The sequence below is a fragment of the Sander vitreus genome, chromosome 21, assembly GCF_031162955.1.
Source record: "Sander vitreus isolate 19-12246 chromosome 21, sanVit1, whole genome shotgun sequence".
Lineage (NCBI taxonomy): Eukaryota > Metazoa > Chordata > Actinopteri > Perciformes > Percidae > Sander > Sander vitreus.
The window spans coordinates 8607977-8680065 of record NC_135875.1 but is presented as its reverse complement, the minus strand read 5'-3'; the positions used below and the strand labels follow the sequence as shown (position 1 = coordinate 8680065).

The window sequence follows — 72089 nt, the reverse complement described above, 5'->3', positions numbered from 1 at the left end:
TTGAAAAAAAAATCTTTGTCACTTTTCAAGCACAAATGATGCTTTCCCTTGTTTTACAGTCTAACAGACAGTCTTTGGGTTTAGGTCTGCTGGATAGACAATATGAAGACGTCACCTCGAGCTCTGAGGAAATTGTGAACAGTTTGAATTGATAATGAAAATAATCGTTCGTTGCAGCTCTGGTCGCACTGAACCAAGAATGTTTACACACAGACAGTTGCATCCACTCCAACACGAGCCACGCAGATACACTTAAAAATGTATCAACGTACAGATAACACTCCTTAAACACTTAGCTGTACAGATTCATAAAGAGATTCTGTAGTCTCTTTATGCATGAATAGCGGATACTCAAGTATCGACTCGGTTGCTTTCTTAGTTCCATTAAAATATGAATCGATATACATTTGCAGAGAATGAACAGACTGTTTGTATTATATAAGGAGTTGTTCTCTCTAAGCAGCGAGCTGTGCTTGTCTTTTTGCAGACGGAGTGTGATCGAGGCGGTGTACAACAAGCTGAACCCTCACAGAGAAGAGGAAGGGGTGAGTTGATCTCTCTCTAAACCCCTCACTTCTCCAACCTTTCACCATCCCGTCAACATGTAAACACACACCAGCCCAGACAAGGACACTCTGTTGTTTGTGTGTTTGCGTTTGTGTGTGAGAATTAATGTTATTATAAAGTGTGAAAGAGAGTGGAGAATAGATTTAGCAAATAACCTTGGCAAGCTCAGTGAAACTTATTTGTCTTCATGTTGAAAAGCGTTGAAGTGGTGCGGCCAGTTTCAATTTTGTATTTATCATTGAAATAGTATACGGTTTAAGGCCTCAGAAATCTCTCCTCAGCAATGAAAGCACGCAAAACCTACGGATGACTTAAAAAGCCTTTCTAAAGCCTCTCCCCCCCCACCCCGGCGACATGTTTTAAGACAAAACATTAAGATAAAAATGCTTGGAATGGTCATTTCTGTCTTTCCACAAATTTGAATAACGTCTAACTAAGTACAAATCCAGAATCTGTGATGATTGTTTATTTCAAAAGTCCATTCTCAATCAATGTACGTACACTGGAGGCTTCAAGTTTCCACATCACGGTTGTGTAAGTTACGTACACGTTCGTACACATCTTAGACAGATCCAAGGTGAGCACAAATAAACTATTCCCCTTGAGCAGATGAATGTTCAAAACTCCGCACAGTGAAGGTCAAACGCCCACGTGAAGTGACAATAAGAAAAACATATTTTTGAGTGCAGGGGTAGTTTACAGATAAAGTTAAATATACCGTTCACGGTGCTAAAGGAGTGGATAGCTGAATCATGCAGAGTAAGTCAAATGTGTCCAAATAGCAAGATACATTTTAGTGCCAAATGTATTGTATAGTGACAGACCATCATTACCCAATAACTAATCTAAAGTCTATTTTCCACTCTTCCACTTGTCAGACACATTTTCCTATTACATTTAAAAAAAAATTTAGTTTAATAGGTATTGCTCTCCTGGCATGGTCACTTTGTTTTGATTATCTTTTCAGTAAAGCTTAGAAATATTGCTCAGTGTATTCAAAAATGTAGTTTATGTAAAATTCAAATGCAGTCTAGGAGGAATTTTCACACCCATCTTAAAGAAATTGCTGTCAAGGCCACGTGTAGGCTTACAACTGTAATTCTTATTCTAAAGAAGAGATCAGTGTCAGCTTGTAAACAGCCTGGAAAGGTGTGATGTGATGGTGGATGTGTGTGTAGATGTATGAGGGCATGTGAGTGTATTTGTCATATTGGAGTCTTACAGGCTCTTTTCTCTGGGATGTGTGGGTGTTATACCACAGCGAATATCACACAGGGTTGTTGGTCACAGGGTCAGAGGTAGCGTTTGCATGGGCTTGTCCGACTGGTGCAAGAATGTCTCTGAATTCGTCACGCTAGTGTGTAGTAGATATTTGTGTGACACTGATGTGAGTATTGTGCCGCTGTTTGTTAGTGTTTGTATGTGTGTGTTTGACCATGGAGCGTGCCTGCAGAGTCTGACCCCTAGCGTGTCACCTCAGGCCTGTGCGGGGGGAGAGGAGGAGAGTGAGGAGGGAGGTGGCAGCACGGCGGCTCATCTGCTGGAGGCTCTGCGGCAGTTCCGCCTGCACCACCGGGGGCAGTACCACTCGGTGCTGGAGGAGTCCCTGGCCGCCTACCACCTGCGGGGGGAGAGCACTGCGGATGGAGCAGGGGAAGGCAGGAGGACCTCTGATGACGACAGTGATGGCCAGCAGCAGCCCGCCTCCCCTCCCTCTCCCCCCTCGCCCCCGCCCTCACCCGCCACTGCAAAGCCGGAGGCCAGAAAAGATGCGCCCGCCCCTGAGTCCGATCCCTCCTCTGACTGAGCACCCCGTCTGCATACCTACCTTCCCCCCCCCCGACCCCAAAGCTCTAGTCCAAAGTGCTTTGATCTCTCCTCCTCTTTCCTTTATCACAGAACTTGAATGGACACATCGGCCACTTCCGGCTCTATCATGGGCTGCAAATTCAGCTGCCATTGCCATTCATGAATATTTTAGTAATGTAATGGAAATAAAAATGGCCCCTCTGTCTATTCAAGTTCTGTCTCTGATCCACATATATACCTTCCTCCTTTCTTTTGTTTCCCCTGTCCTTTGATCACCTCGGCTTGGATTCCCAAACTTGTCAGCCACTTTTACAACCTGATCACACAGACTGATGTTTACCATTTAAAATAAAAAAAAAATTAATATTACGTGCAAAAGTGGCTGGTGAAGTAAAAATAGACCTTGCACTCCATGGCCTACATTTACCATTATTGGCTTCTGGCTGATTTCCCACTTGACCACCCCCCACACACACACACACACACACACACACACACACACACACACACATACATACATATATACACACACACACACACCTGCTTACAGTGGACGACCTGACAAAGAAAAGGAGAGGAGACCCTCTGAACTGCAGCTGTGTTCAACACACTGCTCTCCAGGCCTACTCCATCTACAGACTCGGAACACATTCTTTTGCGTTGATGTATGTATGTGTGTCTGCATGAGTTTGAGTGACTGAGAAAGAGACTAATCATCACTACTGAAATTTGTGTTTTTGGTAGTGGGTGATACTTGATTGTGATTGTTAGCTCATTCAGCGATGTTAGGTTGTCCAAACCAGTCTGGGTACTAAAAAACTGGGCAATTTAACCACAGAGGGACACTTGTTTAGGTGGGTTTGTGGCTGTATACTTGTAGTTTGAGCGGCATTTCATTTAAATTGCTCCCTCACCACACCTCACCATATGCCGAATTCCACATCACCACACTTTAGCACGCTGCCTCACAGTCACCAAAAAAGAGGTTCACGTTTGTTCCTAGTTGTTATTCAGGTGGTTGTGAATGTGTCGGTAGCACTCAAGTATACTAGTACCAGGTGCAGAAGGGGCCATGCAAGCAACGTGTTTAAATTAAAATAAGACTAAAAGTCTATAGCCACGCTAGCAACCTTGTAAGGCTGTAATGCACTTTACACACCAGAAATCAAAATTATTGGATGAATGAAAAATGTAGCGAAACCTTCACTATGGTTGCGCCAGATGAAAAGGCATATCGTTTCCAAAATCAAAAGGGTTTATCGTTTTTACTGTTTTTTTTCTTCTTAGACATATAGTATCGTTCTCTACATTGTGTGAGGTGGCTCAACTTTTGTATTAGCTGTGTCAGCTTTGTCAGTGTTAGCTGTAAACTGTTGTTAGCAAATCACAGATACTGTTCCATAGCGATGGTTCCATAAAAAGCTCAGGGAAGTGGCTGTGCTCTACTCTTTAACCCTGGTTGGGCGGTTAAACAGACGTATGTTTGCCAAAACAACCAGTTAGTCGTCATTCATGAGGTCTTTTCTCTTGTTAAACCCTTCCGATATTGCAAAAATCAAATTTTTGTGTTGTCAAAATTTATTTTCGGGTAAGCAATGGACTCATTGTTGCCCCTTGTGGTCGTTGGGAGAAGAACACCCACTACAACTTGAGGCAGTAGTGGGCAGCCCATTTCTGCTTTACAATGAAAACTGACTTGGAAAAGCAACACAAATGTAAGATTTATCCTTGAGTTTTTTTATTATTGTGAGAAAAAAGACTAACTGGATAAATGCCCATGTGCGTGTCAACAGCTTTTGAATTTCAAATGTAATCGAAGACATGCCAGCATGATAACGCTATGCAGTCCTTAGCATTCATCTCAAAGCAAAGCTGAGGTTAAGTGCTGCTATGTTGACGAAGTAAATCTTAGACAGATGTAAGTTGAGCAAAGTCAAACTGTGTAGAGCTGAAGCTGAGAAGATTAAATAAAAAAAATCACTGTAAATATGATTAATGGTCTTGCTTTAGGTAACAATATGGCCTTTCTTTAGCAGACACCCTCAGTCTAACAAATTTTTTTTTCAAACATACGGCCGGCATTACATCCCTAAAGTCATACTGCTAGCGTGGCTTAAAAGATCATAGCATTGAATCCACTGTAGGCATTCAACGTCCAACGTTAAGCACCTCTACAATCGTTTATACCTGGACAACAGTGGGTTTTATGTGAGATGGTTGTGTATCTGTAATCTGTTCCTACTGCTCATGCCGACAGTCGCTGGTATTAACCGTGGCAGGATGTGTTTCAGCTTGATAAAATCCCACACACAGTATTTCATTCCTCACAGGTTATGACACTGTCTGTTCAAAACAACACAATCTGAAACTCTTGCCTCATTGTGAAAGTTTAATTTGAACAGACTGAACCTACAGTGCAGTTGTAAGTCTGTATAAAGCCCAGTACCCAGTGACCCTGGTAATGCATGCACTGCACTTATCTTTTCAATATCTAAGGCACTTAACTATCAGGGGAGGTTATGCTCAACACTGTGCGTATGTATGTATGTTTGTTTGTGTATGTATGAGTTGTATTTGTATGCGGTTACATGGGCCAAATTAGTCCCACACAGTTAATATGACAAATGAACAAATAAAAATGATTTGAGGTATAATGCTATGATTTGTGTCAAGTATATGAGTGTTTGTGGATGTAATCTGACTGTAAGGCTGCGTTTCTTGTCCTGTCCTCTTGGACCTTGCAAATGTGCAGGGTTGGGATTAGAGATACAAAAAGAAATTCCAGACAGAATCCAAGGTAAAGTGGTGGCATTTGATACAGGACCATTTCCTGAAACTGAAAGTGGGATTTTTCGTTGTCTCAATTTTATTTTATGCGTTATAAATGTTTCTGTTTAGGCTGTGTAGTTTTCAGCTCAAACAGAAAATAAATCCTCACCTTCCTTTCCCTCCCCTGCCAGCTTTTAGCTCTAGCCTTGACTCGTAATTTCCTCTCAGATGCTGCTTAAAGACATTTTTAATTTGTCTCCTTTAAAACAATAGCCGCAAAATAATTGGCTGCATTGCATGAGCTGGTGGCGATGAGCGGAGGGGGAGCTGCGTAGACTATAGGGACTCCATTCTCTCCATTTCTCCCCTGTTTTTCAGTCTGACACTTGGCCTTGATTCTCCGCAAGGTGAGTCATCCCAGGTCTGGGTTCTGGTTGTGTTTTAAAGTACAGGCTGGTCAGGGCAATGTCACTGTCCATCACCATTATCCATTCAATTTGAGTAGATAAGAGGGCAGTGAGGTTCAAAGTTTGCCAGTATTTAAGCCACCGGGAGCAGTATGTTAACTTCTGTGTGCAGGAAAAGGCGCATGAACAAAAAAAACCCTAACACACAGCTCTCTCCATCTTTTCCTTTTTACTCACCCAGAGTGCCGGTGAGCTGGAAGACCCCTGGTAGCCGTGGCAAAGACCCCTGTCTCCTCCTGGTGATCGGTGCATCCGCCTAGAGGAGGAGTGTCTCTCCATTGCACCATGTCTTTCTCCACTAAAAGAGGACATGTGGTGTGTGTTGGAGTGAGTGAGTGAGTGTGTGTGTGTGTGTGTGTGTGTGTGTGTGTGTGTGTGTGTGTGTGTGTCTGCAGCAGTGGGACAAAGACGACGACGACAACAACAACTACACACACATGCATACTGCTTTAAACCTGGAGAAAAACAAAAATCACTTTTCAGAAATGTCAAGATTTTATGACCTGAAGCATTGTGATGGTAGAGATTATTTTTTTTTTTTTTTCTTCTTGAATGTTGACATTGAACACCTGACTTCACAATGACTTAAGGACCTATAGTGTGGCGTATGTTTGTGTGTGCAAGAGAGTGTTTGTGTGTGAGTGTTTTGAGGAGGGCCAAGAGAAGACGGACGGTGGATAAAGACTTTGTATGTATTTCTTCTTCTTCTCCTGGACTTTTATTTTTTTTGTGCTCCTGGGTCTGATATTTGCCTAACACCTTTGCTTCTCCCCTCTTAAAAGACACACACACACACACACACACACACACACACACACACACACACTCTCTCTCTCTAACACACACAGACACACCATGAAAAACCATAAACACCCCTCACCCACCCCGCCCCCACTTCCACCTGTGCACGTATGTGATGTGCCACCTTCGGAGGGCACTGCATGAGGACTTTGGTTCTACATGTACAGCTACATGGTTTTCTAGTCGACCCGGATGGACATCCATTGGTGGAGACTAACTGAACCCAAAAGACCTCTGCACTCTGATTGGCTCCTGCCATGTGAGAAGTGGAAATGATTTGGATTTTATTTGTTTTTGTTTTTTTGTTGTTGATACTATAAGGATGATGACGATGATAATCACGATGGGGGATGGGGGGTTATCTAGTTCACTTAAGAGCCGAGTGCAAGTTGGACTCATGGAACGGGGTGGGGTTGGGTAGGGATTGGGGCTGTTGTATCACTGGTTGGACTTCCTGTAGGAGGAGGGTTAGGGCAGGGGGGTTGTGTGTCAAACAAGCTTCCCCACCTCCCTCCTCACCATCATTGTTGGAAGTACACATGACATACTCCTGACAGAGGAACGTATTGTTTTTTTATATATATATATATGTTGTCCATAAGGTTACTAGCTGCTCGGTATGTAGAGTGAGTGAACTCCCTGTTTTAACCCTGTTCCTGGTTCTCAGACTGCATTGGTAATGTTTGTATTGCTGTTGTTTGATTGCACTCACATTTGATTACAGAAAGCGTCTATATATGAAATAAAATACCTGCCAAGGATCCAGTGGTGGCTGTGTATTTTAATAAGAGATCATGTCATTTCTGGATGTTTGTGTCTGTGTGGCCTTTTCCTTTTTCCCCTTTCAGAGGCCAGTATCACGAAGCAAGACCTATCAGATCACTGGAAAGTTCCTACAGCATCCCGACATGGACATAAGCAGATTTTTAGGTTTACAATAAAGTGACAAGTTGTACATTTTGAGGTCCATACAATCACTTTATTGTTCCAGGCTTTCCATGTCTGGGTTTTAAGCAAACTCTATAGTTTACCACACTGTACAAAAGTATAGCTGCAAATTGCTTTTTACTTTCCCGACATGATCCTTGACAATGTGGATATGTGTTTACACTCTTATTACAGCTTAGAATAACATGAGGTGGCAATGATGAGTGAAAATAATTATTACATTTAAAGCAAAAGTCCACCTACTTTTGTCTTTTATTAGAGAAAAATCCACACTTTTAATTAGCTCCCAGTAAATTATAGGCGTTAACTCCAACCCCTTTGCTTTGGCAGCACAAAGTCTTTACTTTTAAAGTTTATTCATAATAGTTTGTTCATCATAAGATAAAAAAAAAAAATTACTGTTAGTAGTACTTTAATCCTCCTTTTGCTAAGCAGTTGTGGAAGTAACGTATTACATGTAATTTTTATGTGTACTTATAGCCTCCTTTTATATTTTTAATTGGTAATTTTACTTGTGTTCAAAAAGTACTTAGGTACAAGTGTTGTACTTTGCTACATTTCAAGTTGCATCGGTTACAAAGTACGTATAAAAGCAAAAGTCACGTGAAAAAGTCCTGATAATCTGTGAGAATGGAACGTGATAAATCAGCAGCTGCAACAGAGAAGAAGCTGCTGGTGTGTCTGCAGCCACAGGAGGGCAGAGCTCCAGAGAGCTGACACTCTGGGAGGGATAGGCCTACATGTTGTAAATGTTTAGGGGGTGCAGCAGTTAGTAAACAGTTCATAAATGCACAACAATGCAATGAAATGAAGGAGCACGCCCTAAGGTGATTTGACCCAATGCTGGGTCTGGTTTACTTGCTAAAATGCTCATAGTGGATTCTCCCGCATGACTTCTGCATTCACTGGGGAACTTTTACCTTCAGTGAGGTGTGTGAGGACATTCTACTGTTTTTGACAATAATTCGTGATGTAACTGCATTCAGCTCAACGTGTTGCAAAATTTTGAGGAGCTGAGTGGGACAGATATGCTAAGTGGACTGGGTATACTGGGACAGATATGCTGAGTGGACTGGGTATACTGGGATAGAGAGGCTGAGTGGACTGGGTATACTGGGACAGAGAGGCTGAGTAGACTGGGTATACTGGGACAGAGAGGCTGAGTGGACTGGTTATACTGGGACAGAGGCTGAGTGGACTAGTTATACTGGGACAGAGAGGCTGCGTGGACTAGTTATACTGGGACAGAGAGGCTGAGTGGACTAGTTATACTGGGACAGAGAGGCTGCGTGGACTAGTTATACTGGGACAGAGAGGCTGCGTGGACTAGTTATACTGGGACAGAGAGGATGCGTGGACTAGTTATACTGGGACAGAGAGGCTGCGTGGACTAGTTGTACTGGGACAGAGAGGCTGCGTGGACTGGTTATATTTTGCTTTGAGAATGAGCGTGCAGAGAAGTTGAACCTGCAGGTTAAAGAGGATTTCACCATGCTCACAGATTGAGGTTCAGACAGGTGAGTACAACAACAAACTCTTTCAACTCACTCTCCAGATGAGAACGTCAACAATCACTGCATTGCTTAGCAACATTGCGTGTACTACGTGGTGTATAAAAATTGTGCAGTCTCTCTTTGCTGTAGTATGTGTGTGTGGCTGCAGCTGCTGTGCAGTTTATATTGTTTGGACAGCTCCATGTGTTGTCTGCCTTGGTTATGTTTTATTCTGCTGTTGGTTCTATAAGAAGTGTCAGGTGATTTCATTTATGTAGGCTAGCTTAATATTGCTTTTTGCACCCGCTGTGATGTCCATAGACTTTTATTTATTGTCTGTTGTTTTTGTCTGAGTTTTGTCTCTTTTCTGGTCAATACTGGTAAGGCTTTCAAGGAAGGCAGTTGTAGGCTACAGGCTGCAAAGTGCTGTCAATATATGGAATATACTGTTAGTTTGGACATGAGGGGTCATGTTGCTGATCCTATATCCACTACAGTCTAAAGACGTTCCCCCCTCCCCCTTTTTTAAATGTAACGCAGTAACGTTTACTCAGAGCACATTTCCTACATTTTTTTAAGTGTATTTATTTTTCCTCAAAAAATGTCTGCTACTCTTTTTTTACAGTATATCACGTAAAATCAGCACGCATGAGTGTATGTGCCATGTACGCGCCTGTCTAATCTGTCACTCTTTCATAATTTGATCATAATCTCTAATCATAATCACATCGTATCTTAAAGGTGTTCTCAATCTGGAGTGGGATTATGGGATTGCCGAGCATGTGTGAATGAGCGATCCAAATATGTTACGGTGTTGGTGGTGTGTGTGTGTGTGTTTGGGGGGAGTGGGAGGGGGTAAAGGGGGTGGATTTAATTTGATGATGGGGTACAGGGTGTCCTCTCACTGATTCACCCACTGTATACACTTTAAGCCTGATATTACAAAACAATAGACACTGACCTGTTAAAATGTTTTTGTGCTACCCTCTTCGGTTCATCTTTAATCTCTTTCATTTTAATTTGTTTGTATACAAGTACATGAAATAAAACAAAATAAAGTAAGTCCAGGAAACCCAGATCTGCCGTCTCTTTGGTCATTTCTTTTCAGCCAGGTAGTTGGTAGGTTGGTCGATCCACCACTTTATCCACACTGAAATGTCTGAACAACTATTGGATGGATTTCCATTTAATTTGCTACAGATATTCAGGATAGATTCTGATAACTTTGGCGATCTTTTGACTTTTTGTCTGTTGGGCTACCGGCATGTCACGATTTTGACTTAACCAGTGACATATTTAAGTATTTTCAGCCAATTCTCCTAAAAGATGGTATTTTTTTGTGCACAAGATTATCACCTGTGTATACAGGATATGGCTCTTATGCAAGATGAAATAATAAGTACAATATTTCCACTGTGACGGACACACACCGCCTGCTGTTCGACTGTGATGATGTGTTGTACAACGGGCAGTGTGCAATTTTGTTGGCTATTGGCAGTCTCTGCATGCAACATGAGCATGTCCCTGCAGAGTGATGCAACAGTCTGTTTCTTTACTCTTTATATCTATGTATGTTATATGTATGTATGTATTCTTTAAACAGCAGATATTGTTTGTTTGTCTTAGACAAATTTCCTTCGGCATAATAAAACTACTTCATAATAATAATCCTAGTACTTTGGTGATCCCTATACTTTTTATCTAGCGCCACCATGAGGTCAAAAGTTTAATTTATTCAATACTTTAAATTTATGACTAAATACCTGCAAATCTAATTATATTCCCCTCAGCCTCAGCTGTACTTTGTATGTAGTGCTAATTAGCAAATATTAGCATTTTAACACACTAAAACCAAGATGGTGACATGGTAAACATTATACCTTGTAAACATAGTGTGTAAACATTGTCATTCGGAACATGCTAGCATGCTGATGTTAGCAGTACAATGGCTAAGTGCAGCTTCACAGGATTGGCTGTACACTCTTAATTACATAAACACATGAGCGGGGTGAAGTTAGTTTAATGTTTGACATTCGTCCATTTTTGCGGATGTTACCTTCAATAGGTCGTGCCAGTGACTCGATTTCTCCCACTTTTAGGGTTGCCTATGTTGGAGAGCTTATTAGGACAGACGTTTTACAGTTTTTATGATCTCAAAATCACCGAAAATGACGATGCAGTTGAGAGCGCAAAGAACTGAATGTCTGTCCAACGCGCTCGTCACTCTAAGTGTAGTAAGGGACCGTCGTAAAAGTTATTTCGTATTTTTTGAAAAATATTCACAAATAATAAACCAAATGATTTTGTTTCATTCTGATTGCTGTAGTTCCCAACTGAAGTGATCTAATTACTACAGGTGAAATGTTGGTGAAAAGTCAAACTACATGAGTAGTAATTTGTAGAAAGATATTTACAAAAAATAAAAAAAATGACATTAAACTAACTTCACCATGCTTACAAATGTATTCAAGACTTGCCTCTTTTTTATTTTCCTCTTTCTCCTCTTATTTGAATGGGTGGCAGCTTCTGTGAAAACCTCAGATCATTTCAGTCCTCAACCTCTAACCTGGAGCTTTTGGAAAAGCTGCAGCAGCTTCAGAAACTCCATTTACGGGGCACATACATGGTAACGCTGAACTTGCCATATTGATGGAATATATTTGTATTGATGCTGTTTAAGCATTGTGTTTAGTCCTTCCTTCCTGAAAGGGCAGTGAAGGTGATCAGTGCCAGTGGTTGTTTGTGCTCTCTACATCTCATTTGACCCATGCTGAAGAACATGAATAGAAAAACCAACAGTTTTGTTAACAGGGAGGAAAATGCAAGCCATGTTTCTCTTTCTCCTTTTATTCACATACTCATTTTTTCCCACCTGCTTCTTTCCCTCAAGTTTTTTTTCCACCCACTCTTTCTCTTTTCATAGCGAAGGATTTTCCGCTTGTAGCTGTAACCTTGGGCGAGAGACATTTTGACCGGCAGATGGTGAAGTGTGTGTGTGTGCGTGTGTGTGTGTGTCTCAGCATATGATTTTGAGTGGAGTAATTTAGCAGATGAGCGTGTGGCCATTGTTAGAGGGATAATCTGGTTTTTGCTGCTCAGATAGGTTAACATTCAGCAGATTAGACCAGATTACCCCCAACCACACCAGACAGGACAGCCTCCTCCCTCTGAGCCGACCCTCACATCTTTGCCTTCCTCCTCTTTCATCATAACCCCAACTTCACTTCATTTCATCCTCTCTTTGCTCTACATCCTTGTCCCATTTTATTTATCTATCTCTTCAGGGCTTTCTCTAACTCTAAGCTCCTCCACTTCTTATTTCTACCATCATTAATCATTTCTTCTTTAGAGTGGAAACACATACACATACATTTTGTTGAGTCCAAAAATTGCAATCAATGTCCTTCAAAAGCCTCATAACACTCATTGCTGAAAGATACTGTCTTAGACCCACCCGTAGGTATGGTTTCCACAATCCATTAAATTAAATCCATTAAAAACATCAAGCGTATGTCATACAAAGACAGTACAATTTAAAAATAGAGGACAACTAATAAGATATAAAGGGGGGATATGGGACGATGGGTGCGTGATTGCAAAACAAATAGTCTTATGTCTTAAGACTTTTGTGCTGATTAATGCATGGGAATTTGTGATTCTATTCATCCGTTTATTTGCTGATATTTCTTTATTAACTGGTAACCCCACCCCATATACTCATGTTTAAGTATTAATAAAAAAATGATCACAAACAAACCTTATTAGATATAAGGGGAATATATACTATACATTATTCTTAACTTTAAAATATACGTATCTACTGATATTCTACCTTCCTGTATTTAAACAGGTCATAATCATGGGATTGAGGAAGATAAATGTTTGTTTAATGAAATTTAATTTGATTTTACATGACTGAATGTATGGCGTTTTTATAACTGTGTCAAGCAACCTTGCCTGGCTTGGTTTGGTCCGATTCTGTCCTAAAACAATCTACACATAACACACTTGTTCACATATTCACCACACAAAAATCAGACAAAAACACAATGATTCAATCTGACATACAATGTAGACACACAAAATGTATAAACCCCACATAAAATAGTTCATATAAGACAGATCCAGAATGTTGCGTATACCTTTTCAAATGTGAATGCTTTTTACAATTTTATTGTCTTCAACAAAATCCATAAATCACTGACAAAACATGTACTTTATAATACGGAACATATCTAGATATACATTTTAAAAACTGGAAGGGTATAAGTGTAAACACTTCTACATTGATACAATGAGCTGCATTATATTATTTATGGTAACTGAATACATAGAAATAATTTGGATCTGCAATCAGTGACGATTAACTAAAGAATAACTTATACTTAATATTGAAGATGTTTGTTTTATTTATGTTGCAGCACTTAGAAGTTGTTAGTGAGTATTGAGTATTTCTGTACTTGGTGTCTTAAAATCCTGAAAGTGGGACATCTTTAATGACAAGGAATGAAAACAAATGAACTCATTGGTTGATATAAATCTCTGCATAGAATTGAATAATCATAAGATAATATTATGAATATATACTATACTATATATATAATCATCTTTATTTATTCAGGGAGGGCCAATTGAGAGCAAACTCTGATTTCCAATGATACCCTGATTACATGCCATATACAATTACAATACATAGTAATTCATATATAATATACAGTTGCAATACACAGAACACACACTGTCTGGACCCCTCAATAAAAAGGTTAATATATTTATTTCTTTTCTTTCTCGTCCAGATTTATTACAGATACCCCGGGTGGATCGACAAGGTATGAAAATCTGACTCATTCTTTTATTTCCATTTCTTTGACTCATTCTCTTAACCTGCTGAGTTTGCATGAATGTGTGTAATTTGAGGGTATTAATGTATTAGCTGCCGTGTGTGTGTGTGTGTGTGTGTGTGTGTGTGTGTGTGTGTGTGTGTATGTGTCTGTGTGTGTCTCCTTACATCTGTATGACCATGTGTCTCTGCCAGACGTTTGTTCAGGCTCCAGCTGTTTGTATTTTTGGTCGCTGAGGTTTGTTTGTCAGGCAGCTGCTGTGTTTGTGTCATTCAAGCTATTAATTCAAATCACGCCGAGTGGTGAGATGACACTAACAAAACACAGGATAATGATGTAATCGCTGCCTTCACATCTGGCCCAGCTGTCCTAATATATAGTCTAGAAAGCAGTGCAGCAAATGAGAGGAATTATTAGTCAAATTATCTGATTATTTTGATTATTCGTCTGTCAGGAAGGTGTTTGTGCTTTAAAGTCTGTGCTTGTCACCCATCTGTCCTGTGTGGATGATTGTTTGTTTGTGTGTCACAAACCTGGTCAGGTGTTTACACATGTATTCATGTTTGTCTTTCTCTTTTCCAGCTGGACTAATGCCTTACCAATACAAGTAGCAGGATTAACTTTGAGGCATTGGGTTACAAACCAATCAGGGGCCAGGATTAGTTGCTCAGGTACAGTTACTTAAGTACCTGTCCTCAGCTTTCTGTGACAGAGGTTGAGATGATGACACACACACACACACACACACACACACACACACACACACACACACACACACACACACACACACACACACACACACACACACACACAGAGTAAAACAAAGCCACATTCTTCTGTGTGGCTTTGTGCAGCCACCTTTCCTTTGACCAATATTCCCAAACCAAAAGATAATCAACGTATTCTACAATGATAACCTTTATATTTAAAAACGCTGGAACCGGCATATTCTTCATTAATTATTTGAAGTAATTAAAGGAACATTTTGGGAAATAAACTTTAACTTTCTTGCTAAAAGTTAGATGAGAAGATCCATATCACTGTTATGCCTGTGCTCTAAATATGAAGCTACAGCTAGGAAATGGCTAACTTAACGTTGCATAAATACTGGAAGCAGAGGAAAACAGCTAGCTTACTCTTTCTCACACATAACCTCTGTAAAACCATTTTAACACCTTTTTTTTTTTTTTTTTACAGATTAAACAAACAAGATTGTACAGAGCCAGGCTAGCTTTGTACCCCTGATTGCAGTCTTTATGCTAAGCTAACTTTCTCTTGGCTGTAGCTTTATATTTAGCATGCATGACATGAGGGATCTAACTCTCAGCAAGAATGTTGAATTATTCTTTTAGCTATTGATTATCATGAATGTTTTTAGTTTTACTTTTGTGGCAACCAACTAATGAATTAACCGACTATGCGACACTCGATTGACCAACACTCTTAGTGTGTATTAAAAGTCCTCCCGCTCTCTCCACATCTTAATTTTCCTCCTTCTACGTCCCCCACAATTTACCCCCCCCCCCTCCCTCCTGTTTTTTGGTTACCATTGTGCACCGAACTCTCCTGGATCCGTGTAAGAGCACAAAAGCACGACAAGACTCAGGAAGTGATTAGTGGCTTAACGAGGTGGAGGCTTTGTGGGGAAGTAGGGGGTCTGTACGGCCTCTTCCATAAGAGGAGGTGAGGGGGTTAAAGTTTCAGGGCTTAAGAGGTCAGTGTTAAATTGTGGAGGTCAGTGGAGAGGTTAATTAGGAGCAGGGCTTTTGTTTATGGAGGATAAGGCGATTCACTTCGTATCCTCGCTGTGTTCATCCACCTGCTTTAACTCAGCTCTGCTTTCCTTCCTCCTCCTTAATTGTCCTGCCGCTGAAAAGAGACAAAGCTGAATTAGTTAAATTGTCACCATTACAACACACTCACCCCCTCATCACCACAACACACACACCTCGAGACACCTCGAGTATGTTTTCTCGAGTATGTTTTCTCGAGTATGTTTTCTCGAGTAGGCCTATGTTTGGTTCGTCCTTCCTGCTTCAATTAGAAGAATGTATTTTGAACTTGGAGGAGCCCTGGCCATGATTGTCACTCAGACACTGTTGTGTGTGTTTGTCCATTGTTTCTCGCTGTGAAAACACACGGAGAGAAACATGTTGCGATCTTCTGGAGACGTAAGCATCTCAAGTAGAGCCAAATGAGCTACTTGATGTGAATGTGGGAAGAAGAGAAACTAAACTGACACTGAAACATCTTTCTTGGCTGTGAAATTCTTCCTTGTTGATTACAATTATTCAACTTTGTTTGGTAATATGTATGTAGGGTTCTACTGTTAGTCCAAGTTGTTTCTTGTCTTGTGATTGTTCTTAAAATAGTTTTAGTATTGCACGCTGACCCCGCATGGACAGTTAACAAAAACAAAACTAGGGATAAAATTGATACAGCAGAACCAGAGGTCAAATATTTTTTATTCCATGCATTCTTCCCTGTCAAATCATGGCACATTACATTACCCACAATGCAACTCGACCATCAAATGTTCGGTTGGAGATTTGGGTGTGGTTTGCTAGTGGCGGCTAATGTTGCCTCAAAATGCCTCATGCAGAAATAAGATGCAAGCTCTTTTTAACTCCACCACACCCCTAGATTTTTTTCCTTTTTTTAAATCTTCCGTGGTGTTCCCCTTTAAGAAACCGTACACTCTATTATTATTATTAATATAAAGCTTATTTATTTATTACCACTACCATGCATCATCTGGGTTGAAAAACGGATACACGACTCCTCACACCACCACGCAGGGACATCTGGCTGTTGGGGTAATTGGCATTGACCGTGTGTGTGTGTGTGTGTGTGTGTGTGTGTGTGTGTGTGTGTGTGTGTGTGTGTGTGTGTGTGTGTGTGTGTGTGTGTGTGTGTGTGTGTGTGTGTGTGTGTGTGCCCAAAAAATCTACTTTATATTATACTACTTTATATTTTCATACACACACACACACACACTAACTCTGCACTAAAGGTGCCACACTCCAAAGCATATGGCCCAGGGCAACCAAAAATGTGTTAATGCTGATTGAATATGCTGCTCTATTAGACTAATGTTAGCAGGCTGTGCAGGCCTGATGCTAATCCAAGGTAACAGAATGGCGCTAGAGCTGCAGCTTATCTCTGAACTTACGAATATTAGAGAATAGAAAAGTGATTAGAAAGTGATTAGAGTGGAGGGAGACCACTTAGAGAGAAACATACGCTTTCAGATCTGGGTGAGATTTCCAATCACACCGTCCACATCACTGCTATTATAACTGATGCAAGCAGCTTACCTGCAGGACCAGAGAGGTTAGAGATTTAGTTTAAACTGATGTCAGTTTTGTTTCAAGATGTTTTTCCTCATGTTGTATCACAGTCGGGTTTTCTCTGTTTAAGGGGCCCTAATGGTCTTTTAGTTATTTGGTTATTATTTGTTTATTGTCATGTATTCATTGTTAGCTTTTTTAAATCAAGCGTATTAATTGCCTTGGGTTTGTCTTCACACATCACATGGCTGTTTTGTTGGTCATTGTGATGTAGAAAAAGAGGAGAGGAAACAACTTTAAATTGATTTTAATTTTGAAAACTGGCAGCAGTGTAAGCCTATATAATAAATGTACTAAAAATAATTAAGTATTTTATACCACTCTTTTCAAAACAAAGTTACAAAGTGCTTCACTTGGTTGAACCAGGATTAAAACATTTCAGGACCCCAGTGAGGCAAATATAAGCAGGCAACTGGACATAATACAAACATTAAATGGAATAAACAATAATATAAGATAAAAAAAACAGTAATAATAATAATACATAGAAACATGTTGAAAATAAAACAGTGTGCTAGCAATTAAAAGCGTTTAAAGCGTTCTTAAAGATAAGTTTTGTACTGTTTGTTAAACATCTTACAAATATGAAGAATTTACACCACAACAATGTTAAACGGTTAATTTTTTATTACCAACACATAATCTAAAATAAAATGTGTAACTGTAACGCCGATTGAGATAGTTTTTGGTCATCTTGTAGCCTAGTCCTACTGATTCTAATTTACCGCCTGATATGTTTCTAGCACTTTCACTCGTTTTAATCTGTTTTAGAGCTCCGGAAAAAAACTAGTAGGCTAAGTGGCACTTCAGTTCACTTTTTTTCTTCTTCCTGTTTAATGAAATGGTTCACAATAGGGAGTCATTTCGGGGAGACTTTTTGTGTCCAGCTTGTTAAAAGGAGGGAGATAAATCCTCGGCGTTTGAGTGACAGTGCTGCCATGACAACCCCACATCAGCTCCAGGGTGTCCGTCCAATAAGGAGTCAGATTAAGGATCCCTCCCTGACTCCCAGGTGAGCTAAAGAGTCAGACTTCAGCAGATTTCTGTCAGACCGTTTCCGAGACACACTTCGTCTCCTCTCTGGTTTCGCTCTCTCATCCAGATGGTGTTCCGATCGCCGCTCGACGTTTTCTCAGCCTCCCGTATCCTCCTACCACACTTCGCTGATGGGCCTCCTATTCTGTCCCGCTCCCGGTCCCCGGAGGACCATCCTTCCGCCTGTCCTCCCCTGGCTCTCCCTGGGTTGTGTTTCTCCACGGCGCAGATCGCCAGCGTCTGCGAGACTCTGGAGGAGACCGGAGACATCGAGCGGCTGGCCCGCTTCCTCTGGTCACTCCCGGTGACCGCAGACGGTCGCGACTCCATCTCTGAGCACGAGTCCGTGCAGCGGGCTCGCGCCGTGGTGGCCTACCACACGGGAAGTTTCCGCGAGCTTTATCACATCCTGGAGACGCACCGCTTTACGCGCGACTCGCACGGTAAACTGCAGGCGATGTGGCTCGAAGCTCACTACCGGGAGGCAGAGAAGCTCCGGGGGCGACCGCTCGGACCTGTGGACAAGTACCGCGTGAGGAAGAAGTTCCCGTTACCGAAGACAATCTGGGACGGTGAGCAGAAGACGCACTGCTTCAAAGAGCGCACGCGGGGATTGCTAAGAGAGTGGTACCTGCAGGACCCGTACCCGAACCCCGGGAAGAAGCGGGAGCTGGCGCACGCAACCGGACTCACACCGACTCAAGTTGGGAACTGGTTCAAAAACCGGAGACAGAGAGACCGGGCGGCAGCAGCCAAAAACAGGTGAGTGACTTTGGCTTGAAATACGTTGTCCATTGAGTTCCACAGTTGAGAAAAAAAAAACATTTACGTATTGTACTCGAGAGTAGCCAAGTAACAGTTAATTTTATTAATATAGTATCGAAATACTATTAAAATCAAGGCAACTCTATATGTCCAAAAAGCAAGCAGACTCTTTACTAATAATCACCCATTTACTCTTTCACTCTGTCGTTGAGGAAATTTCGTCTCCATGGGCAGCCAAGGTTTTGCGTAAAGGGGCAATTCATGCGTAAAATGGCACGGCCATTCAGCTTGTAGGTTTTTGTTTTCCTTCTGTCAGTCTGACCTGGACGATCTTTCTTCCCTCTCTCTCTCTCACTAAAATTTGCTGCAGGGTCAGTGTGTGGGTCAACCACCCTGCTAGTGAAATCAAAACATGCATGAATGGGTGCAAATTGCTCTACACACAATGGTTTTATTTCTAAGATTTCGATCAATTTTAACCAATCATGTGGTTGTACTGGAGTTGTATTTTTGCTCTTTTTTCACAAGAACAAAACAACACGTTGTTTTTGAATTTTAACTTGTTGCATTTCACTTGTTTTTACACACACTTTGGTTTAGAATGAACTTCATTTACTCTTGATTTTCAGGTTGCAGCACCACCGGATGTGTCCAGACGGTGCGCGGTCACTTAGCGGAGGAGAGTGCAGTCCAGACGAAAGAGGGGAGCGCGCAGATAGAGAAACTCTGCTTTCAGTAACGGACAGTGACTCTGACTTGGATGTTTGAGACTAAATTATGAAATGGACCTTCAGGGGCCTATGATGGTCAGTCGTGGATTACCGTAGAGAGGAAGATGATGTAGCCATGTGTACACAAAGCTGATCAGGGTTTGGGTTGCAATAAATGTTCAGGGCATAAAAAAAAGCTTCATCCTAAATGTTACCCCAGCCCACCAAACCAATAATGTTAGAGTTTACATGAAGATTTTTTAGTTCTTTTGTTTCCTGAAAATATGATTGATTTTTGTCTATAAGGCTGGTTTTCTGTTGTTTTTTTGTTTGTTTTTTATCAAAAGCTGCAGATCAGACCCACATTTTTGGTTTTGAACTACATCACTGGATGGTGACGTGCACATCTGTTGACCCAGCTTACACCATCAACCTGATTAAACCGACATCATGCCGTGGACCCCTGTTGGACTTTAACCCAGGGAGTGGGACCCCCACATGGGAGGACATTTACAGACTGAAACCTGCCAGTGAGATAATCACTCTAATTTTCTCTAATTATGTATCATTGTTATTATTTTTTTTTTTTTTATGAAACTAGTTCTTTCTTTATAAGACCCCTGGATGTCCACTGTTGAGACAATCAATATGCACTGAAGCCTACCTTCCTGTCTGGCTGTTTGTATGTTCATGACATTTTTGTTTCTTTACCTTCACTTGTACTTTATTTAAAGTTCACAGAGTTCACTGTGCAGTGTGTGTGTGTGTGTGTGTGTGTGATACTTTGTTGTACTTTATTAATTGATTACTTAATTTTGATGCAGAATAAATGTTTGGGTATTTTTATGTAAATAAAATGATTTAATATATGATTGTTATTGTGCACATTCTTCTTTAATGACACCATCACTGTCAACAATTGCAACTACTGCAATGAAACATAAGTAATCTATTAAACTGTTAAAGTTAATGAGTTATTGATAAAACAGTAGGCATTAATGAGTAGTAAGTCATATACGGTATGATTGCACACACAGACACATCTTTATAGTGTTAAAACACAATGATTCTCAGGCGGGTTTAAAACAGTTTATTAATATATATGTAACTTAAAAGCGATTTTAGTTTTGATCAATTATGTTAATTATATTATCCACATATTGGCTTAGTTGTTGAAGAGAAACACAATAGAAGTATTTGTTGAATTAAAAAGTAACATGTTTTCAAAACACCTATGACGCAAACAACTAAACGCATGCTATTTTTTTTAACAGCAATCAAGTACTGGACTTAAGTACAATTTTAAAGGTACTTGTACTTAACTTGAGTATTTCCATTTTCTATTTCTTTCTACTTCACTACATTTCAGAGACAAATATTGTACTTTTTACTCCACATACTTTACTAGATTCATATGAATGATATAGAACATAATCAACAAAAACATTATTATATTATTATAGGTTAAGATAATATTTAATTGATCCCTGGGGTAAATTCACAAGCTATCCAGCAGTATATAAGCTAATTAAAATGAGCTCCACCCTTATCAACTTCAACATTGAAGTACAATAGTGCTTCAATGATTACAATCCAGTAAAATGATATATATTGTTTTGAAACACGCCATTTTGCATAAAGAGTAAGCATATTTTGATTGCTAATATTTTTGTGCTTTTCCATGTGATTGTATTTCTGCACTGTAGTATTGCTACTTTTGATTAAGTAAAAGATCTGAATACTTCGCCACCGCTGTCGATTGGGTTTAACTACTTTTGTGTGTTCCCTGTTCAAAAGTCTTAAAACTAGATGTTCCCAATAGTTTCCAAGACATCTGAACAGTAGCCTCCTACGTCATTTAGATGTTATATTTGTTAATGCAAAAATGTATCTCCTCCATTGTTGAAAAAAAGAAAATCCTAAAAAAGTCTATAAAAAAAGTTTCAACATGCACATTTTTTCTTATCGGTGACCTTTATGTTTCACATAAGAAGACCATCTCTAAACTGAACAAAACGGTTATCCTCTCGCAGCGTGGCGCCATCCAGTGGTCAAAGTAAAGACGGTTACTTAATACTCCACCACATTCCTGATGGGAATATTGCCCCTTTTTTTAAACTGTATTTTTTTTATTCAACCCCTTTATTTAACCAGGAAGTCCCTTGAGATTAAAATCCCTTTTAGATAGCACAATACATCCATTACAACATTACAAAATTATAAAATAGATCATGTCAAAAACAGAAAAGGAGCAACAGAGACATTTGGAAATAGCAATTGCCCTCTTCAGTAGAAACTGTTTTTTTTTGTTTTTTTTGTTTTTTATTATCAAACTACACTTATATGACAGATACAGGTTTTAAATACAAAATATAGTTGTTATAGTATGAGTTTAAAAACATGATGCATTTTAGACATACAGTAGAATAACTACACAACAGTTTAAGAAGTAGCAACTACACCAACTACATTATTAAAATGTATGCATATACAACACTAAGACAATAATATGCTATATACACTAATGTAAGGCTTTAGCGGGAGCTCTACAAGGAGCACTTGAACACATCGTTCCGTGACGTCACATCCCCAGCGATACGTCACTCGAGCCAGCAGGTGGCGCAGCTGGACAGGCCTGAGACGACGTAGGGGCTGAATTTACGATGCTCAATGTAAAATCATTTTTCTTTAGACTTTAGATATTGTTTCTCTGTGCAAGTCAAGCTGTGAGACGTGGACATTTTGCAAGTTCAACATAGGTTTTAAAGACATGTAAGACAATAAAATAATAATCATGAGTGTCATAGATGTTTTGCTCCTGCATGAGTTCATTTCATCTCTAGATTTACTGTGAGTGAGTGAGAAGACTTGTTTTCTTCAGCTGAATGCTCTCAGTTTTCTCAGTGTTTACACAGAAAAGAAATCTGATTCTGAATAATATATTTAAATGCTCACAAAATGCGGACATTGTAGACTACACTTAATCTGTTGAGCTTCCGTGTAATTGTTTTGAGCTTGCTCAAAAGTTTTCTTATTACAATAACAAACTTCTATGTACTTCTGGGTTTGTGTGTGAGGAAAAAATCTGAGGACACTCACATCACAGTCCATGGTTCATACCTGTTGTTCTCTTTGTGACAAAAAAAACCTACCTTTTTATATTCAACATTTAGTTTTGTAGTCATGTGATGCATGTCACTTTGTGTGTGGAATAGAAATCCTTATATCCTTGAATAAAAACATTGAACTGGAACAAGATACAAGAAGGTAAAATAAAATCAAGTACAAATTGCAAGCACAGTCAGGCTAATACATGTATGCTTCAAGAAGTTAAGAAAAATATAATTATACATTGGTAATGCAAGTGTATTTATTGTTTATTTTTTATCATTAGATGTAAAAGGTGTAACAGCTCCCACACAAAAATAACATCAACAGAACTACAGTAGTTACATGCAAACACATACAAACACATCATTTACAGAAATGCATGCATACAATGGACTCATACATAGAGATTAAAAAAGAGATAAAACCGAGTTCAGTATTCATTTCTAATACAATAAGCATTGTTACAACATACTCATCACAATCAATTGACCAAGTATATGTAATGTATTTATATGGTTGCTGCATTGGAATTGCATATTACATGTAAATATAATTAATATAGAAGTTGCTAAGGATGCAATATATCGTAATACTACTGAGGTTGGATATAGGACATTGTAAATATATAAACAGGTATTAGTGTGTAATTGTGAATCCGCTGTCCCTTTATCATCACACCTCTCTGATATTCTCATAGGAGCTGATGGTGTGACTGTAGCAGGTATGGAAACAGTAATATTTTAAGATACTTGTGAGGTTTGTCTCTGCAGACTCTCTTCTTCTCTACTGTGTGCGTGTGTGTGTGTGTGTGTGTGTGTGTGTGTGTGTGTGTGTGTGTGTGTGCGTGTGTGTGTGTGTGTGTGTGTGTGTGTGTGTGTGTGTGTGTGTGTGTGTGTGTGTGTGTAGGCTGTCTGTGACCATGCATAAGGACTGACTGATTGACTGGCTCTATTGGCTGTCTGGCTATGACACACACACACACACACACACACACACACACACACACACACACACACACACACACACACCATGCCTGCGGGTGAATTCCATCCATCACTTCGTCTATTGCGCCTAAAAACACCTCTTCCACCACCTTTTCTATCTGCACGCACACTGTCGCTGTCTGGCCATGACACACACACACACACACACACACACACACACACACACACACACACACACACACACACACACACACACACACACACACACACACACACACACAAAGTCTCTCTTTTCTCTCATCCGGCGCAAGAGACCGGCAGCGCCGGTGACGCGTTTTGCGCATTTCCTGCAGCTCGCGCTCACTCAGATTCAGGAGAGAGAGGGGACGGGAAACAGGGACCGAAAGGAGAAAAAAAACCGAACGGGAGCGGAGCACTGTGATGTATTTGGGGTGCTCGTGAGCCCGAAAAAGACTGCATTGAGGGGGCAAAAAGGCATTGCTTTCCGAGAGTACGCGCAAATATCGCGTTGCTGTGAGGTCGAAACAAGGAGATTATCCCAAAGAAGAGCGATCGAGGGGCTGGAAACGGAGCACCAATCCCGGATGGCTAGGCGCGGCTGCTCGCGCTGTCTCCCACCCTGACCCGGGAGAGACACACAAGACTGTGGGGACGCTCCGGGGCTTCACGTGAACCCAACCGGAGCTCGTTAACCCGCATTCCCCCTCTCTGCTGTTTTATATCTCGGCCTGTTTACGCCGAAACAGGAATCTTGTGTGGCGCACGGGACCGACCATAAACAAACAAGACAGCCGCTCGGGTGGGAGAGTGTTCAGCAAGCGACCTCTGAAGGGTGTGAGTCTGCGTTGTTACTGCGTTTTTTTTCAGCCCATTAGAGATCAGCTGTATTGTAAGCGCGTGTGTCTCTGTTTGTATGTGCGTGTGTAGATAACAGTGTTCAGATATGGCTGTAGTAGACTGAGAGTCCAAGGAGCCAGCGGCATTATGGGATGTAGCAGGACTGTGCAGTGACCCCTCTCATTGGAAGGAAACACTTTGTGTACAGGAACAGGCAGACTAGCCTAAACACACACACACACACACACACACACACACACACACACACACACACACACACACACACACACACACACACACATCCCAGCCGCCTGCAGTCATGCCTGTGTTCAGTGGCCTGTTGAAGGTGCGAGTGTGTGAGGCAGTGGACCTGAAGCCCACACCATGGGCCCTGCGTCACGCTGTGGGGAAGAGCGGCTCCTTCCTGCTGGACCCTTACCTGGCCCTGAATCTGGATCACACCCGGCTTGGCCAGACCGCCACCAGGACCAAGACCAACAGCCCCGCCTGGCACCAGGAGTTCTGCACTGAGGTCCGTGAGGGAAGGAGTCTGGAGCTGTCTGTCTTCCACGATGCACCCATCGGATATGATGACTTTGTGGCCAACTGCACCATCCAGCTGGAGGACCTGCTGCAGAACGGAACCAGGCACTATGAGGACTGGGTATGTGTTTGATCTGTGAATGTTTCAGTGTGTTTTAATTACCAACAGAGCATAGGGGCAGAAGTCCTTGGGCCCGAAAGTCACAGGTATGCATAGGTAAATTTGCACATGTGCTTGTGCAGGTGGAATGAAATTTCATAACAGACTCTAGGCCCTGAAACAAACAGGGCACATGTTTCAGAAGCATACAGTGTCTGCAACAACCCTGCTGTTACATTGTTTGCATTGCATATTTGATTTGTTTGTGGTTACTTAAAGGCATCAGGCAGAAAATGCACAGTGTACAGTTTGCCCAGTGTCCCCTCGCCACATTATCCAAATATTTTAAGTAAATGATCAACTAAAAGCTAGGGCTGCTTGATTATGGAAAAAGTCATGAGTATTTAACACAGCTACTCGTTGACTCTTGGAAAGATGTTGCATTTATTGAACAGTGAAACAGGTAAACAAATCAACAGTGAAAACACCTTGAACTGTGAAATTTCCCTTAATACTTTTCCCATTGTACTTTTTGAATTCCCCTTAAAATAAAAAAATATATTCAGATGTTTAGATAAATAAGATCAACTGATGTAGTGCACTTTCACAATCTTTTGAAAACAAGTAATAAATAAAATTCATATAAAAGAAAAATTAACGAGATCAAAGTCAATTTGTGGCATAAATCCGTGTCATTCAGAACACAACAACATAAGAATTTACTTGCAAAATGTAAAGTGCCAAATAATCGTTTTTCGTGATACATTGTTATTGAGACCGTTATGAGCCGAAATTGAAATTGTGATCAAAAATCTATTAATTGCACAGCCCTACCAAAAGCAAGTTCTTTTTATCTTATTCATCTAGGAAATAGACTAGTTTTTTCATTTGCTGCCTTACAAGATTCATTCATTTATACTCATCTCTTCCTGAGGGCTTCCCAGCACAACCACTGCATGGCCAGATCCCCTTTGGGCAGCTCCATTCCTTGCTCATGAATTGGGGTGCACTGATCTGACTTTTTCTCTTCTGGTACAGATTCTGATCCCTTAACTCAGGGTACCTACAGATACTGAGTACAGATCAGATCCCGTTGCTGTCTTCTTCCCAAATTTAAAATCTATCTAACAGCGACTTCACTGCGTGTAACTCGCTGGGATAAATAAGATAATATTACTTGGAATGAGTGCAACTTGTAGCAGAAACAAGCATTTTATAATGACAGTAATGAATAAAGAAACTGTATTTAATTGTAAATTCTGGATGATAACCAACCCACCTAATAAGGTCAGTATATCAGGGATGATACATCCCTACCTTTGGGCTCCTCTCTGGTTGTTGTTTATAGCGTCCAGAGCATTTCTCAGTTGTTTGGGCAGTCACAAACATGCTCACCTTACCTCCAATTCAAGATATTCTCTTCGAATGGCACAGCTTTGTTGGATGTCTCTTCACTAGGGCTGGGTATCATTCTAAATTTTCGAAACCAGTAATGATACCAATACCGTGACTTCGATACCGGTTCCTAAACGATACCAATTTTTATAAAATCCATTTTACCAAATTGAAATTACAACATTACACATTACGGCACAAATCTTTCTATTTTTTCTTTTTTCAGCTCCTACTACGTAAGCCCTGTCTCTGTGTGTAGAGGAGAGTTTTGTAACGTTAGACAGCCAATTACCAACACTATTAGATCTTGGTAGAAGCATGCTGCAACTAACTGTGTTAACTGTGAACTCAGTTGCACATGTCTGTTGTCAAACTGTATGTGCGTCTCTGTGCTGAGACATTGGCTGGTTGTTTATTCCGGTCTAGTTAGGTATTGTCATGTAGAGCTTTTTGTTTTTTTCAGTACTTTTATTCTGCAGCTTTACCTCCTATAACTGTGACATAGGAGCTGTTTGGACTTGCATTAGATCTGATTTTGGCATCTCAGGTCCAGCATGTAGTCGTTCCTCACATTCCTCCTGCCTCTTTGGACTTGAAGAAGACAAATGACGTGCCCTTATTTTCCCCCTGTAGAGTTACACTTATAAACCGAGCACACAAACAATGTAGATGGTGTGTGAAACTTCGCCACAACCTGGTTCAACGTCTCCAACAAGTTTCCTCTCACTGTATGTTGAGACATTTATACTTACTATAAAATAGCGGTGGGAAAGACTGAAGTTCCTTCCATTTGTTACGGTTTCTCGTCAGTTATCTCATTTGCGTCGGCCGCCAGGGACTGATGTCGGACTGCAGCATATACAGTATATCTGTATGTAAGGGGATAAAGAGCTGCTTGTTTGGGGTCTGCAAGTTGGTCTCCAGTTTTAACATGCAATTTGGTTCCATTCTACGCTTTATTTTATCTTGTCTCGCTTTACATTTTGGGAGCTGAGGACATGCAATTTAAACAAAATACATACAATATACTTGAAGTGTGTTTTAAATATGATTATAAACAGTTGAACAGTAAATGTTTAGCTGTATTATTACAGTATTTTTAGCCTACTATTCATTTTTGTCAAAATGCCATGTTTGTAGCATTGTAATACTGTTTTGAAAACTCTTTATTGCCAGAATACAGACTCTGTTCTCAGCTGGATTAACATATGATGTAAAAAAGAGAGGCAACAAAATCTTCATTGTGGTTTTTACCAATCTCATATTTGATGTCTTAGGAAGCTTTTTTCATTTTTTCATTTATTACTTTTTTATATATATATTTGTTGTTACTAGACGGTATGGTTCATTATGAGGGGTTTAATTGATTTATAGTTATGTAATCCTACACTGTATTAGTATACATTGTATACGTATACACACACACACACACACACACACACACACACACACACACACACACACACACACACACACACACACCTCGTCCCTCAGCCGTCCAGAGTAAGGTCAGAGCATATGGATCACTCTGTTGATTGACCACATCCCATTGAACAGTCTGCTGGCTCATCAATACATCTGCCTTACAGCAAAACAGTCCCTCCCACTTCCCCTCTGTCCTCCTCCCTTCATAACTCTATTACTCACCACTTCTGCCTCCCATGTCTCCCTCATCCTCCCATCTCCAACAGTGATTCCCCTCATCTTCCTTACTTTCCCCCACCTCCCTCCTGTCTTCATTTAACCACCATCTTCCTCCTTCCTGCCTCGCTGGCTTGTGTACCTTACACTCCTCTTTCATCTGCTCCCTCCTGATGCTCCTACTTTCATTTACTCTTCAGTCTCCAGTGACGGATATAGAGTTCAGACTCAATAAGGAAACGGTGGGAAATATAATATAGTAGTTAATAGGTTGTCTGAGTCGAATCAGTCAAGTTTTTTTCTTAAACATTTTACTTATTTGTGTCATAAACTAGTTTCCCACAGCATACTGTACGCTTCAAAACAAGATTGAGAATAAAAAGTGCATTCTTAAACTTTTGCCATCCCAGTGTCTTCCTGCAGGATGCTAGCACTATGTATAACATTCACGGACTGCTAGTACGGTAAAAAGCTGCGTGAATATGAACATGTGATATATTTATTGACCAATTAGACTCTTGTCTTCTCAGTCATTGTGGTCATTTTCAAAGAGAACAACCTGTTATAGAAATAACCAGGGTAACGCAGAGTATACAACTTAAATGTTTACAAAGTGGTAAAGGCTAAAACTTTATGATGTATGATAAATAGGACTAACAATCTGTCAATTATTTCTGTGATGTATGAGTAAACCGCCCATGACATGTCACAAAAAAGTGTAACATTCCCATCACAATTTGCTAATGTCCAAGATGACATATTAAACTTGCTTGTTTTGTCCAAAAACCAAAAATATTAAATATAAGCTATAATGCATAGTTTATTTTGCCCCCTTGAGGAATTTTAAGTAATGACAACAGCAGCACACCGTCCCCACTCCTCCACGCAGTTGCTAGTATCCAATGTGAAAACAAGATGGACTCTTCAGAAGAGGTAATTATCTTCACTTGAGTTTCTGCGCGCAAAGTCGCTGGATGACATGATTTTCTAAACAGCCATACAAATAATAATACAGAGAGTGTTGTGTGGAGCTGATAGTGTTAATTAGCTTTGTAACAACTCATTTGGCAATGGCTTGAATGTTACGCACTAAAGCTTTAAAGAAAGAAAAGCAAAAAATTGTCACATTTGATTAGTTGGGAAAAAAAAGAATGTTTTGGTATTTTTGTTTGATAAATTGGTTAAAGGATTTGTCATTCATCAAAATTGTCATTTGCCCAATTATCTACTTCTTTCTAGACTGGGTAAACCCAGCCCGATCTGCCGGCGATTTGATTTCGCCCTGCAGCTCAGGCTGGAAACCTGTACATTTATCTATCCTGCTTCCGTTACAATTTTGCGGGGACCAATCACAAACTGGCTTATCCACCTGGCGCGCTATTGGCGGGTTTAACACGATGATAGAGAAGCGACCAAGCAGCTTCTTGTTTACATTGGCGGCCACCAAAGCGCAGGCAGCAACCCGTTGATGCCGCTGTTGCTGCTACGTCACCGGATCGTTGGTCTGATTGGTTGAAGGACTATCTAATTGCGTACAGAGTCTGTGAACTATGCCCGTTGATCACGCCTCTTGTGCAGTAGAAAATACAGAGCAGACTCCCCAGACTAATGTTCAATCTTAAAAGATTAAGCTTGGTCTGGTGATAGCCAGACTAACTTGTTTCAGCACTGGTTATGAACTTTATATAGGCTGGCCAGCAGCATGACTGTAGTGATCGTCTGTCTGTTGGTTTGTCAACCACTTTTGTTCAGATTTAAATATCTTAACAATGGATGGAAATTGGTTCAGATATCCACTGTACCACGAGTATGAATCCTAATGGCTTTCGTGATCCCCTGACTATTTCTCTAACGCCACCATGAGATTCACATTTTTGTTTTTTAGTTAAATACCTAAAAAAATGATTGGATGGATTGTCATGACATATTTTCAACATGTCAGCCTTTGAAGGATTTTTTTTTCATCTAGCACCATCTTTGGGTCAACATTTAAATTTGTCCTATACTTTGGTTTATGACCAACTTCCTGCAAAACTTTTTTTCCTATCAGCCTCACCTGCTTTGTGCTAATTAACAAATGTTAGCGTGCTAACATGTTAAACTAAGATGGGGAACTTGGTACACATGACACCTGCTAAACATCAGCATGTTAGCATTGCCATTGTGGGCATGTTAGCATTTAGCTCAGTGCAGCCTCACAGAGCCCCTGGCAGCAGTTTCAGAATCAGTGATATCAAATAAAATGTAAATTAATAAAACTTCATATAAGAATAAAATTCCTCAATATGATCCCAGAAACTCTTATTCAATGTTACACTTCCTTCCACTGAGGCTTGTGTACCTCAGCTCCGTCTTTCTCCCTTCTGCTGCCTCACTCATCTCATCCTCCCTCTCGTCTCAGCACTGTTAGTCCCATCCTCTCGGCTCCCTGTTCCCTTTTGTCTTCCACCACCTCTCCATGATACATCCGTGGACCTGAGCGCTGTGGGCCAGTTTGCTGCTCTGTGCTGCCGGTGAAATATTAACCAGGCTTTGATGTTTATTAATTGTCCCACTCAGTAAATGAGATGCTCTGTGGCGCCCATCCCCATGGCGACAATGACAGCCCGTCCCCTTGGTGACAGCCTCTTACCCACCAGAGACAGAGAGATGGGTAGGTGAGAGTTGGTAAGATCAGAGAAAAACAAAGAAGAACAGTGCCTTGGGGGTTCTTTGAGAAATCAGAATAATTTAAAATCAAAGGTAGAGAAACTTAAAAGGTTTCTTTGTGCTGCATGTCCGTTCTTTAAGGAAAATTCCATTTTAGCATAATTGTGGAGATTGTGTTTGCAGGCTCTCAGCTAAACACATTATGTTTATTGGGCCCAACAAGCTTCACTCAGCACTACTACTTGGGCGGAGTGATTTGCTTGCAGCACCTGAGAAGCCTCGTGGTGAGGAGCAGAGAGTAGCAGTGCTTTGCCTTTCTAAGAATATAGTTCCCAGTATGTATACGGTTAGAAGATGGCTGTGTGTCATGTGACCTTGGTATTTGTACACGCTGTGGCTATACAAATCACAACATATAAATAGGAAAATGTTGGCGTTATTTTGTCACTTAATGGAGCAGTAGGCTAGTTGGAGCCGGTTACCTCCAGGATCTGGGCTAAACTAGGCTAGTAGTGGGGCCGTCAGACAGAGTTACAACAAGCACGGAGATGAGAAGGGTATGTATGGACTTATCTTACTCTGGGGTATATGGTGAATAAACTAAAGTCCCAATAAGTCGGCGTGTTCCTTTGACATAAAGCACAGTGAGTCTACTTGTAGTGAAATGTGTTATATAAATAAAATTGCCTTCCATTGCCTTTATATAGAGGTGAGCCACATACCACTGTAAACAAAACCGTGTCTGTTCATTCCTGTGGTAACTATGGTATGGCAGTGGCAGAGCAATGCACAGGATGATTACAATATTGTTGATTTTACTTTTCACTTCTGAATAAGCTGTTTAGATAAAAGGGTATATTTGGCTGCTGTCACAAATGTTATTGTAATACTGTAGGTAGAATCCCATGTGTCCACAATGCAGCCAGTGAGTAAAATGTAGAATTATGACCAAAGCTAAGAAAACATATTATTGAACAGAATATTGATATCTTTCTTTACGTAAGCATACCATTAAACATTCACAGTGTACTTGCCCATGCTAAAATTATTTTGGTATATGATTTAGCTAATTACAAAAAAAATTCAACCTTTTAGAACATTAAAACATGGTCATTAGGAATATATTCTCATGGTTTTCTGTTGGCACCTTGTAACTGAATCATCTGTACAACGCGGACCAAATTCTCTTCAACAAAAGATTGCTTTCCACCATCCGCCATAAGTGGAAAAAAAGGATCCCCAGTATTGTGTCAGCCTTTGCTAGATTTTATGTCCCAATTCCTACAGGTGTTATAGAGCTCAACAGTGTGGTTCTGGAAGTGAAAATCCCATTCATATTCTGCATAAGGTTTTTGATTATCAGCCCATCATGTCTTAAACATCCAAGGTAGACTCACCACAAGCTACGAAATTGTGAAACGCCTTGCGAAATTCCATATGTAATAGGCATGGGCCGGTATACGATTCTGACGGTATAACCTTCAGCAGAAATATCACGTTTTCACAGTATCGCGGTATTGCAATTACAGCTTTAAAATGCTTTTTTTGTTATGTCTGTGTAAAAAACAACATTTCTTTTCCATTGAACACAATGTATTTTATTTTTAAACACACTGCACACTGGCAGAGAGACGGATTACTAAACTGCACTTTCTCTCCTTGACCACTCATAAAAAACAGCTCATACCTTAGGAACGGTATGACGGAAAATGTTTGTTGTTTTGAAACCTTGACTTTTTCAAACCAAGGTATACCTTGAAACTGGTAACCGGCCTTTTCCGTTATATGAAATCAACCTTGTTATAAGAAAAAAATATTTTATTTGTAATGTCATGGCGAATTACTACACTTCCTACAATCCTAAGCTTAACAGCGATGTCTCTGATTGGTTGTCACTGTTGAGCTCAAATATAAAATACAAAATGGTTAAATTAATGTTATCATCTGCATTTATAACTTCCAGTAGAGATTTTAAATTGGATATAGGCTGGTTTCGTCCACATTATTTCTAGTCTTAAAAACAGTTTCAGCCTTAAAAGTATTTAATTAAGGTTTTTTAAAATGGCATGCCCTGGAGACGGACAGATAGACAGAGAGAAAGTAAGCAGATAGATTGGGGAGGTAAAGGGACATGGAAATACATAGACAGGAAAGAGGAGAAGGCTGTGGAGAAGAGGAAAATAGTGATGAAGGAGAGGGAGCAGAATATGAGGTGTAGAAATAAGCTCTGTCTACATGTAAATATATCAAGCCGGAGGCTGCTAGGAGCTAGGAGCCACACAGCGTTTCCTCACAGGGACACGGACCACGTCAGATGTCAGCCAGCCACTGTTTGACACTTGGCATCAACACACACTCACATGCTCTTACTTACAGCAGCCAGGATTAATGACTGAAGGACTACAATAAGAAGCCAGTCACCATTCCTTTTAAAAAAAATGTTAAAACAGTTTATTGTTAAGTTTATCAAGCCTTGGGGAGGCTAACATTTGAGCCTACAGTAAAACAACATTGTTTTAGATGATTTCTAGCCTTGTAGTAGTCATTGCAGTTATAAGATATTGTGTGACATATCTTTTCATATATTTTGTGATTTGTTAACAAGTGATAGATACAAATAGTGTGAAGCGTCTTTACATTTATCTGAATCATTTATATTAGTGTTAATATTGGATTTGATAAGTGTCACGATGATGTCTTTGTAGCAACTTTCACACTTTTTTATTGACACTTAAGAAATTTCCAACTCTGAATTACAGCTAGGAAGTTGACATGAATGTTTTGGCTGCTCATAATTATGGTGTTTATGATATAAATTGTTAATGTTTGCAATTCAATACCATGGCCAATGTTATGGTCACTGCCTCGTACATTAAGGTCTCGTCAGTAAGATGTCTTGCCAGTGCTGGCTTTTGGAGAAGGGGCCGGCTGCGGCTTGTAGCAACTCACGCCGCCCACCTTTTAGCTCACCAGCTACAGTAGTTCACCAACTATGTCATCAAGCTAGACTATTTTGCAAAGATGAGTGGATGAACTTTGCTGGGCAACCTTTTTATGTGACTGGGCCTTTACTGTATTTTTTGCCATAGAAGGTAAAGTTGAAAATATCATCCCTTACCATCATAATGCCATTGTACCTTTGTGTAAGGGACAGCACAGCATTGCCATCCTCAGCCAAGACATGACTCTGGTCATTGAGGTCACAGCCATATTGTCATTAGCCCATCCCCTCACCATGGCAAGTTACATGACATCATAGACTCCACCCCTCAGTGACCTGCTGGTTAAGTAGGACAGACTGGATTTAAGATGTGCTGTTGCCACCGTGATAACACACACACACACACACACACACACACACACACACACACACACACACACACACACACAAAAGATGAGCACGGTGCTCTGCCCACTGATGCCAAATCAGGTCAACCTTATGTGTGTGTGTTTATGCTGGAGGGTGTTTAATGCATGTTGTCAGTGAAAGGGAAGAAATGGGATGGATATTTGAGAACTCTGGGACAGCAGGTGAAGCTGTTCACCCCCTCTGTCTTTCTGTTACCCAAAGAGTATGTCTACGACCCTGTTTACATTTGGTTTTAAAATGTGTTTCGGTGATCCGAACACAAGTGGACAGCCAAGACACATCGCCATTCACACCTGTCTATCATGTGTCTCCAGCTTTCATTACCGCCTACGTCACTTCCACTAGAAGGTCAAAGGGCCCCACAGTTTTTCATCCACACTCTCGCCAGTCACGTTAGCTGCTGTGTCGGTACAGCTGGAAATATCGCTTACAGCAGAATACATTTCCTTCCATCAGGCAATGCAATGACAATCATGCAACACTTTGTCCAACTCGTTCTAAAATAGGCAAGTTATAAAACGTTGGTGTGCTGTCACCAAAACAACCACCACGTCCAGCATTGATGACGTATTTTTCTGTTACTTCATGTCGGGGATGTATCAGGACCCATTAGCGTTTATACTACAAACTATGTGGTCAAATGCGTCTCAGACCACCTCAGCGACTGGTTTGAGTGGTTGTATCACAGCTAGCTGTTTCCCCCTGTTTCCATTGTTTGTGTTTAGCTAAGCTAACCAGCTGTTGGTGGTTCCTTCTTATTTAATGGACAGATAGTAGAGACATACAAAGGTCCCACTGATGTAATCTGACCGAGGACTTAGCGGTTACGTGGCATTTTAGTTGCTGCATATTTTTTATTTTCATCAAACAAGATACATTTGTGCTTATATTTGACACAAACTTTTATATCGACCACCAACTCAGGCCTAGAGTTCACACAATCGCAATATGGTTAGGAAATTTACAATTTTCCTCAATCAGCCCTAGGACAGGGTTTCCTTCTGCAGTTTGAGTCTTCATGAAGTGTGTTTTCATTTAGACAGATCTAACAGCGTTGACTGTGATCTACAGAGGCTGCTCAACAGGCCGTCTGCCAGCCCATCTGGATATCACACATTCGTTTTGCATGTGTGTGAGCTCTAAGACGACTGAACAGACAGGATGATTTGATCGGGAATGTCCACTCTCCTAAATCAAATTCTACTCCTGTTTAGTTGACTGGACCGTTCGACCCATCACTCGTGGCAGGGGGCGGGGTTTGGTCTAATCTCCCCCAATCTTTCCCCACCACCACCACACAGCTCAGCTCCTCTTACATTATTAGCCGTCTGTGATGTTACATTAAAGATGCATGACTCTCATGCTGTCTCACTCAGCATGGGCCTCCTGAGTGTGTGTGTGTGTGCGTGTGTGTATGGAAGGGCAAACACACACATACACAAACACACGTTATTGTGTGAATGCGATCGAGCTCTCTCAAAGCCGAAATTTGTTGTTTGACAGATGGATGTGGGAGGCTGTCACTGAGACTAAACGCTCCTGAGAGAGCTGTCTGGTTGGACAGAGATAGCGAGCTAGATGGACAGAGAGTGGGAGAGGGTTAGCACAGAATGCAAGCTTTGAGTGGCCTGTCTGCTTGGTTGAGTGCTTCTCTGTGCTGCTGCATATGGTGTGTGTGTGTGTGTGTGTGTGTGTGTGTGTGTGTGTGTGTGTGTGTGTGTGTGTGTGTGTGTGTGTGTGTGTGTGTGTGTGTTTTCATTCATTCTGTCTGTTTTCATTCTGTCAGAAGTGTTCGTCTGGGTGGTGATGGGACGAACACAAGATAGTTAAGCTTGTATGTGTGTTTAACGCTAACCTCCCTCAGAAGTCCATTTTAAAATCCCCAGACACAGACACTCAGCTTCCTGTGTGTGTGAGAGACACACACAGAGGGGTAGTAAAGTTCTCCGTCTCCCTGGCTGTATCAGTGTCCTAATTGGACTAACAAGATTAATGAGACGAACTAGATTCTCCAGCTCTCTCTCCTCCCAACTTTTGTTCTCGGGGCGGAGAAACTCAGTGCATGTGTGTGTCTGTACACAGCAGGTTTAATCCAAATCTCGTTACGGTTCATTTAACGGGTGGTGATGTGGATAAAATCTTCTATCATTGTATATGTCATTATATTAGTGCTGAAACTATTAGTCAATTAATCCATTACTCTGTTGATAGAAAATAAAACAGCATATTTTGAGGATCAGTTAATGGTTCAAACCACTTATCAGGCAAAGATTGTCCCAGTTTTATGTAATTGTAAATTAAATATCTTTTGGTCTTTGGGCATTGGAAAATTATGACATGCCTTTTCACCATGGTCTGACATTTAATAGATATTTCATGATTTTGTAAATTTTCTGGAAATGCCATTGAGAAACTATTTATTCATAAAAAATCAATCAATTAAAATATCAATTTTGGGCTTATCAGGTAAAATATATACATGACAAATCAAGGTTCTTCATCATATTAATGCTAAATCCAATATTGATTCACAATGTTGCATACAACAGCTCAATACAACCACTGATATTTAAAGCTGCATTGATTGAGTTTGTGTTCACTTGTGTAGGGTAGGGTTTGGTACCATTCACATCTAAACTGGTACCGGTACATGGAATTCAGTACCAGTACCCAACGGTACTAAATTTCTCTCTCTCTGTAACTACAAAAATGTACTAAAAACAGATTAAGAATCTCACATACTGTTTTTATCGTACTAAATAGCATGTTAGTAAGGAATTTTAGACTTCAGAGTTGGCTAACGCTGGTAAAAATGCTAAACTAACATCAAGCAAGACAGTGTTAAAAGCCCAGTTACAGTGTACAGTGGGTTTATCAGAGCATTTTCACCAAGAATTATCTGTGGGTTCATCACTAAAACAACACAAGCTACCTTTCCACATATTAATTATTACACATAGTCATTTGATCCATTTAGTATAAAAATATTGATTAGTGCAGCTTTAAGAAAAAGGTAGAAATGTTTTGTAACATTGCCCAACCCTGACCAAAAATGACTTGAGTTTTTGAAATACTGTATGATTAAACTTATTGGCGCACCTGTGGTTAGGCCCGGTACAACCCACAGTCGACTTGATTACATTAAAATGCCCGAGGGTTGTTCATTCAAAATACTACATGTGTATTAGTGTTTGTTTTATCCTGAATTACCTGTTGAAGGGTTGGGTTTATGTAATGACATGGCAGTTCAAATAGAGACAGGTGAGCTTAAAATCACAGAAAGAGAGACGGTAAGTTGACTCTAGTAGAGCTTTCTCACGGCAGACATGTTGACTTGTTGTCAGAGCAGGAAACGCACAGGTGTAACTATTAACATTAACAATGGTGCTGTGAAGCCAGAATATATAATGCTAAGGTCCTGGAACCGTCTCAACTAGAGGAAAGCAATTTATTTATCCATTATTAATGTTATATACCTTTTTTTTTCCCACTGAAGACATTTTTATATAAACACAGGTTTCCATTTAGGTGTCCCAAGTATAAAGCCCAGCTATTGTGAATGCTGGCTCGCTGGCTTGGCTTACCGAGACACCTAAATGGTTATAAGTTACCAGTGTAAAGTTGGTGTGAACCACAATATTTATGTCTAAAGCTGCCCACACGTGATCTGTGGTAAAACCGAGAGGTAGGGCGCAGAGCAGATAGTAGAGATGTTCCGATACCGATATCGGTATCGGCTCCGATACTGCCTAAAATGCTGGTATTGGTATCAGGAAGTACTGGAGTTTATGCACCGATCCGATACCACGTAATAAAGCCCTAAAGAAAAAATACGTTAAAGTAGTTTATTTATGTTCTTTTTCCGTTATAACTGACTGTCAAACTGCATAATAAAAGAACGTTCTGTGGCATTCATTGTTTGTGTTTGTTCATGTTTCACAAAGAGTTTAACCTGAGCCTGACCGACAACAAAGATAGAAATAATATCACATCCATACACGGGATAGTAGTATACAGTTCTTAAAACATAATAAAATATATGACACACTGGTATCGGAATCGGTATCGGGAAGCAAAAAATGGTATCGGACCATCTCTAGCAGATAGGCATCGCTTCTGGAATTGGTTGCGCCTTGAAAGGTGAGCGGCAATTCCGAACGGTGTGTGACGCCATGGTTAGTGCCCCGGCTAGTTGGGCTGCACCGCTCTCCCCATAGAAAAACAATGGAACGGCCAGCGCAGAGCGGTTTTTTCCGTGGATCATGTGTAGGCGGCTTAATTAGTTTCTAATGAACTGCTACTGCTAAGTACGTATTTACCTTCTCATAGTGTTTTTCAACTTCTAAGTCATGTAATCCAACTTCTTGTGGACAAAGAATCTCTAGGTAAAGGTTAAAGGGTCAGTTTACCCAAATCACAAAAAGAACTTCACTTTTCCACTCAGGCTATTAGTTTCTATTGTGGAACTATTATCTACCAAAGATGCAAAATACTGCAACTGTCCACTGTACAGTGTGACCCTTATACATCCATTCTTAGTGATTCTGTTACAAGCTACAGCATTTTACAAGCTCGCACAAAAAAAAAAAAAAAAATCACCACTGCAACCATATAAACGTCTGTTGCTAGGATACAAAGTATCAGTAAACACTGTAGTAGAATGGTAACCATAGATATATCTGCATTGCTAACATTAGTGTCAGATATTTGAAAAATAAGGATTTCTTTCTTATAACATTTCTGAATACACTTTTACATTCTCAGGTATCCTAACAGCCAGATGTTCAATTCATTTCTGTGATTATACCATACTTAATACATGTTTTATTGTACTATAATGCAGTTGTTCTCAATTGCTTTCACTTCAAGGACCTCAAACTGACACAAATTAGACCACAGCCCCCCCATTTGATAAGATTTTCTCCCAGAATCCCCCACTTGATAGAATTTTTGCTTTTAGATGTTTTATTACAGAAAGTGTATGAAACCTGTGATCAAAATAATCATACATTCAGTCTGTCATTGTGTTACTTATGGATGGAATTATAGTGAAAATAAAAGCCATCTTAAGGACACCTGGGGGTCCCCAGACCCCACTTTGAGAGCACTGCTATATTCCATCAGGTCAGCCTATGCCTCTTAGTAATCAATGCTACGCTGGCTATGGGAAGTGTTTTAGATTGTTTTAATCTTATTTTGGTCCCCCTCTGAGCAAATTTGCTCAAGTATACCAATCATTCAATTGCAGTTAACAGCTTCAATAATATAAATAAGCCTGTGATTAATCTACAAAGTATGTTACATCAGTAAAATAATGTACTTTGTCATGGGTTTTAATTGTTTTACCATTACATGGTGGTGTAAATTCCAAGAATAAAAATCGGTTTATTTTAGATTTCTTTTGGCATGATATTGAACCATTGGCCATTTGAGAACAGTGCAGCTTTTGGCTGGCATGCCACCCCAGGATCCCGAGCACTATATCAATGATGGCGCTGTCCATTTGCTCCACTCTGTTCCAAATCATTCTGAGTCCATCTTTTGGCTGAAATCCTCACTGAGATGCGCTGTTATGCAAGAGGTTACGTTTGGGGATTAGCACATCATTTTCAAGGGTAGACATCAAGAATCCAATAGTGTTTATAGGTCACAAATTCCATGCAGTTGTTATGCGTTATACATGCAACAAAAGGATGATACTGCATGTATGCTCATATGCAGTACATTCTCTGTGTTTTTATTGTATGTTGCTTCAGATAGATTCCTTGACATATTGATTTTATTGTGTGGAATTTAACATCAACCTGCCAAAGGGACTAAAGATGTAAAATGGCCAACGGCTATAATCTTGCATATTTATAAAAATGTTAATCAATATTCACTGTTCCTATTTTAAATAAATATATCGGCTGCAACTAATGATTATTTTCATTATTTTTTTTCCGATTAATTGTTTAGTCTATGAAATGTCAAAAAAATCTAAATGTCACCATGCTCAAGGTAATGTTTTCAAGATTTTTTTTTTTTTTTCCCCAATCAAAAGTCCAAAATTCAAAGATATTCAGTGTACAATAATATATGATAAAGGAAGGCAGCAAATCCATTGGCATTGCTTTTGCTTAAGAAACAACTGAAACAATCATTGTAATATCAAAATAGTTGCAGATTATTTTTCTTTCAACAGATCAATCGACCGATCGTTTCAGCTTTACTTGACATTAATGACACCATAAAATGACGCAAAGCTCATCTAATAATACCTTATTTGTGAAGCATGTTTTCTAAAACAAGTGACAGTGTTTTTACAGTGCTTTAGAATATACATAAACCCAAGAAGATGCAGAGATCAGAGTGAAATTAAGATTCAACCAATGAAATTATGCATCTTCTTTCTTAAAGTGCTCATATTATGCTCCTTTTCAGGTTCATAATTGTATTTAGAGGTTCATCAGAATATCAGAATAGGTATCAGAATAGGTTTACATGGTATAATTTTCAAAAAACACTATATTTTTGTTGTACTCCACATTGCTGCAGCTCCTCTTTTCACCCTGTGTGATGAGCTCTCTGTTTTAGCTACAGAGTGAGGCATCGCACTTCTGTTCCATCTTTGTTGGGAGTCACACATGCGCAGTACCTAGGTAAGGACTACTACCAGTCAGAAGCAGAGTATGAGGGCAAGGCATGCTAGCAGCTAGGCGAGCATTATAACGTGTTACAAAGTGATGCACGTTCGTCACGGAAGTAAAGGCTGGACTACAATAGAGCTATTTGGAGCAGTTTGTGAACAGTGTTTTCTGTTGGAGATGGTAAGTCTCTCTGGGGTGGACTTTGGGCTTTTTCACTTTGTAAACCTATAACGTGCACAAAAAAGATATACAACACAATAAAGCAAAGTGAAAAAAAGCATAATATGAGCACTTTAATAGTGGTTGCTAGGGCTGTCATAAATCATGACTAATTTAAACAAATAATTGTGATTCACGATTTTATTGGATTTTTCTGTCCATTTCTAATGTCACACAGCGGGGCTGTTGTGTTTGGCTTTGCAACTAGTTCTAAATCCATGTTGTTAATTCCAATGGCTGTTCATTGAAATTATGTGATTATTGGCTAAAGAGTGTCAGTTCATCTTTAAATAGTTTACTGAAACAATGTTTTACCTCTTGCTCTGCTGCACTTAGATATATTTTAAAAAGCCTGTTGTAAAACTGCTGTGTAGACCGACCTAATGTAACGAAAGCCTGGTTCAAGACAGTTAATTAATGTAGAAGGAGGCCTGATTTTATTTAACAAAAAATAATATGCAACATGGAAACACCTGTGTTAACTGTTCCTGCTTCAGCGTCCAGACCCTGGAGTTAGAAGGCAAAAGGTCTTGAGGAGCTACAGCGTGTGTCTCTCGACCACACACTCGCTACACTCACACTACACACTGAGCTATTCTTTAAATCAGAGATCTTTAACAGGGTGTCCGGGACCCCTAGGGGGTCCTTAGACTTAATGCAGGGGGGCCTCAAAATTATTGTTAAGTTTTTAAAAAAATTTAAAAAGACCTAAAATAAATCCAACATATTATTAGCAAATATATATCCCCACTGATGAAAAGCACACTGGTCTATTATAGGTAAGGTAGTCTCTAAGGTAGCCATCCACAGATACAGTTCATCCTGTATGTTTAACATTAAAACATGATTTATAAAATCATGCCAACACTTATTAGGCTATTTTAATAGCGTAGTATTCTATGCAAAAAAGGTATGTATAAAGGCTTCCCTACATGTTATTGTAGGCTCAGTTTAATGTGCAACTTAATGTTATACATGTAGTAGGGGGTCCTTGCTCCCTCTCTCTTTTACCTAAGGGGTCCTTGGCTTAAAAAATGTTGAGACCCCTGCTTTAAATGACCCACGCTAACCTTATAACACCATATTTCCATCCAAACATTTTTGTGTGAATCATCTAATTAGAACAGCTAGATGGAGGTGACAGCTTTTAATCAGTCATTTATATTTCAAGGAACCTACAGTATAACAAGTATCCAATCAAACACTCACAAAACATCTTTGCTACTTTATCTTCAAATGTGTGTAACTTCTAAACACAGCGTAGTTTTTCCTTCACCTGCAGATGTTGTTTTCTTTTTCAATTGTGTATTCATGTTATTCATCTGATAACAGCTGTCATTTAGGTGTTTATGACTGAAGTGCCATATTCTGCTGCATATCTCAATGCTGTAGTTTCTTCTCTACGTGATTGTGTGCCTTTGCTGCTGTAGCTACATGACATGTATGCAGTGTGTCTGATATTAGTTTCTGTGCGATTTTGTGTCTCATGTTCAGCAATGCATGGACGCGTGTGCTTGTGTGTGTGTGTGTGTGTGTGTGTGTGTGTGTGTGTGTGTGTGTGTGTGTGTGTGTGTGTGTGTGTGTGTGTGTGTGTGTTCCTGCCTGTGTGTGAGTCTGGCTGTTGCATAAGAGGATCTGCTGCTGTCCCAGAGCTTAACTAAGGATTTAAACCTCTCTTTCTCACTCTCTCTTCTTGTGTTGTCTTTCTCTCTAGCGCTCTCTTTTGCACTCTCTCTAATCTCCATACTTGCATATTGAAGAGGGGTGATGTCATTATTTGTAGAGTAAGTCTTGTGTGTACGGTATGCAGCATTGTATGTTTGCTTATCTAGTAATGTATTAGCAGCAAAATTTATTTTTGTTCTCCGTGCATATGAAGATCCCAGAATAAATTAGCCTCCATTTTGATGACACCTACTCAAACACACATAACTCATTATGACAGGTAATTCATTATGTTTGCTAATAATTATCTTTAAACACGATACCTTAATGATTAATAAAATGAATAAGAAAATATGCTGATTTAATCGGCTTTCATTCATTTTTGTTTTTTATAATTTATGCCATGTATATAGAGGACTATTGGATTATAACACAGGTACTTCCCCTTTAGGTTATCCTCCAACAACTAGTCTGTGTTTTGGAAACTCTTAACATCCCTGTGAGTGTAACACAATAAATCAATTCTTACTGTTTTACAGTCTGTTGACACAGAGACGACTGGGCTCACTGGTGATCTAAAAATAAGAAGTTTGGCTGAGACTCCACAAGCATTACTTTGTCCAACATGCAATGCTGCAAATTCTGGCTGCAAACTCTTCACAGCACAAGAACATTTTGTAAAGAAAGCTGATTTGACTCTGTTGAGGACATGATTTGTTTTTATATATTTAGTATTTTTAAATGTATTATACAACCCTATACCTTTTTTTTAATTTATTTTTTTTATTGCTGCTGTGGTTAATATTAACGTAATACTCACTATGATACTATTCGGAAAGTTAATGTTATACCTTATTAATCTCTATATGAAAATGATCTTCTCCTGTAAACACTGGGTGGTCAATGTTATCTACCCTGGAGCAGGAAGGAGAAATGGGACTGTTAATTGCAACATACACTAGATAGGTGGATGATTACATTATAGTTTACCTGCAATTATGAATTAAACTGTGGCTACATCAGTTACATTGACTTAATCATATTCCACTTTTAAAATGTAACATCTGGAAGTTGTAATAGATCTTCTACTTTAGGTAATGCAGTTGAGCCGTGACTTTCCTTCCTCCCTATTTGGTGTCTCTGTTGTTTTTATTATTTGACAGGCAGGATTGACCACATTTTCTGTGTATTCTTTTGACCAACAGACCACCCCGCAATCCTAGGTCCCTCACTATGTACCAGTGGTTGAAATGGGCCAGCATTAAGTAGGGCTGCAATCAAAATGCGATCCGATCGACCAGACCACATTCTCAACTTTAACACTTTCTGATTTGTCAAGCAAGCCTTGCAAAAAGCTAGAGATGACCCTTTTATCTGCAAAAGATAAATTGTACCTAATTTAAACATTGAGATGGGATTACAAGGACAGATTCAAGACAACAAGAATGCTTATAAACACCAGGTGTAAAATGCCCTGTTATAGGAATTCTTTATCCATATCAGATATGTTAATACCAGGAGTAAATGGGGTCCACAGTGATGATGTTAAGGATAGAAATTGAAATAGTAATAAAGATGCTGACGTTAATGCTGATAATGATGCGATGGGTGGGGAGGAGTGTAATTGTAGTAAAGATAATGAGCTCTTTCATGTGCGCTGGTGTGTTTGTTTGTGCTGGAGGAAGGACCCACTGCTGCACTCACTGTTCAGCTGTGTTATTTCTCACTGATTTACTTTCTGTTTCTCTCTTTCTTTATCTGTTGCAGATTGACTTGGAGCCAGAGGGCAAGGTTTACGTGGTCATTGATCTATCCGGATCCTCCACTGAAGGTAAAACCATCACATCATACTACTTGTACTACTAGTAAAAAGAAGTAAAGGACTTATTTGGAAGGGTTTTGTTGCTTTACAATGAGCTTAAAGCGACTACAAGTCATTTTTATAATAACAATATATGAAATGACGATGTGGAGACAATGTGGAGACAGTGTTAAAGGAGTCGCTTGTAGTGAGTTATCACCTGAATGTGAAGTTCCCCTCAGCTTTACAGAGCTCAATAATGAGTTTGAGTAAGTAAGTTTAATGAGTTTGTTGTTTAGCTATCTGACCCACAACTTTACTGTTGTGGTTCACTCTCACTGCTCTCATAGTATTGTTTTTTGGCTGCAGCATGCAGCTGTTTTCAGTGAAAAAGCTCTAAAAAACCCACTGACTGTACACTACCTGCTCTTCACCAAACAGCACACAGTTAGACACTACATGGTAAAGAAAGTGGAGCATTTAGCAGCTAAAGAGACAGATATTTCCCTCAGGAGTAAGTAGAGACCAAAAACAGAGCTAAAGGAGATTAAAAATCGGACACAACACAACTCCAAAATATTGATAATGTTTTCTCTGTAACTGCTGGATGTAACTAAAAGATGATGATATGTCAATTTTGTGTTCACAACTTGTTTCTGCTGCCCCCGAGTGGACAAAACATCAGAATTATTGCAGGTTTAACCCATAGACAGATAAAATTAATGGACAAAGCGACGCCGTAAGTTTCCACGGAGATGAGTGAGGTCTATTAGAAGCACTTTTCCGGTGATGGCTGAGCGTTACTGCGCAGCCTCCAACTGAGCTTGAATATGTAGATGTGACGTGAGCAACTTGTCTGAAAGTCGTAAGTCTTCTGGTAGCTGTGCCAAGAGAAATCTCAATCATTCCCAATCTTGCAGAGACGGAGAGCGTAGGTATATGTAAGGAGATAACATGGACACAGGCTAATTATTGCTAACTAAAATGCTAGTTAACATTAGTAATTAAACTTAAACAGCTAATGTAAGTCCAAACTGGCTGCGAGCTTCTCCTGTACTATATGGTAATTCCTCTACTATGCGACAGTAAGTCCCGTGGTTATGACACAATCGTTAGCCTATTTTTACAAAAACGTCTGCTACGGAGCCATAACGTGAGGTACAAGGAAATGGAGCCTTTTATACATTGTCGTGTCTCTTTAGAAATAAACAATGGACAAATAGAGTCTTTAAACGCTTCAGCTGTAAAGTTATTCGCTGTCAAAGTGACGTCAAAATGAATGGGAGTCAGTGGAATGCTTACGGCAGGTGATGGCTTGTTAGCATCAAAATGTCTCCATAGGAGGTACGCTTTGTGGATGCTTGCTTACCCCCTTGGTTTAACATAACATACTGTACACACATCCTCTGCAATCACTGCTACTTGGCTGCATTGAAACTTGAGGCCATTGAGTGCAATGGAAAGATTACTTCCTGTTTTCCTAGAAAGTGACTTAACAGATTTAATAGAGCTTTCTCCTCCTCGCTCTTCTTCTCCATTTCCTTCTCCTCTACTTTATTTGTTTGTATTCATTAAACATGGAAACATCCAGAATATCTCTCTCAGTTAGCCTTTTCCGCACACATACACTTACTGACTCACATGATGTCTGATAAGAGTGGTTTTCACCTGCACCTGTGTATCTTCACACCTGGTTATAAATAGGAACTGTTCTCTGCCTTCCAGTAAAAGTGTGCTTGTATATGTGTGTGTGTGTGTGTGTGTGTGTGTGTGTGTGTGTGTGTGTGTGTTGTAGTTTATCTGTAGACGGATAAAGAGAGCAGTAGAGAGTGAAGGGAGAGGGAGTAGATTCTTAAAATAGTAGGTGAGATTGAGCTGCGGATTACACACACACACACACACACACACACACACACACACACACACACGCATATGCACACTTAGGCGTCAGTTTCTTGCCCTCCTTAACGATGATTGGACACTCTGTGGTGACCTCACGACCCACTCAACGCCCACTCTTGAACTTCCACCCTTAGTTCAGCTGGCAAGAGTGCTCATCATGTTAATGTATGCTGAGAAAAACAATTGGTGTGTGTGTGTGTGTGTGTGTGTGTGTGTGCTAATAGGAAGGATAGAGAGATGGAGGGTGAGAACTAGCGGAAGAGGTGGTATTTTTAGCAGATTTCTTCTCTTTTTTTTTGCCTGGTGCAATCTGTTCTCTGCAGCTTCAGAGCCTGGATGGAGTTGTTCCTCTCCTCTTTTCTCCTCTCCTCTCCTTATACATCTGTTGTTCTCAGGAAGCACATAAAAACAATAATCTGACCTAATCTGACCATCTGCAGTCTCTCCCTCTCTGTTTCTTCATCCTTTTCTGTTCCCTTTAAATATTTTATTCTCAAAGCTTAAAAGATAACCTTCATGAGTGACCAGAGTTATGTTTTTGTTTTTTGTTTTTTAAAGAAACAGCTTTGTATTGTCCAATGCAATATCTTCATTTATCTGAATGAATTACCTTTTAAGCACTGTATGGAAATTAATTATATAGATTTAGGGCAGAATTTCGATTCATACAAATTGGGTACAAGCGGCCGAAATGGGTTTCCTCAGGAGGGTAGCTGGCGTCTCCCTTAGAGATAGGGTGAGAAGCTCAGTTATCCGTGAGGAGCTCGGAGTAGAGCCGCTGCTCCTTTGCGTCGAAAGGAGCCAGTTGAGGTGGTTCGGGCATCTGGTAAGGATGCCCCCTGGGCGCCTCCCTAGGTAGGTGTTACAGACACGTCCAGCTGGGAGGAGGCCTCGGGGGAGACCCAGGACTAGGTGGAGGGATTATATCTCTAACCTGGCCTGGGAACGCCTCGGGATCCCCCAGTCGGAGCTGGTTAATGTGGCCCGGGAAAGGGAAGTTTGGGGTCCCCTGCTGGAGCTGCTACCCCCGCGACCCGACCCCGGATAAGCGGATGAAGATGGATGGATGGATGGACAAATTGGCATGTAATAATAATAATTATTATAATAATAGTATATTATAATATATAATAATTTATAATGATAATAATGATAGTGATAACAATAATAATGAAAATAATAAGATGTACTAATAATAATAATAATAATAATAATTTACTTTTCAAAAGAGTTTACAAAGTTCTTACAGAAAAAACAAACAGAAAATACACAAAATAAATACACTGTAATTAAGAAATAGAAAACAAATGAAAAATTAGGAGGGAATTATAAATAAAAACTTGTTAAAAGCCAGTTTATAAAATGTATCTTTAAAAGAGTAAGATTAAAGTTAGTAATTGTACCAGAATCATTAGCAATAGGCCCATCGGTTGATCTATTGTTTTGAGTTTGGCATGTTGTTTCCTAAGTCTGAAGAAATGTGATGAGTTCATCTCACCCTCCTCTGTCCACCTCCTCTTCCTCGACAGGATTAAGCCGCCCTCTGCTTCAGATTTATATATATCATCTAATTTTATTTTGCATATCTGTCTAATTCTGTCATCTTCAGGAAAACTTCCTGATTGATGGATGTCATTTCTGAAGCCACTCTTTCTTCAGTTCGTACACAACCTCTTGTTCATTTGAGCAGTCCCTCCAGAAAAACATATAACATATAGATCACATAATTCAATGCATAATCAGCCAAAGTCCGCATATTAATGCGGGGGCTGCATTTTTTCAAATATGCCGCACTTTCGCCCTGATTTCCACGCAAAATATGCAGGGCTTGCATGATTTCATAATCCCTGCATTTTCGTTGCAAAAAAGTCACATATATCGTAGCAGAAAGTTGAAAAATGTTGCGTTTACTTCACACAAGAGCAGCCATTTTCCCTTGTTGCCATGGGAACGTTATGAAGTGACGTAATTACGCGACGTGAACGTCATCGAAAAGCTGCAAACCCCGCGATGAAGCCACGATGAAACCGCAGTTTTTGCAAGTTCCCGCAATTTCATCGCATAAAATTGCATAAAAAATCCCGCATATTCCATCGCATTTTTTAAGAAAACGTGCCGCATAATCAAGGATTTTTGCCCACAACAATCACAAAAAAACTCCAGAAACTTATTTCTGGAAGGACTGTTCGAGGAACCACTTCATCTTCCTTCAGTGCACCTTATTTTGTTGTTCATGCGTTTTCTAGTTTTATTTATCTGTTTTTGTACACACATCTATTTACAATCATTGACTAAAGAAGCAGATGGATTAGTGCCAAGGTTGTATTTTTATTCCTTTTTTATGTCATATTTGTTTATATCACCATCTGTATTTCAGCTTTTCCTCTTCTCTGTCTGCTGGTCTTCTACATGTTTGTGTCAAATTTGTATCTTCTGTCTGTCTGTATGTGTGTGCTTATTTGACAGCCATCTCCCAGTTGGTCCTTTAGCTGAACCAGAGTACGTCTGTCTCCACGACGATCACTCTTAACTGTTGTTATGCCTCATCATCACCCCTCCTTGTCAACATGCCCGTGTGTGTGTTTCCAGGACAGATGGATGATGTATTATGTAAAACAAAGTGATCCCAGTAATGGCCTGTTAAGCTGTCTCTCCCCTCTCACCAGCACCACCATCACACACACAGAAACACACTCCTACTCAAACACACACACACACACACACACACACACACACACACACACACACACAGAGAGAGTCCCTAGACAGCCTGTCTGTAATCGAACTCAGCAGTAACCACATCTATAACGCACCCAGGAGAGAGATTGAGGGAGTGTGAAAGAAAGGCAAACTAGGACAGGAGCGCAGAGAGAAGGAGTGTGTGTGGGAGTGAGAGTGGAGGTGGTTCTCTTGTCTTAAGGTTACCCTCGGAAAGCATTTATCTTTCCGGGGAGATGCAGAGAGGAAGGGAACGGCTGGTTGGATGGTGCTCGCTGAGGAGGAGTATTTTAATATGCTGTCCTTCGTTTTAGTGCCCACACATGAAAGTATAAATAGCATGCACACATACGTATGCATAGGCCTCTGGTAGGTTTAAGGTGTTTGTGAGGAAGAGGGAGGGAGGTGGGGAAAAGGAAGATGAGAGGCCGTTGAATGATTAAACATCTCGAGCAACATGATGCAAATGATCCTTATTTGTACAAACATCTCAGGAAGGAAAATCAATGGGTGTTAAGAAAGCATCAATGTGATGTGTGAATATAAACTCAGGAACACAAAAATTCTTTGTAGTTTATTTTTAGTTGATTATCTTGTGTGTGCTCGCTCGACAGCCACGGGGACCAATGAGAATGAGGAGCGGGTGTTTCGAGAGAGAATCGGTCCTCGCCGGCGACAGGGCGCCGTCCGAAGACGCGTCCATCAAGTCAATGGACACAAGTTCATGGCCACCTACCTGAGACAACCAACCTACTGCTCACACTGCAGAGATTTTATCTGGTAGGAAACAAACACACACATAAACGCATATCGGTCTGACCTGCTGTTATGTTTCATGAAACCAACTGGCTGACTCATGTGTGTGATCTGATAGGGGCGTGCTGGGGAAGCAGGGATACCAGTGTCAGGGTGAGTACTTTTCTCTCTGGCGGATTCCAATTTCTCAAGTAACGCTGCACATCATGTATTATTTAAGCATGAGAACACAAGAGGGCTTACATGTTGCTGAATGACAGCTTTGATTTGGTCTCAAGCCACCTTCACCCAGAGCCACAGATGACCTGCATTACACAGACAACATCCACTTTTAAAAAATGCGCATGAGCATTGATTCAGTTGCACATTTTCTAGCCATGCTTTTCTTTAGTGGATGAAAATTTAGCTGGAAGTCAAAATGTTACTTTACTCATTTGTTGAGGTACTTAATTGCTGCCCAACCGAAGCTCACAAGAAATGACAATCCTATATCACTAATCATACTGTAGCCATCCTTGCCGAGTATTGTAAAACATTTTGCATTGAAAGCAATCATAGATTTTACTAGATGTTGGGATTTTGATGTTTTGTCTGGTAAATGTAGATTATCAATCCAATACCAGCAATCTTTTTTTATACATCACTGTGTAGCACTAATTGTAGCATCTACTGTATGTGTATGAGAGGCTGCAGCTACACAACACTCTTTTTAGGCTTTTGTAGATTTTAATTATATAGTTTAAAAAGGTTGAGATTGCATTGTTACATTTTTAATTCGACTTTTAAAGTGGGTCAGTCACATTCAGCCAGTACCCAACTCTTTTAATGAGGTCAGTATTGGCACGGATATTAAATCATTGTATCAAATCGATTCATCACTAGGTGCAACAGTGTTGCATCAGAATCACTGGAGAATTGAACTTTTATTGTTATACTGGTCCATCTAATCCGCAGGATATCATCAGTAATAACATCATAAAGTGCTATTCAAATTCTACCGGCCAAACTAATCGTCATGTAAACTTTATTTGACAAAACACTGGTGAACACCTAACGTTGATGCTTTCAGTGTGTACGTGTGTCGTCCACAAGCGCTGCCATGAGCTCATCATCACCAAGTGTGCCGGGATGAAGAAGCAGGAGGACACACCAGAGGAGGTACATGCAAACAACCATGTTGGTAAAAATGAAAAGCTCAGAAAATGTATTTGTTAATAAAGAGTTAATTACATGTCATACACATATTTGGACATGAACATTCATGCAGTTAATCATGTAGGAAAAAACTGAATACTCGCCATTCAGGCCTTTCCTGAATAAATCTGTTTTACTTGAGGTAACATGCGTACACTTTGTACTAACACTTGAGCCACATGCATTATTCCTCTGATAATGTGACAGCGACCTCTTTGTAACGTGTGTGTGTGTGTGTGTGTGTGTGTGTGTGTGTGTGTGTGTCCGTGTCTCCCTCCATAGGTGGGTTCACAGCGGTTCAGTGTTAACATGCCCCATAAATTCAGTATCCACAACTACAAGGTCCCCACATTCTGTGACCACTGTGGCTCCCTGCTGTGGGGCCTCATGAGGCAGGGCCTGCAGTGCAAAGGTGAGTTCAAGTGCAAAGGGGAATTCACAGCATCAGCGCAAATGGGATGCATATAGAGGTGCTCGTGTTTTCTGATCTCCTTGGAGCTTAAATAAGGCTGTAAATAAAAAAGATAAATGTTTATATAAACGTAATTAATTTGTATACAAATAACTTTAAGGCACAATGAAGTGTACAATTCCATTTTCATTACAGTTGGATAATAAATGATAAAAACACACACGTTTGGATCTTTGCCGAGGAGGATATGTTTTTCATCCTGCTTGTTTCTTACTTAGTAGGATCAAAAACTGGTGAACAGATTTAAAAGCCATTTAATGAAGTGTTAGGGGCATGGGCCAAAAAAGTTAATACTTTTGAGAAAATAAGTGCACAAAATCCCCCATGTGTATCCCATGAATATCTGTCTGGGTGTATAAACATTTTCTTTAATTAATTAATTAATAAATATTTGCTGATTATAGGAACCTGCAGCCTCTTAAATGTGAGCTTTTTCCTATTTTAAATGTAGTTAAAACAACACAATAGCGGAAAAGTTAAAACAAAACAATTCAAAGTTAAAACAATGCAATTTAAAAGAGCAAAAGAGATAATCTATAAAGCTACAGTATATCGAAATTAAAAAAAAGAGTAAAAGATTTAAAAAAAAACAACATAATAATACAATGACAATAAGGTATTGGGCTTTTGAAAGAATTAGCTAAAAGCACTTTAACAAGAACAACAATGTTTTAGGCTGGATTTAAGAACTGCAATGGTTGGGGCAGTCCTAAGACCATGAGGCAGTTGGTTCCAGCGCTGTGCTGCATAATGACGAAGAGCCACTTCTCCTCTTTTAGATTTTGCCCTAGGCTCCACTAGCCGCCCACTCAGCTGTGATGTAAAAGGTCTCGCAGGGTTATATTAGATTAATCGATGAATGGAAAACAAACGTTCCATTAAAAATTCTGTATAATTATTTTATAATATATTATTATTTTATAAAGCTTCCTGGGTTTAACCTTAACCATTTTCATGTGTTTTTGTTGTTATGCAGTGTGTAAGATGAATGTGCACAGACGGTGTGAGACCAATGTGGCTCCTAACTGCGGTGTGGACGCCCGAGGAATCGCAAAGGTCCTGTCTGATTTGGGAGTCACGCCGGACAAGATCTGCAACACCGCACAGCGCAGGAGGAAGGTACGAGGGACAAGTCATTCTCACAAATAGAGACATTTCCATTATTAAGGTTTTATTTGAACATTGGAAACATACAAGCAGGAAACACAGAACTGCACCTGTCGAATTTGATTCTGCAGTTCAAACCATCAATTTGACTATTTAGAGGGGGATTGGGTTCTTCTTCATTGCTTGGTATGATATGGATGATTTGTTTGCAATTTCTTCAGCATTTAGAAGTCAATTAAAGTTGGGGTAGGCAGTTTTTTGGAAAAGGCAACAAAAACAGACTTTGAAAATACAGCTGCAGCTCTCCCCTCTCTGTCCTCAGCCCCTCCCTCTCCACAGGCATATGCACATGCTTCATACTGTAACTTCTACAAGTACCAGTCATTCATTGTAATTCATGTGATGCTGATCCCGTTATATAGTGGCAATTCTACGAGAATTACCGTACTGTAACGCCCTTTAAGTTGACATACTGTGCTTCGAGGTCATAGCTACATAAACTTGAATTAGTTGCAGCGGTTAGCAGAAAGTTAACTGTAGCCAACTATTAGCAACATTTTCTCTCCATCTCTAAAACCTTTGCCGATATTGCAATAGCAACTTTTTCTGGGAAGATTATCCGCCACTGAATCAGTCTTTCACCGCCTGAAGGGACGTGCAGGTGCATTTGCATTTGTAGAACAGCCAATAGGACTGCTCTCTTGCTTAAATGACCTGTGATTGGCCAAAGCCCCGCTAGACTTTTTAAAGCCTGAAAACAGAGCCAAGAGGGGGTGCAGAAGTCTAGTTTTCTCTCAGACCACTTAACGATGAAAGGATTTACGAAATGCTGAAAGGTTATGATGGAATTTCTGCCTAATTACGGCAAATTTTTTTTACCCGAGCTTAAATCTCAGATACAAATCATATTTTACATGGTATGATTTGAAACTGTTTTTAGCATGCTCAAGGTTTTTTTTATTCTGTGTATTTCTGTGGCTTTCAACGCTTCAACTGAGAAACTGAGATTCAACTCCCTGACTCATGATTCAAGTAAACGATTTTAAGAGTGCAGCCCAAAGAAATGATCATGTCGTCTCTCTCGCTCTCTCTCCAGTTGACTCCAGGGCAGGACCCTCCCCAGTCTCCTCCTGAGCTCTCCCAGACTGAGGAGAACAGCTTCAGCCAGCCATCTGTTCCCACCTCCCCCTCACAGCAGGGTAACACTGAACACAGCACTCACACCATCAAAAAACACAGATTTGATAACAGTCAGACATTTCAAAGCACTTTGAGATGCGTTCTAAGCAGCATGCGGTTTTAATGTATTAATTTTACCAGTAAGAGGTAGTATTTCCATTTCAGTAATAATATTGTTTCTCCTTTTAAGAAATAAGTTGTTGAATGTGTTATTGTCCTTGTATATATAAGACTAAACTCGCATTATCTAACCGCCCACCACCATTTGGTTGTCACAGTTAGTCATCGTCCTCTCACACTAATACAAGCGGAGAAATAAAAGTTAACTTTTTATGGAAAGATTCCCATTTTTGTTTTTATGGAGCCAAATGTTAAAGAACAATAACACCGGCCACTGCTGCTATTTAATCACCCTTGTCAGAGATACTGTAACTGAGTCATCTCATGTTTCAGAAAAGGATGTGATCATCAATGTTGAAAGTGTATTGAAAAGTAATCATGAACAAATAATGAGCAACATTTAAAAAAAAAAAAAAGAAACGACAGAAAAAGGCAGTTGGCCTGTTTTCGCTGATGTCTGATCTGCTTTTCCGCTGACACCCACAGACTTGGCACAGTTAGATCGCCTGCAGGACGTGCTGTCACTCGACCAGCAGGGACCCCAACACTCCTCCTCTTCCTCCTCCTCCACCACCTCCTCTTCGTCCTCGTCCTCCTCGGCAGGGAAGGAGAACGGACAGATCCTGAGGAGGAGCCTCAAGGATTTCAACTTTATCAAGGTTCTCGGCAAAGGCAGCTTCGGCAAGGTGCGACGACACAGAGGAGGCGTTTGAGGGGGATGCTTGTTTGTTTGCTGCGCATTATGTTCATAATTGAAAGAGTTTTTGTTTTGTTCTTCATGGTTGCCGTTATTCATAAGAGATGTCCGGGATATAAGGGACCAGAATAGAACAATACACATGTCAATAACATTGTATGGAGGCAGCTGTTTTTTTTTTAGACATTACATTTGACTATGTACCATACCAAACAGTAAACCAAACTTTTTCCTGTTCTTAACTGAAAAATCTGTCTGACAAGCAGTTATGGATAGCATTAAAGCTGCACTAATCGTCAGTGTTCTTATATTCACAGCTGCTCAAATGACTAAGAGACAGAAAGTTATCAATTGACTCTGCAATCTTTTTGCATCTTTCAGCTCATTGTTTTGATTTTATGCTCGCAAATGGTGTTTTGGTTTACTCTCACTGCTCTCATTAGGGGCTGAGCAGCGAAGCTGCGTGGACCCTGTTGTATTTGCCTGTATTCTTCTTCTTCTTCTTCTTCCTAAGAAATCCGGGTCCCATGCACGAAAACGCACCAAACTTTGCACATAAGTCCAGTCCTAAAGTTCCTGCTAAACTTAATTAGTGTGATTTGTGTGCTTATTGTCCATGAGTTCAAAGCTCAACTGTCACAATGCCACGTCTTATACAAAATCAACCATTGTGCTTTGGACACCTTCCCTGCGAGTTAAAAATGCTCGGCCCCGACCATCGCCCCGGAGCAGCTATAATTGGTGTTGTTTTTCTCGCAGCAGGCAGCTGTTTTCAGCCAAAAACGTTCTGATTAATTGATAAACACTAGCTGAACAGCAGTTAGTGACTAGCTAGACTTTGAGACCAAAGCAGAGCTAAAAGGATAGTGCATATTGCATATTTAAGTTCCAATACATATATTTTAAACCATCATGTCAACCCCTAAAGTTTCCTAAGTCCAAATCAACATATTCAGATGTCTTGTTTTTGTCTGACCAACAGTCTAAAACCACACCACTTTCAGTTCAATAGTTGTTTTCAGAACACATTTTTCACTCTGCAGATTTTACAATGATTTTATAATGCTGAATTCATACATGACCGTAATTTCCTCCCTGTCTTTTATCTGTAATCAAGGTGATGTTGGCGGAGCTGAAGGGGACAGAGGAGGTTTACGCTGTCAAAGTTTTAAAGAAGGACGTGATCCTGCAGGACGACGACGTGGACTGCACCATGACAGAGAAGCGCATCCTGGCGCTTGCTCGCAGACACCCCTACCTCACCCAGCTCTACTGCTGCTTCCAGACACGGGTCGGAGCACCAGACAGCAATATATGGTCTTTTGTTCTAATGTTCTATAGATGATCTGTTTCTCTATCTCATATGTCTCTGTCTCTCTCTCTCTCTCTCTCTCTCTCTCTCTCTCTCTCTCTCTCTCTCTCTCTATCTTTCTCTCTGCAGGACCGTTTGTTTTTTGTAATGGAATATGTGAATGGAGGAGACCTGATGTTCCAGATTCAGCGATCCAGAAAGTTTGACGAGGCTCGCTCTCGTTTCTATGCCGCCGAGGTCACCTCAGCCCTCATGTTCCTGCACCGCAACGGAGTCATCTACAGGTAAACACCCTCTTATTTTTATATTTTTCAGCCAGAGAAACCCTGAAATGATTTAAGGAAACTCAGAATCTAGAAATATCTAATATGTTCTTCAAAATATTCTATCTTGGTTTAGAGGTGAATTCTGATTGGAAAGTCCAGAGAATTTGATTCATTATTTGAAGAACTCAAGGACTATTAGGGAATTTCACAAATGGATATCTTACCAGGAACATACCAGAAAGTGCATCATCATGACAACATGTTTCACACTTCATATATTGTGTGAATATATATTCCACACTAATTGCATTATGTGGTGATTCTCACTTTTTTTTGTTACATCACAAGCTCCCTTCTTGCAGCGAGTCCAACTGTTATGGAAACCCGATGGTGCTAATTCTGTCTGTCTGTCTGTCTCTCTGTCTGTCTGTCTGTGTTTCTCTCTCAGGGATCTGAAGCTGGATAACATCCTGTTGGATGCAGAGGGACACTGTAAGCTGGCAGACTTCGGCATGTGCAAAGAGGGCATCAAGAACGGAGTGACCACCACCACCTTCTGTGGCACGCCTGACTACATCGCCCCTGAGGTGAGCTGAGCCGTCCACAGGACGTTCTGCACTGTGCTATATTTTCCCTTAGTTTTACTGTTGATTAGATATGGAGCTAAGTACGTTTACTCAAGTGCTATACTTAAAGTTAAGGGTGTCCCCGACTAAGAATTTACAAAGTCGAATCAGATTTGTCCAGTCTTGCAAATCGCCGACTGATCGATGGTGTGATCCTTATTTCATAACTGAATGAAATTATCCATAGTACATGTTATTTCTATGTTACAAATTGTCAGCTGGTGGAAATGTCAGAGTTTTGGACTGAGGCTCAACGAGCGCCCGCGAACACGGTAATGTGGTTGAGCGAGATAGAGAGTGACTGAAGAGAGAGAGCGTCATTACAACAAAGCTGTGAATCGCATACATGAAACGTTTTCACCAGTTCATCACTAGTAATGTAGCTTTAGCAAGTATCTCACTATCACTAATGTTATCCACATTCAGATTTTAAGATGCTACAAATTATATTCAGGTACAAAAAAGCCTAAAAGTGGGAAGATAGAACCAAGAGTCGTTCCTGTGAAGATGATACACCGTCTCGTCTCATTGGTGTGAACTGGCAGGTTTCAGAATGTTGCAGACCGACGCGTTGCAAGTAGTTGCAAGTTTCAACTCGTCTCGTCGCCAATCTTTTGAGATTGGCAGTCGAATCAGGCTCTTTCCATCGAAGCATCTAATATTTGACTATTCTGGGTCACCCCTACTTAAAGTGCAGTTTTATTTTACTGGTAGAGCTGCAAGTTATAATTCATGGGCGATTTTAGACCCTTTTTAAATTTCATCCCAGCCCCCCAAAAAGTTATCTAATAAAATAAATCAATTTTGGTGCTTCAAGTGAGAATTTGCGAACTTGTCTGTTAGTGACAGAGGACAAACAATTACAGGTTCAAAGGGCTTGAAACAGGTTTAATATCCCGAGTGTCTGTCTCCGATGCTATGCACCTGTTACCTCGTCAAGGAAAGGGTTAACAGAAACGTAGTGTTGGCCAATCGGAGGAGGTTGTGGGAGACTTCCGCCTTTGGCTGAGTCTCTATCTGATCTGTCAGAGGGAGAGCAGGAGTGCGGTTGTGAAGTTTAACGTTAGTAGTCCCCAGAGAAAGAGAAGAAGTATTCGTGTCACATTCTCATCAGAATGGTCTGATCCTAGAATTGCCCCTGTTACAATTATTTACATTATCGACTAATGGATTAATCATTTGGTCCATAAAATGTCAGAAAATAGTAAAAAATTAAGATATTAAAATGATGGATTACATAACACTTAGTTACCTTAAAACCAGTAACTTTTCCTATTTGAGGAACTGGAACCAGATCATGTAGGGCTTTTTTGCTTTAAAAATCATCAATTAATAGATTCATTATTTTTGTTATAGAGTTAAGTTTTGATACACGTGATGATTGTGCACATTTTACTGCAAACCTTTATTCACTTTTAGTAAACAAAATGTTGAATGCATGCTGATGTTGTTCTTTAATAATTTCAGTTATTCTGCCATTACATGTTTTATTTTGCCCTTAAAGGAATCTGTGAATAGCCTTTTGTTTTAAGCTACCAAAAGGTGATAAAAAGTTCAAATGCCAGCTGAGTCTTTGATTTCTTGTGCACAAACATTGTAGTTAACAGTTGTTTACTATTAAGATGTGGGGAAAAAGGGTGACATATTTCCTGCTTGTTGGTCATCAGTGAAATGTGGACTGGGAGTCTGTAGTTTTATGATCAAATTAGAGATACCAGTATCGGTATCGGCTCCGATACTGCCTAAAACGCTGGTATCGGTATCAGGAAGTACTGGAGTTTATGCACCGATCCGATACCACGTAATAAAGCCCTAAAGAAAAAATACGTTAAAGTGGTTTATTTATGTTCTTTTTCCGTTATAACTGACTGTCAAACTGGATAATAAAAGAACGTTCTGTGGCATTCATGTTTCACAAAGAGTTTAACCTGAGCCAGACTGACAACAAAGATAGAAATAATATCACATCCATACAGGGATAGTAGTATACAGTTGTTAAAACATAATAAAATATATGACACACTGGTATCTGATCGGTACTCGGTATCGGCCGATACGCAAGTTCAGGTATCGGAATCGGTATCGGGAAGCAAAAAATGGTATCGGACCATCTCTAAATCAAATCCTCTACTGTGTTGCAGTATTTTGTATTTCCTGTCCTCCATATTAAACTGTGTCATGTTGTTGGATTTAGATCCTGCAGGAGCTGGAGTACGGAGCCTCCGTGGACTGGTGGGCCTTGGGGGTGCTGATGTATGAGATGATGGCCGGACAGCCTCCGTTCGAAGCTGATAACGAAGACGACTTGTTTGAGTCGATTCTCCATGACGATGTCCTCTACCCCGTGTGGCTCAGCAAAGAAGCTGTTTCTATCCTTAGAGCGGTACGTGTCAATTCCCCACCATGAGACACCACTTTAATATTTTCTCTATTTTATTATTAATAAGAGATTAAAGAGCGATTAAATTATCTTCAAGAGTGCATCTCCTCGTCTTCACCAGGCATTCAAAGGCATCCATGGCAAAATTAAGAATTGTTTAATTTTTAATCATTTCATTTCAATCAAATCATGTACTGTATGAAAGTGGCCTGTTTGGCTTTTTGATTTTATCCATGTACTTTTAAGACTTTTCACTTTTTTAAATCAACATAATCTTTATGTGAGAAGGTCTTTAGACAAAACCTTTATGTTTGTGGTTTGGAGGTCAGAAGTAATTGACTGAATTTGGTTGAAACCTGGCAGTTTCTGGACATCTTGGTTACTTACAGCCTTAGTTTGTGATTCAAGTGTAATGGTAGTACGTGAGTATACACTCGAGTCAAAGATCTAATCTTATCTAATTTTATGAAAAATAAATTCCCGGCAATTTGAAAAAACTTGTTGTTCAACATTTACCTCTCTTCTCTTCTGAAGGTATTTCCAGAATCATTAAAAACTCTTCTAAAGATCTTTTTTATGATGCATCAGTTTTATCCAGATGATCAAAAAAGTTTTTGAGGATTCTTGAAATACCTTCAGAACGTATTGAGTATTTATTTTTCAGAAAATAGGATGCTTGCACCTTTGACTTGAATCTAATGTTAACACACAAGAGGCACTAACTGGGACTTGGTTGCATATAACTTGTTTCAACAGGATTGAAAGGGCTAGATTTTAACGTTTAAATGCTATTGGAACAATGGTTATATGTAACCTAGAAGCTCACCTTTCAGCCGGATGTAACCAGATGTTTTCACCTTCAAATCACTGTGCGTCATTATGAAATGGATTTCTATGACCTCTAAAACTTTACTTTGAAAAGATTTAATTTCATGCAAAAATATTTCACTCGAGATTTTCAGGCGTTCATCGTTTTCAAAAAAGTCAGTCAAAGAGTTTAAAGTAATAACAATGCAATCATAAAACCACAACGATCACAAAGTGCATCTACAATACCGAACAGACAACATAACAAAAGAGACGCAGCTTTCAGTCACAGTTAATAACACCAGCACGCTGCTGACCTGTTCCATCACTCTGCCACTACGCCTCTCTGTTTGTACCACAGAGCCATTAATGCCTCCGCTCTATTATTAGCACTGAAATGCTTTTTGCTGAACCCCTCGTTCTACTTCTGTCCTAGTCACTTTATGGATTTATTGTGTGTAGTTCATGACCAAGAACCCGGCCAAGCGTCTGGGCTGCGTGGTGAGCCAGGGCTGTGAGGAGGCCATCAAGACCCATGCCTTCTTCAGAGAGATCGACTGGGTCCTGCTGGAGCAGAGAAAAGTCAAACCACCCTTTAAACCGCGGATTGTAAGAAACACACACAGCACACACATACACAAGCACACACTAATGTTTTATTACCTCTAAATCTGTGAACTGTGACGATCTATTGGTTTTCATTTACTTATAGATGCATGTATCCTCATTTAAGGCTATTTATTTAGTTTTTTACGAACTTTTAGTAAAACAAAAGTTGTGTCCTGTTGCAAGAACACCCGGTTTACAGTAAAACGAGGTCCTCTTGTGGCAAAAACAGCTCACAAAACCTTTATAGTGATGGAAAAAAGAGAGAAAAAAATGCAAATTAGTCACTACTCATGTAGCAGTTAGTTATATAGCCTCACTTTGAATCATACATTTGCTCTTTTTAGGCTATATTTCATTTTAGTAAAATGAATGTATGGTTGCTTTGTGTAAAGACTAAATTAAACCCTGATGCATTCAGGAAATGTGTTAAATATTTTGTTAAATATTGAAAATATATTGTGAAAAAACATATTTACATTCCTCAAATTGTTTTGTTATCGTATCAGGTATTACTGTAGGTTTTGCCACTGGTATTGAAATATTTTAAACAACAATACAGAACTTAATGTCTGAGGAAGCAGGAAAGTACAACATTACAATATTTCACAATAAAATGCAAAAGCAAAGATAAGAGGAAAGTCTCCAAAAAAAATGTATTTAAAGTAAATAAAGATGAATAATTAAATTATTCAATGCAGTAAAAATGCATGTTTCCATACTGTTAGTTAGCTTATGACCCCTGATATTTATCTCGCAAACCCCTGAATGTGGTGCCCATCCCCATGTTGGAAACCACTGTTGTAGAATTGGTTGCCTTACATGTAGGTACAGTAACAATATGCATGTGTGTTATCTTCACAGAAAAGGCAGTAAGTCTCAGCAGTCAGAAGGTGTCGCTCTAATGTCACCTTTAAAGCACTAGCTTGTTGTGAAGTTTCTTCCTCTGACGTCCCTTTCTCCGTGTGTGTGTGTGTGTGTGTGTCTCTGCAGAAGACCAAGCGAGATGTGAATAACTTTGACCAGGACTTCACCAAGGAGGACCCTGTGTTGACCCCCACGGACGAGGCCATCATTCGACAGATCAACCAGGAGGAGTTCAAAGACTTCTCCTACTGCGCCCCCGAGGAGGCGCAGACCTAACACACACAAACACACACACTGATCAAACACTAAACACTAAACCTGGCACGCACGGATGCACACATTGCTGACACTCATACATGTGTAGAACCATGAATCCCTTTACAAAACACACACACACACACACACACACACACACACACACACATACACGCACGTGCACACAGTCAATCCTTTACTTTGAAGCTATTGGTTGTTGTTACTTTTTGGAATATTCTTTACTTGCATTGTGTTGTTCTTGTTGCCTGGGGTTTATTATGACTATAAATATGACTATGAATATAGATTTACACACTTGCACATGCTCTCACAAACATTCCCACACTGCACACTTTTAATGCAGATTTACACACAAACAAACACGACAATCCGAAGTTTTACTCACAAACACAAACATGCTCACTGCACATGCTCAGACAACCAAAACACACACGCACACACACTTACACTGCTTCTCTCCCCAGCACCAGGACTGTACAGTGGGTGCTGGGTGCAGAGGCCTGTATATAGCCTGTGTTGAGTGGCTGTATCGTGTTGGTATTGTCTGCTAGTAAAGGAGAGTTGTGGCGCATGGACAAGCACCCTACCTGTGTTATTACTGTCCTTATTGTGGACCAGTTAGGGCTAAATACCCTTTGTGCAATATGCTGACTATCTATATATTTTATTTGTTTTTTCATGTGTTATTTTTGTCTTTTTTTCTCCTCAAAATGTGTTTTTGTGTATGATTGAAATCTTGCGCTCATCATCCTCCTGTTTCGTGTATAACGAGAATGTCGAGCTTACAGGTTACAGGCTATAGAACTAATTATGTGGCGCAGAGTGTTACAGGCGGCCTGTGTAGCAGCATAAAGCCCAATTTCCAGCTATTTCATCCATCTGCTAGTTTCAGAGTCTGTGTCTATCCTGCCGGTGTGAATGTACTGGCCCATGGGCGGTTTTTTTTGTCGTGAATGTACATATTCGTAAGTGAATGCTTGAATTTTCTTTCTCCCTTTCGGTGTGTGACTTTTTATCCTCAGCATTTTTGTTTCTATAGTTACCATCAGTGTTTTCAGCCCCCCCCATCCTTCCCCTCTTCTCCAAAGCACCAATTCCCTTTTCCTGCCTCCAGCAGCCGTCACTCAGCCAAAACCACTTGCTTTTCTGACTTTTGCTATTATTTTTCAAGAATGGCTTTTCTTTCTTATTGCTCTTTCTTTTTTATTATAGTTATTATTATTATTATTATTATTATTATTATTATTGTAAAGTGTATCTGGAGGAAATCTTTGTGTATAAAACTATAACTATACTATAATAGGTCTGTTACAGTCGGGCGAAAAAGAAATGTGGAAAACCAGCAGCTGAATTACCTCTCATTTCCAACACACACACAAACAAAACACCACATACAGACTCTCTCCTTTGCCTCCTTCCTCTTCTTCTCTTTCTTTCAAACACACATACATGCACTCACAGTGAAGGACTGTTGTTGCTTGTACTGTACAGTGATCTGAAGGCGAGCTGGTTGCTCTGTGTGCAGTAAAATCGGTGTGTAGTGAAGCTTTGTGCACCCAGGGGTAGGGCTGTTCCTGGTCACACTATCTTACTCTGTGCCAAAATGTAGTGCAACAGCCAGGCTATTCCTGTCTGGTCTGATTCCAATAAAACACTGAGCTGTCTACATCCCTTTCAGACTCATCTGTGTTGTCTTTCCTTCCTCGTTTCTATCGATTCTCACCTGCTGCTGTTCAGAGGCAGATCTGTTCTGTGGGATGCTTCAAAGTTTGTGTGAGAGAAGGGGAGGGGGGAGTGGAGAGAAGGGAGGAAGGGGAGGGGAGGGTGATGCTTTTCCTGGCCAGCTGACCTATCATCATGCTCAGTTTTGGAGGCCCTGTGCACATGCGGAGGGGAGAGGAGACACTCGCTGTTGAAGTCATCTGTGCTGCAGAGGACCACTTGCCTTGTGACATTTGGCACCACTAATTGCCTCTCTGATTAATTAGACTACCTGTGATGGTGCAAATTGTAGCAGGGAGATTCCCTGCTGTGCTGTGAACTGCTGCCTCCATCTCTTTTTGTGTCCTGAATCAACGTTCACCATGGTACCGGGTAGAGATGCCTGTTGGACACGATGACGGCCGACAAGGAGAAGAGAAGGTAAAGCTGCATGTTGCTTTGGAATATTTTGATAACCATCTTCACAGTGTATCTGATATGTTTTGCAAAAAAAAATATTTTTTTGGCTTTAATTGAATTGTTTCTATGACAGTTGGTGATGAGCCCAAAGCTGGTGGTGTGGCCACGCTGGGCATCTAGAGTTCAATCTTGACCAGAATGCACTATTGCCCTTCCCCATCTGTTCATCAGTGGTGGAATAACTACTCAAATCCTTTAAAGAAAAGTAAAAGTAACAATACCACAATAAAATAATGCAAGTAAAACCCCTGCAAGTAAAAGTAAAAAAAGTATTCTATCAAAAGTAAAAGTAAGCATGCTCATGGAAGCATGAAAACCTAAAATTGGAGATTTTGTAACTCACCAGTGTTATCTTAGTTGACGTATAACATGCTTCTCTTCATGTTGACAAATGATCTACAATCTCATCAGATAATATCAAAAAGTCCTTGTGTCATCAAGCTGAAACAGCTGAAACATGAATTTTTTTCAGAGTTCCTGCAAAGTTTTATCAGTTTTAGTTCATGTTGAAGGTAGAATCTGAATCTGCAAAGTTACAGTTGTATAGTGAGCAAAATGTACAGTAAAGAGTATTTCTTTCTGAAATGTAGTACCTCAAAGAGTCTTTGAGTAAATGCATCTTGCTATCTTGCACCTTTTGCAATTCTCTCTTTGACTCTGGAACTCTGGACTTTGGAAATCATTTAAGTAATCTTTAACAAAAAAAACAAAACAAAAAACAAACCTGTTATTATGTTTAGTACAACAAAAGTAAAGTTACAATTTTAACCACGGCATCATAATGTTGTGTTTCTTCTGTATTCATATAGGGACATGTAGTGTCAGTGGCAATGCAGTGTGAGTTTATATTGACTTTATTGTATTTAATGTCATTTTCATTCCATAAAGAAATCCATTTCAATGTTATTGAGATGATTTGAGTCATGATGATTTTTCTCCTGACCTGTGTCCTCTGCAGGGTGCTCAGCCGCGACGCAGCCAGAAGGAGACGACAGGTGGAGTCTGAGGTGTTTGTAGAGTTGTCTCGCCTCCTGCCGCTCCAACAGTCTGTCCAAGATCACCTGGACAAGCCCTCAGTCATTCGCCTCACCCTCAGCTACATACGCATGCACACACTGCTCAAAGGTACAAACGGTCATCACACATGTTGGGGGGGGGGGGGGAGCTTGCTTTGAACATAGGTAACCATCTAACACCATAATTGGTCAAAAGATCAAAAAATACTTTCAGCCTCATGGTTAAGGGCATGTGTCAAAACGAATCTATCTGTCATTGAGCACATTTATCGTATCCATTCAGAATAGTAATATGCATATAATGACAACAAATAAAATAGCAACCCAAAACCGATCTTACTATACTTATTAACGCAAACAGAAATGAAGTAAGTTAAACAAAATAACATATTTTTCACTTACGAGGGACTTTGAATATTTGGTTAAGTCACAATGATGTGATGTCTGCATGCTCAGTCAATACCAATCAATACCTTATAAAGATCCATTAGGTTTGCTGAAAGTTTGGGAATTTACAGATGTTAAAATATGGCAGGTTCCCATCATTTTTCAAGAGTTGTACAATACATACAACTTTAAAGGAATTTATGGTAAAGTGTCCAACATGTTTTGTATTTTAAATTGAACCTTTGAATGTATCTGTGCAACGAACTTTAAAAATAAGATATAGGCATCAAAGTACTCTGAAGTATAATTGAAATGTACTTTTTTTCAGAATGGTATCTACTGCTTCAGAAAAAAAACAATCAGTTTATTGTGGTAAACTTTAATCGCAAGAGTGGTGGGTTTGGGAAAGGTGTTAACGCACGCACGCACGCACGCACACACACACACACGCACACACACAGACAGACACACACAGACAGACACACACAGACACACACACACACACACACACACACACACACACACACAGTCTGTAGTCTACAACATCCACAATGCACCGAGTAGTTTCATGAAAGGAACTATTTACTGTTAAAAAAACAGACAGCACAACCAATAAAACAACTTCCTTTTTTGCACTGTTTTAGGGAAGACTGGGACAAAAGAGGAGGCCAGTCACGCAGTAAAATGTGGACAAGTAATGGAAAGTGGACAGGAATGGCGAGGGTGTGACAGAGGACGTGACGATGAGGAGAAAAAAACTGATAATGTGGAGGCCTCGGAGGAGATGAACATGTTCCTGAAGATCCTGGAGGGATTTCTGATGGTCCTGTCCACTGAGGGAGACATGATCTACCTGTCTGACAACGTCAGCAAGTACATGGGCTTGACACAGGTACACACACACACACACACACACACACACACACACACACACACACACACACACACATTTCTACACAAATGATGTAATGGTATACATTTAGGATGTGGGATTTGAAGATGAATATGAATTTCATTTTTTCTGACAGACTGAGCTGATGGGACACAATATTTTCGAGTTTACTCACCCTTGTGACCATGAAGAAATCAGAAATAACCTACGTCTAACAGCAGGTGTGTGTGTGTGTGTGTGTGTGTGTGTGTGTGTGTGTGTGTGTGTGTGCGTATGTGAGCATCGAGGATGGTTGGCAGCAAGAATCTATGTTCAGTTTTGGTTGTATATCCTGTGGTTGTGTGTTTTTTTTTTTAAGAGATCATACAGATTTGAAAAGATTTATCCCTGTAGCTTATTAAATCGCTTGTTTTTTTAGAAGAAGTTTGGTGCGGTGCAAAGAGGGACTTTGTCATGAGGATAAAAGGTGCTCTGACACACAGAGGAAGAAGCTCTAACCTCAAGTCAGCTACGTGGAAGGTTGGTGTGAAGCAAATCCACAACATTGTCAAGCAGCTAACAGTTTCTGATAATATGTATTTGGCTTAGTTTGAATCCCACTCTCTCTCTCTGGTTTAAGGTTCTCCACTGTCAGGGTCGAGCAAAGGTGTGTGTCGCCCCATCATCAGTTTCCTGCCTGCTGCTGACCTGCCAGCCTCTGCCCCTCTCACACACACTTTTCAGCACACACACCTTTACCAGCCAGCACAGCATGGACATGAGGTTCACTTACTGTGACCAGAGGTGATTTACACAAATGTATACATACACATTTGACAGTACACACGCATATACAACTTAATACTTATTTAAATAGGCAGCCTTGGTGCAGTTACCAACCATCGTGTATCCTTAGTTCTTGTGAATAGGATAAAATGTTATATTATTTGAGTAAAGCAACAGCTGATTGCAAAAACCCAAATGGAAGTAGTGTTACCCTGCTCATTTTTTACTTCAACAAAGTGGTGTAAGTGTTTTAGAAGAAGCCTTTAAAAAGCACTCTACAATGTCTTTTATTTCCACATCATGTAGCATGGAAGCGTTGTTAGGTCATTTGGCAATGTACGTTATGAAACTATTAAGAAAAAGGAAGGGGAATTCTTAAACGTAATGCTCATTCCTTTTATGACTAATCTGTGCTGCACTGACAGATTCACAGGTTCCAGTGTCAGTGCTTGTGTTTGACATGAATAAAACATCTTTAAATGCACTTATTGTAAGTCACTTTGGATAAAGGCATCAGCTAAATGAATGTAAAGTAATGTTTGATGCATATGCTTTTCAAAAATGTTCTCTTTCTGGCATGAGTCATAGTTTTGATTAGTTACTGCCGAAATGAAATTGAAATAAATATCATAACTTATAGTTTTATACACGGTAATGTATATTTACTACACAAAGAAGCATCTTGTGTATCTTGTGCTGTTAAGCCAAACATTACTCCAGCCCACTCAAACTTTATTTTAGTGGTGATCTCAAAGTTTCCGAAGATACCAATATGTCAGGCTAAATTTTGACGAAAAGTGTAGAATCATGCACAAGACGCCTAGAATGTATCCGTTTGATGGATTGATGCAGCTGTTAAAAATATTGAGGTTGAATCTTTCTCTCAGTATAAACATTATAGTTTCCTTGAAGATCTGAAACAAGCTGATACAGAATGAGTGTGAAATAAGACGATTTTAACGTCATTCAAGCTGCTAAAAGAAAACTGGATTTTAAGGGGTTAATTTAGCATGAGAAAAATGAAAAAAAATCTTTAAGAGCTTTAACTGTTCCCTTTTTACCTTCCCCTTTTTTTAATTTCAGAGCTGCGTATGCATAATATCAGTGAACCTTAAACTTGTTTGTGGCTGCTGCTTAATAAGTAAAACTAAGTCAATTGGTGGGACGAAGTTTGAACAGTAACTAAGTCATAAACATTAGTTCATGCTTAAAGACTGCCTTTATCAGGCAGTATTTTTGTAAGATAAATTCATATTGTCACGTCTTTGTGGGTTTGTGTTTTTGCAGAATGACTCTGCTTTTAGGTTACAGTACAGAGGAGCTGCTGGGCCGTTCCATCTATGATCTCTGTCACATACTGGACACAAACTGTTTGACCAAAAACCATCTCAACTGTAAGTAGTGATGCACACATACACATATTACACATCTGTTAATATCTAATTTCACATCTCTCTCACTTTCTGCAGTGTGTTTAAAGAGTCAGTCAGTCAGTGGTCAGTACAGGATGCTGGTGAGAGGTGGTGGTTACGTCTGGGTGGAGAGTCACAGTGCTGTCATCCCCAGCGTACGATCCTCCAAGTTCAGGCCTGGGACCCACCAGCCGCTCTGCATCCTCTGTGTTACCTATGTCCTCAGGTGTGTGTGTAAAGCTTAGTCCATCTCATTGAACGTTTTATGGAGGATGGCAATGTTGGTTGGTCCACCACGTTAGTCCAGACAGAAAAAAACTGACGGATTAAGCTTTGTATAGACAATCATGTTCACAGGAGGATGAATCCTACTGACTTTTGTCGATCCCCTGATTTTTTCCTCCAGCGCCTCCATGAGATTCACATTCTGGTTTTCTGTGAAATTTCTATTCAACTTTTGGATGGATGGCCATGCCATTTGGCTCAAACATTCATGTTTCCCTCAAGATTAATTAAAATCAGTTTGGTGATCTCCTGACCTTCCATTAAGCCACATCATCACGCCAACATTTCAATTTGTCCATTATTTTGGTTTATGACCAAATACCTGCAATCACATTCTCATCAGCCTCAGCTTTACTTTGTGTTTAGTGCTAAATAGCAAATGTTAGCATGCTAACACGCTAGACTAGCATTGTGAATATGGTAAACATTATACCTGCTAAACACCTGCATGTTAGCATTAAGCTCAATGCATTACAGCCTCACAGAGCCGCTAGCATGGCTCTAGTCTCTTAGTCTTGTTGTTTCAAGCGTGGACTGTTTGGTAAAACTTTCTTTGTTGGTGTGTACTGACGTACAAGATTTGAGAGTCAGCTGCCAAACAAACACCTGCTCAACATAAGAAATGTGCCATGTTTACTGTACGCTATCCTTTTGCGAGACTTGTGTCCATGATGATGAAGGTCCCCTAAACTTTACAAAGTAGTCATTTGCACCCAAACCATGATATTGTCCTTAACCTAACCAAACAATAACCAGACCAAATGGTTTAATGCTGTATTCATGTGTGTCTCACAGTGGAGTGGAGGAGCCGTCTCTGCAGCTCTCTTTGGACCAGACTGTCCACAGATGTTTGAGATGAAACTTGAGTCTGGAGAAAAGTCTGCAAAACCCTCATCCTCAAAGAAACAACAACAATCAGTCCGTGAATTCTTAGTAGTTATTTTCGTTGATCTAACTTTTATTAAATATTAAACTTTCTAATTCATAACAACTTGCTGTGTGGTTTTGTGAACCACTGATGTTTCTGATGTAGCCTATAGTATTTGGATATAGCTCCAAATATTTGAACTGTCAGAACCGTTGACAACCACGAGACAATTAAACCAAACCTTGGGAAAATATTGTACATTTTAAGCAGGTTGTAGCATCAGGTTTTGATAGATCAGGCAGATAACTACGCTTCAAAGTTTTTGCATAATCGTTGCAGTAGCTTGACTTCTTTCTTCAAATTAAGGAAACTGAAAGCTTTAGGTGTAGATTGTGGTTGACAGGCAGTTGACGGGGCGTAGTGAGTTATAAATTGTTGATGAAAGCAGGCAGTTTGACTTTTTCCTGACCTCTCTGGGCCTGACCTTACTTCCTGTGGGGTTTCCTTCTGTGCCACCTGACACATGGGTGACATCTGACTGTCAGTATACACACACACACACACACACACACACACACACACACACACACACACACACACACACACACACACACACACACACAGAGTATATATAGAGAGATATGCATTGTGCTGATGAGGAGACATGAGCAGACGCAAGTCAAAGCCACAACTTCCTGAATAGAGAAACTCGATAGGAAAGTTCTCGTGGGAACTTTTTCAACTTTTTACCTCTCAGCTTCTAAATACACACACACACACACACACACACACACACACACACACACACACGCTTTACTGGTGTGAAACGGCAGACAATATTACATGGTTTCTTTTAGCACTGTGTGTTGCAACAATCAGTCTCCTCATCGCTTGTTGAAAAAACGTATTCCTCACCTCCTCCTGTACTGTAACAGTGGCTCAGTGATGTCAGGGCTCCAGACTAACTTTTTTCACTAGGAGCACAGTGGCCTTCCAACTGAAAATTTTAGGGGCGCAACCAGAAAATTTAGGGGCACACACCGTAAATCAACATGCTAACCAAATATTCACATTTCTACTAATTTCCACTTATTACTAATAAATACTTTGATAACAGATGCAGGAATTGCAATGTGCTGTTTCAAATTCAGTGTCACTTTTAAAGATGCAACATAGAAGGTTAACCGACAGCACCAAAAAATATATACCAGCTCTAGTCTACAATTTAAATGAATTCAACTTAAAATTAAACATGCATTGTTTAGGCTACTACTGAACCAATATTGGTATCGATACCTGAAATTCGGTTCCGTTACCCAACGGTATCTTTTAGTACCTTTCCCTCTATAATTACAAAACAATTATTTCAGTTGTAAAAATGATTGTCAAACCTATTTATCCTATGTACTTAGAACATTGTTATTTTGTTAGAAATAACACTCTAAAGAAATTAAACAAAAATAAAAATAAAACCCCTCCCTCTCTCCTCCCAAACCCATCCCTATAACATATTAAATTTAATAATTATTAATTTCTTACTCACTGTAACTTTATTCTTGTGTTTGTATATTCTTTTTTAGCCTGTTTTATTTTCATGACCGTTTTTAATTGCTCTTTAATGTTTCATGTAAAGCACCTTGAATTGCCTTGTTGCTGAAAGGTGCTGTAGAAATAAAGTTGCCTTGCCTTACAACCTCAGCCTGTCAGTCAGTCACCACGGCACAGAACCACTGTTGTGCCTGCTTAGGAAGTGTAACGTCAACAGCACTGCGACCGCTTTCGGCTCTCCATTAATATCATATCGCAGCAAACGCTGTCTGCGTGAAGTTTTGAAAAACTGTAACCACACTTGAATCCACTTTATTATTTATTTATCACAAAACTGCAGAGCCGACGTAGTTTGCAACGTCCGCAGCTATGCGTGTGTGTGCGAGTGTGTGTGTTTGTGTCAGAGCTCCGCTCTCTGTCAATTTTCAGAGAGGACAGATAAGCTTAAGCTTACGCGCTCTCAGGTACCGAAATTTCAACGTTTAACGTGTAAAAAAAAAAAGTAAAGTATTTAGGTAATTCTAATGTGTTTCAATCCATGTGTAGTTAGGAGTTAGGACCTAAATAAAAAAGCTGTATTGGAATGCAAGTACAAATTTGAGGTACTTGTACTTTAGTTGAGAATTTCCATGTCTTTATACTTTTACTACTACTGGGCAAATACATCAAAATCTATCTCTATGGCAAAATAACTAAAATATATTTTTTAGTAATTTGGGTCAACCAGCCGTTTAATTTGTCTTTGTTTTAAAATGCCGTTGTTATGGACCTTACGGTAAGACAGACATCAATGTCACTTCTGGATCTCATACTTAAAGGACAATTCCGGCGTAAAACGAACCTAGGGGTTAATAACGGATGTGTACCCACTCTGTCGTTCTCTGGGACATGTTTTCATGCTAATTGATTGTGTTTGTAGCTTGAACGAAGCTAGCGCGGACCGCTGGTTAGCTTACAACGCTAGTATTTG

General features: G+C 40.0%; 4 protein-coding genes across 7 annotated transcripts in view; all 4 read left to right on the top strand.

Moving 5' to 3' along the window:
* Positions 1 to 6765, top strand: part of ppm1bb (protein phosphatase, Mg2+/Mn2+ dependent, 1Bb) — a 23829-nt gene extending 17064 nt beyond the window's left edge. Inside the window, exons 5-6 of one of the 3 annotated variants that reach the window (XM_078278497.1) lie at positions 488 to 545; positions 5794 to 6765. In XM_078278497.1, the coding sequence (XP_078134623.1) occupies positions 488 to 545; positions 5794 to 5823 (88 nt within the window). In that variant the 3' untranslated portion in view covers positions 5824 to 6765. Of the gene's footprint in view, positions 1 to 487; positions 546 to 1980; positions 2017 to 2047; positions 5031 to 5793 lie in introns of those variants that run through there. The other 2 variants (XM_078278496.1, XM_078278498.1) reach the window with 2 other exon arrangements.
* Positions 6766 to 18147: 11382 nt separating this feature from the next.
* On the top strand, positions 18148 to 19613 carry six3b (SIX homeobox 3b). The gene is made up of 2 exons (XM_078279507.1): positions 18148 to 18842; positions 19475 to 19613. Exons 1-2 carry the CDS (start codon positions 18148 to 18150, stop codon positions 19611 to 19613), a joined length of 834 nt encoding a protein of 277 aa, XP_078135633.1.
* A 4350-nt stretch (positions 19614 to 23963) lies between these two features.
* Positions 23964 to 63433, top strand: prkcea (protein kinase C, epsilon a). The gene is made up of 15 exons (XM_078279256.1): positions 23964 to 25132; positions 44447 to 44510; positions 49715 to 49880; positions 49975 to 50009; positions 50926 to 51014; positions 51333 to 51462; positions 52499 to 52641; positions 53726 to 53828; positions 54415 to 54614; positions 55743 to 55916; positions 56067 to 56221; positions 56652 to 56790; positions 59024 to 59212; positions 60479 to 60625; positions 61616 to 63433. The coding sequence occupies exons 1-15, from the start codon at positions 24788 to 24790 to the stop codon at positions 61763 to 61765; spliced, it is 2229 nt and encodes a 742-aa protein (XP_078135382.1). The 5' UTR covers positions 23964 to 24787; the 3' UTR covers positions 61766 to 63433.
* Positions 63434 to 63654: 221 nt separating this feature from the next.
* epas1a (endothelial PAS domain protein 1a) lies at positions 63655 to 69688 on the top strand. Of its 2 annotated transcripts, none has more exons than XM_078279180.1 (9): positions 63655 to 63907; positions 64905 to 65071; positions 65994 to 66241; positions 66378 to 66462; positions 66663 to 66760; positions 66861 to 67024; positions 68294 to 68400; positions 68476 to 68644; positions 69499 to 69688. In XM_078279180.1, the coding sequence occupies exons 1-9, from the start codon at positions 63882 to 63884 to the stop codon at positions 69560 to 69562; spliced, it is 1128 nt and encodes a 375-aa protein (XP_078135306.1). In that variant the 5' UTR covers positions 63655 to 63881; the 3' UTR covers positions 69563 to 69688. The 2 variants fall into 2 exon arrangements, with proteins under 2 accessions (XP_078135306.1, XP_078135305.1); XM_078279179.1 differs by having other exon boundaries at positions 66660 to 66760.
* Positions 69689 to 72089: the final 2401 nt, after the last annotated feature.

Excerpts from the sequence above, each read along its gene's own strand:
- six3b (XM_078279507.1), top strand. The coding sequence starts at position 18,148 with ATGGTGTTCCGATCGCCGCTCGACGTTTTCTCAGCCTCCCGTATCCTC. Across the intron at positions 18,843-19,474 it reads GCGGCAGCAGCCAAAAACAG|GTTGCAGCACCACCGGATGT; the intron begins GTGAGTGACTTT and ends CTTGATTTTCAG.
- prkcea (XM_078279256.1), top strand. The coding sequence starts at position 24,788 with ATGCCTGTGTTCAGTGGCCTGTTGAAGGTGCGAGTGTGTGAGGCAGTG. Across the intron at positions 54,615-55,742 it reads GCAAAGGCAGCTTCGGCAAG|GTGATGTTGGCGGAGCTGAA; the intron begins GTGCGACGACAC and ends TCTGTAATCAAG. Across the intron at positions 60,626-61,615 it reads CACCCTTTAAACCGCGGATT|AAGACCAAGCGAGATGTGAA; the intron begins GTAAGAAACACA and ends GTGTCTCTGCAG.
- epas1a (XM_078279179.1), top strand. The coding sequence starts at position 63,882 with ATGACGGCCGACAAGGAGAAGAGAAG. Across the intron at positions 66,463-66,659 it reads TAACCTACGTCTAACAGCAG|AAGAAGTTTGGTGCGGTGCA; the intron begins GTGTGTGTGTGT and ends TTGTTTTTTTAG. Across the intron at positions 67,025-68,293 it reads TTCACTTACTGTGACCAGAG|AATGACTCTGCTTTTAGGTT; the intron begins GTGATTTACACA and ends GTGTTTTTGCAG.